Source organism: Rhinolophus hipposideros (genome assembly GCF_964194185.1).
Source record: "Rhinolophus hipposideros genome assembly, chromosome: X".
NCBI lineage: Eukaryota > Metazoa > Chordata > Mammalia > Chiroptera > Rhinolophidae > Rhinolophus > Rhinolophus hipposideros.
The window spans coordinates 88,219,685-88,289,362 of NC_138046.1; the positions used below are offsets into that span (position 1 = coordinate 88,219,685).

Here is a 69,678-nt window from a genome sequence, read left to right on the forward strand (position 1 = left end):
AGGCCCAGCTCCGGATAACCTCACCAGGTTACTCTTCCCCTGACTAAGCCAGGTGTGGTGGGAAGCTTGGGGCAGGGAGGGGTGACCCCCAAGCTTCACTCCAAAGCCCAGACCCTGTACTCGGTCCGCACCATATCGGCCAGGTTTTCTTCAGGGGGGACGGGGCAGGGCGGGGGAAGAGACGCCACCACCCCGAGGCCCGGTCCGCAGCCCCGCTTCCCGACCGGCGCGGCGGGGCCCAGCTCGGCCTCCACAAAGCCAGCCGCCGACGGTCTGGGAGTTGGTGGCTGGCCCCCGAGGAGGGGTGGTGGCAGGGGAAGGGCTCCCCGCAAACCGCACCTCGGTTGCGCCCCAAAGCCCTAGGCAGAAAGCCCTCCCAGGTGAGGTCTGGGCTGGGGCCCAGCCGGTTGGCTCACCTCAGTCAGCGGAGAGAAGGTCGCGCTGGGACCCGAACCCGCCGCCGCTCTGACAGGACTGACAGGGAAGGAGGTGCTGCGCTCGCCCCAGCGCGGGGGCGGGGGCCAGGGGGACGCATGCGCGTGGGCCCGCCCTCAGGCCCCTCCACAGACGAAACCCCTCCCCTCATCCCCCCGCCCTGGGGAGAGCGCAGGTCCTGACCCCGCCGGCAGGTGCGCGCCAAGGAGGTCCGCTCGGGATGCGCTCGGTGCTGGCAGCCAGACTTTCTGGCGGGCGCCAGGCGTCCTGCGGCACCTCGCCCTTACCTTGCCTCCATCTGGGCTGCGGTTTCGGGTTTTTATTGTGCAGGGAGGGGGTGTCGGAGTTTTGACCTGAGTAGCCAGACTTGGGGAAATATTTTGGCAGGGCCTCTTTGAGGCCATGGAGCCTGTGCTGCCCCAAGCAGGCTTTTGGTAGCTTGGGAGCGAGTTGTGTCTGCTCCTGAAGGGGAAGAGGTGCCAGAGGGGGTTGTATCCGTTGCGGGAGAGGGCTGTGTCCGTTCCTGGAGGTAAAGAGTTGTGGAGGAGTGGTTATTCTGTCAGGGCAGAAAGAACCTGGTTTGAGGCGGACATACTTCAAGGCTAAAACATTTCCCAGACTCCCTTGCAGCTATGACATGTGACAGTTGTGACCAATGAGATGTAAGATGGGTTACTGTGTGTGGCATCCAAAATGGACCTTAAACAGGAGGATGGACTGAGCCGGCCACAGGCCCCTGCCCCTTCCCCGTTTTCCTTCTTGACTGGCTGGTAGTCATCTTCAGGTCATAACATAGCCATGAAGAAAAATCCAGAAAACCTCAGCTATGGACTCCTTTGAGTTGCCAAATTAATTCTCATTATCTGGGAGCAATAAAACCGCCAAATTACCCTCCAATTCCCCACCTCTGGTCAATGGTAGGTACTACTTCCCCCAGGAAGCTATGCGTGACCACCAAACCTAAGTATGTTACACCTGGACACTCCCCACCATCAGGACAAAAAGACAGGTGTGGAGACTGGGGCCCGGTGAGGACACTTCCTGATACTTTTCTTGCCTTCTCAGCCCAGGGTGTAGCTGGGACTGGCTGTGAAGCTCCTATTTCTAAGTCAGGCACTGATGTTCTCATGGATTCCACCATTTAATCTATTGTGGAACCAGTCAAGCTGCTTGCTCTATTTCCAGTTAGTTTTTTGGGTATTGGCTGGGAAAGGGGTTGACCCGATAAAGACGCATGCCCTCATCCTTCATTACGCATCAGCCCTGTTGGCCAGGAGTGTGGAGTTCTCTATCCACTCAAAGTTCAAAGACTTTCTCCAGGTTTTTGTAACAGCTTGTATTTTATTATATATGCAACCCTGCCATAGCTGCCAGTTGATCCCCCTGTTCTCCAAAGTATCTTCTTGATATCGGTCCCCTCTCAGGGACACTGAGCTGCTCCCCGTTTGCCCCCCTTTCCTTCTGGGGCGGAGTACATGGAGTCCCAGGAGCAGGCAGGCACAGCTACAATTCCTCACCACAGTCCTCTTACAGGTATTTACAATGAAATCAGCACCACTGGGGAGTTGTAAAGGGTTTTCAGGATGGGACGGAGGCTCATCCAAGGTACAGGTTGGAATGAGCTAAGGCTGGGCTATCCTGGGCCTCAAGGTGAAAAGGAGCACGTCCTGGGAGTTAGTGTGAGTGGGGCATGTCCTCCCCAAACTTGTTCTGGTGGGCGACGTTCTTCACATCTAGGACAGCCTGAGGAAGCAAGGCAGGGTAGGTAAGAGAGAGTGGGGACCCCCTCTACCTCAGCCAGGAGGCTGCCCCCACTCCGGCTCTCAGCCAGCCTGTCTCCTGGACTATCCCACATGCAGGAGGGCCTCCACTGCCCCCCGGCCCCATCACAGGAGGTATGTGTATGCAGGGAGAGAGTACACACACGTTAGGGGGCCTGCCCGGCACCCACCTGGTGGTGGACATAGGCCTGACACTGGTAACACCAGGTAGAAAGGTCAACATAGCTGAGGACCAGCGGGTGGCCCGAGGCTTCATGGTGCTGGAGCATATGGGCATTGACGTAACGACTGCAGTAGACCTGAGGTTGGGGTGCGAGTGTGGGGGAAGGATCAGCACCCACCTGTGGCTTGTTCCTGGGCCAACCTCCCACCCATCCACTACCTGTTGCGTACCTCATAGCAAGACAGACACACCCAGTTCTCCTGGAATTGTCCACAGTCCTGACAGGGTTGGGTCACGTCCAGGCCTGCTTCAGGAATGGGGCAGACTGCCACCAAATGGGGACACCAGGGCAGTGGTGTCACAGCGTAAAACATGGCCTGGGTGGGTGAAACTGAGTAAGCTAAGGACTTATCTCCCCATTATACGTTCCTTCATTACATGCTCCTACCTGAGGCACAAATAGGCAAGAGAAGGGAGCCGTGGTCCCCTCTTCTCCCTGAGCTCCCTGAGCTCACCTGGTCAGTGTCCCCAAAGACCTGCATCAGCACTGAATCATCCACATCCTGACCTCCAGCTGCCTCTCCTAGTAGCCTCTCCTCTCCTGGGATCTGAGACTCTGGGGACCCCTGGACACACAGAGGCAAGAAATGTATCCGAGACGCCTGATTCTTGTCCCTTCTTCTCCCTATTCTTGTCCCTTCTTCTCCCTACCTGCGTGTGGTAGCGGGCCTTACCTGGGCCTTGTCCACTTCCACGATCCTGAGAATCCCAGTAAGCTCAGTGGGGGAGCTCCGAGGTGTGGCTCCTTGCACAGGTGAGGCTGGAGGCGTCTGGTTGTCAGTGCACGAAGCTGGACAGGTTTGCATCAGCTCAGCTCCTCCCACGGCCCCCTCGGAGGTGGTCGGGCCCGGCATGGCCCCCTCGGAGGTGGTTGGGCCCGGCATGGCCCCCTCGGAGGTGGTCGGGCCCGGCATGGCCCCCTCGGAGGTGGTCGGGCCCGGCATGGCCGCTTCTGAGGTGGTCGGGCCCGGCATGGCCCCCTCTGAGGTGGTCGGGCCTGGCATGGCCCCCTCAGAGGTGGTCGGGCCCGGCATGGCCGCCTCAGAGGTGGTCGGGCCCGGCATGGCTCCCTCTGAGGTGGTCGGGCCCGGCATGGCTCCCTCTGAGGACTGGTCCTGAGTGAGCTCCGCCACAGCTGCCTCTGACTTGGTCTGGGGTGGAGTGGACTCTTGCACAGATGATGCCAAGGTGGTCTTCCCCATGCTTGTGTCCAGAATATTCCCCTCTAGTGTGGTCAGCCCCTCGGCTGACCCAGGATTGGCTGGTTGGGGTGCTTCCTTGGTGATCAACTTAGAACTGGAAGGTCCCTCCTTGTCTTTCACCTCTGGAACCATAGGAGGGAGAGCCTTGAGTTTGGGTGCTATCCCCTCTCCTGCCTCTAATCCCTGCCCTCTCCTGAGCCCCTCATTGTCCCCAATTCCCCACGCCTACTCACTCATGACCCGCAAGCTGCGCCAGTATCTGCGATGGACTTGGATGGTCTCAGTGATTGAGGCTAGGGCCCCTGCTAGTGGGGGCCGTGGCAGGGTCAGCACAGGTGGTGGGTCCCCAAGGAGGGTGCGGGTACAGGCGGCCATGGATTCCGAGATGGACGTCAGGTTATAGCCACCCTTTGGAAGGAAAACGGGAGGGAAAGGTATGTTGGGTTAGCCTCAGGAAATATGGGAAGCAAGATATCCTGCCTCCCAAACCTGCCTCGGGGCCCTGCAAGTCTGGTGGGTGGGGACTGGGGACAAGTGAGTAGAACCATCTGTCAGATGGGCAGCACCCACTGTGTGAGGTGGTTGTTGAGGGGGATAAATTGTGATGTAACGTGCAAGATAATAGTAATCACAATAACAATACTGATGGTAACAGTACTAGCTGCCATTCGTTGAGTGCTTGCTGTGTGCTAGGCCCTATTCTAAGGACCTTATGCATATTCACTCACTTAATCCTCCAACCACAGGTGCTCAATCTGTGCAGGAACCTGTCTTCACAGCATGGGAGCCCCTGGCTGCATCCACACAGAAACCCCTGCCCCAAATTGGTACAGGAACAACTGGTCTTTCTCTCTATATGAACCCTGATGACCTGGCACAGGAACCCCCTTTTCTCAAACTCTATAGGGCCCTCAGTCTCTGCTCTTTTTACAGATAAAGAAACTGAGACTCAGAGTGGTTAGATGACTTGTCTGAGGCCATGATGGGAAGAGGCAGCGCTGGGCTTGGGACCTGGGCTATCTGATTAAAGAGTCCCTGTTCTTAACCACCAGCGTGCGCTGCCACAAGTAGTCTGGGTACAGTGTGGGACCTTTTACCACCCAGCTCATCTCTCTGTGACTTACTGTCTTCATCTGTAAAGTAGTGAAAACAAATACGTAAGATTGCTGAGAGGGTTAAACTAGTGTATGAACAATGCATAATACTAAGAAGCTACAGCACTTCTACAGTGCTTACCATATGCCAGGTCCTCTTCCATGATTAATCAGCCAGCCCCATCTTACAGATGAGGAAACTGAGGCCCAGGGGGCAGCGGCACTGAGTCACTTACAAAAGGTCAGTGAATTTACTTTGTCTCAGGAACTTGTTAGAGGCAGTTCAAGTAGAGGTAAAAAGCATAAACTCTGGAGCCAGGCTGCCTGGATTCAAGGCCTGGCTTTGCCACTATTAAAAGTGTGGTCTTGGGCTCGTCACCACACCTCTCTGTGACTAAGTTTCTCTGAGGTTGAGAGACGAAAATTATGAGGTCAGCAGACCCCACCTCAGAAGGCTGCCTTGTCAATGAATTAATAATATATACAAAGCGTTGAGAAGAGTGTCTTGGACATAGTGAGTGCTCAATTAAATTTGTTAATGCTGGTGTTATTAACGCCCAGTATACGCCAAGAATCCCAAGTGGAGACACTCAAAGGAGATTTTAGGAAATAGCCCCAAGTGTTGCAGCCAGCCAGCAGAAAGGGCAGGACTCCCAGGCTTCCAAATCACCCCCCACTGTGGGAAGAGGGACTGAGAAAGTTACCTCTAGGATTAGGATAATGCGGCCACTGGCAAGGCCCATCAGCAGGTGGGTGAGGTGGGCATAGCCCTCAGGCGACAACTGGCAGCCCCCCAGTGGGTCCCCCCGTGCCGCGTCAAAGCCAGCTGAGACTAGCACCAGTTCTGGGTTAAACTGCGGCGGGGAGAGAAGAAATGCATGGCTATGAGGGTAGGGGCTTGGGTAGGCAGCAGGTGAGGCAGCCCTAGAGACACTGAGACAAGGACAAATGAAGACATGACGACGCAAATCAGAGATGAAGACACGGCACCTGGAGTCTGGGAGACACAGACCAGAGCCCTGGAACTAGGAAGGGGAGGATGTGGAGACACGAGGCGGAGATACATGAGAAGCATCCAGAGACTTGGACACACCAGACAGACCTAAAGGCATGAAACACTTGAAACAGATGGACAGGGACATAAGGTCGAGTCATGAGATCTGGAGACTCAACCGTCAAGAGATGAGGACATGCGACACAGAGAGACAGAGATATGTCCTCATACACATACTCAAGGGTGAGATCGAGAGGCACACGCTCCCCTCCCTGGTCAAACATGGGACACACATGCGCAAGACACAGGGTTTTATACCCCTGGGACCAAAGAGAGGTACACGCATACTTCCATCACAAGAAATGACAATGCAAGTGCCACACACAGAAGACGGTCACATACAGCCACGCCCACCCACACACAATCAGTCCCATAAAGACCAGACTACACATTGTACTAGTCACGCACACAGTTTCTCGGAGGGGTCAGTAATCCACAGTGACCCCTGCAGAGACACAATCACACACATGCCATCACCACAGTCACAACAGCCACACACACACACTGTTGCACCCATAGAAGGTGGTTGCTCGCACACGGTCACACACACGATTTCAGCTACACACATACGCGCGCACACACACACAGGAGGTAGTCACAACCACTGTGCATCATCAGACACACATACATCTGAACATGCATGTCTACACAGAGGTCACAGAGATGGTGTTTTTATCCAGCCTCAGAGTTAGTCACACACATACAATCCGCCACAGACACACACAGCTTACCCATGGAGAAGGTGGTTACCTACAGCCACTCATGCAGAGTCAGGCAAATATATACAGGCCAACCCCAGTCAGAAACAGACACATAAACAGCCATAGCAGACATGTATAGCCTCCCACGTGGCAGAAAGTCACACACTGGCTGTCACAGAGACAGCACCCATCACAGAGAGAAACGGTAGAAATAGCCACCTGCACAGAGTTGAACACACATACCCAAACCCCTACCCACCTTGCACATGCAATTCCACAGAGATGACAGTTACATGGGGTCATAATCACACAGAGACAGGCCCTGGTGATGATGTACGCATGAGACGTGTACACAGCTAGCCACATGCAGACTACGCCCCCAAACCCAGAAGCCTCTCACAGTTGTACAGAGAAGGATCACATGCAGCAAGACAGACGCAAAGGCCATCACAGCATCATACCCGCACCCGCCCGCTGTCTCCGTTGCTGTATATCATCTCACAGAATCAGTCACCCAGAAGTCAGGCACATACGCCCCCGCTGCCACGCACATAGCTGTGTCACATACACCCTGAAGTGTACCTCGTAGGCAATGGGAAGCACCAGACGATGCCAGGCAGCCAGGTACTCGGCGTCACCCATGCGGGGCCCATTCCAGGCCACGTTGACAGTGAAGCCCATGCCTGCAGCCCAGCCCACCTGGTTGCTGGCACCCTCATCCCCCATGGGAAAGAAGGTGCCATGATCATAGCGGTGCAGGGAAATGTAGAGTATGCTGCCGGATATGGGGTGGGAAGGGGGGCCATGGCTGGTTAGTGGCCTGGCACCTGAGCCATGGCCCGCCCACCTCCCCGGCCACACCCTGATGCTTGCCCAGCCCCTCACCTGGGGTCCTCCTCAAATATGTGCTGAGTTCCATTACCATGATGGATGTCCCAGTCCACGATCAGGATCCTGTAGAGGGACAGCTTCTCAGTTACCCAGGACACTTGCCCCCTAGGAGAGGGCAGGGGCTAGACCCCTAGGATCTGTCTGCGGGGGCATTTACTGTGGGTGGCAGGATCCTGGGTCCCTAGGGAAAGTGCTGGGTGGCAGGCTTGGGGGTCCTATGACAGTAAGGATGACAGCTGAGCCCAGATCCTGAGCAAGTGCTGACGGACAGACCCCAGGCCGTGTGGGGAAGCATCAGAACCTGGACCCTGGGTTCTGTCGGGATAGTAATCAGGGATGAGAAATGCTGGGGAGCACCCTGGATCCTGTTTTATAAGCACGTGGGTGCCACAATCTTGGGGTCCTCTCTGAGTAACAAGCACTGAGAGGCTAGATCCTCGGTCCTTTAATGGGGAAGTTCTGGGCAACTGGACCCTTGGGTGTTTCTGGGTAAGTCCCGGGGCAGCACGGGGCCTGCTGGGTAAGCACTGGGCTGGGGGTGGGGGCGGGATCCCTCACCGCAGCGCATGCCCACTGATGGCCTGGGCATGGCGAGCAGCCACAGCCACAGAATTGAAAAAGCAGAAACCGCAAGCAGCGTCCTGCTCTGCGTGGTGTCCTGGAGGACGCACCACGGCAACACCATTCAAAACCTGGAGGAGGAACAGGGAGCCAGGATCAGACCACTGCCCTAACCGCTGTCTCTCCTTTTCCCTCTCTCCCATCCTCCCACTACCAGCTTCTAGGGGCTCCCAGCCCCGCAGCCCCATCCCTCTGGCCACACTTCCCCCACACGTCTCCTCCCCATTGCCCTTTCCCCAGGCCCTGCCCAATTCTCTCTGAGCCACCTCTCTCCCTCCCCCAGGATCACATCTTGGAGCTGGAGCCCCACCCCAAAGCAGACGCACCTCTCCCGCCAGCACAGCTTCCACAAGGCAGCATGTGGCGCCAGTGGCCAGCTTTGCACAGGCGAAGGTACTGGGGCAGATGTAGATGGAGTCAAAGCTGGCACCTTCGCGGTGCAGCTCCCGGGTTTTCATCTTCTCTGTGGCCCGTAGACGACCCACATACTCGGCACTGAAGGCACAGAGAGGGCACCGGGGACAGTCAGGTGGTTCTGTCCCCTCCACAGCCCCTGCCATGCCCCCCAGCAGCTCTGCGTCACCAGGCACCAGCCCCCAGGTGGAACGTGTGCACCGAGGCCCCACCCCACCCTAGGCACGAGGGTCTGACCTGTGGCAGGTGAGCAGCTCAGCATCCGTGGCGGGACGTGTGGGCAGGATGAGGCAGCGCTCGGCAAGGCCCAGCTCCTCCAGACGGCACATGATCTGTGAGACGCGCTGGGGCATCTCGGGGTGGTGGCTGCGAGACGGGGAACACAGAGGCAGGGCTTAGTGCTTGAGGAAGGGGAGGGACCCCTGGCAACTGGACCTCTGACCACATACTTGTCCCACAAGTTGTAGTGACCCATCATCCGTTGGTCGTAGACCAGCCCTGTGCGAGCCTGCAGCACCGGCCACGTCAGGACCGGGAGCACAGGGGGCTGCCACGGCCTCTCCTCCTGCTCTTCCTCCGCATTGTTCCCTTCCACGCTGTCCTCCTCCAGGGTCTCATCTGGAAAGGGAGACTACATTCACCCTACTCCCTCACCCTGGATCACTGGAATACTCTGGAATTCAGTTTACCCGAACATAACAAGGGGTGGGAGGCATGAAGCCAGGGCCCAGGGAGAGAGAGGGCCTGACCCTCCTCCAGCGAGGCAGCTCAGGAAAGTCAGAGAGCGGTCTGGAAGAGTCTCCCCCCAAGGCTCATTCCATCGCTGACCTCCTCCCCGCTAAGCCCACCCCCTGCCTCCTACCTGATCTCACAAGGACCTCCCAGAAGGGCTCCAGAGCTTCCAGAGTGCAGGACAGTGACAACTGGGCACTGGAGGGAAGGGGAGGGGAAAGTGTGACCCAATGCCCCTGGGGTGGGCAGTGACGGTCCCACTTTTCCTCTCCTCCACCTGGACTCACCTTGGGCAGGGGGCGCCAGGGGATTCCAGCAGGGGGCAAGGGTCTCCCAGGAGGGTGTGAAGCGAGGCGCTGACGCCCTCAGCCAGGGAACGGAGGTTGTAGCCACCCTAGGAGAAGTGTGTGAGGGGGGTCAGGAAAGAACTAGACATTACCAGGGAAGGGTGGTGGTAATACTACTACTAGGGTGCTGACTACATGTCAATCAACAAGGAGTTTGGGTGACTTCATGTCACTCCCTGAACAGTACTAGGAGGTGATTACTATTAGTATCATGCCCATTTTACATAAGGAAGGCAGAGGCACGAGGAAGTTCAGCAACTCAGGCAAGGTTGTCCACCTAGGATGTGGAAATGCTGGGGCAGGAACTTCTCCTAGACTTGAGAGCTTCGTTCTTATGTTCTGTAGGATCCACTGGCTCAGAGACCGAGTGGGTCACTCACCTCCAGAGACAGGATCAGCCTGCCTCCTGCCAGACCCATGAGCAGATGGGTTAGCTGGGCGAACCCTGCCGGAGTGGCGGCCATCTCGCCCTAGGGGGAATGTGGAGTCAGCCTGGCTCCGTGAAGTTCCCTTCTACCCACCTGCCATCTCAGGGAGCCCATCTTACCTTGGGGTCCCCTTGGAGGGCATCAAATCCAGCGGCCACCAGGACCAGCTGGGGCTGGAACTGAGGGGGGAAAGGACTCTATGAGGTCACCTGCCCTCAAAGCCCATCCCTCACCGTCACACCCCAGACCCCCAGGACCTCAAGGGTGACCGGCAGCAGGATTTGCAGGAAAGCAGCAATGTAGTCGGCATCTCGCATCCCCACCTGCAAAGGCACACGACGGTGAGATGGGGACGTTCTGCCCTCGGCCCCAAACCGGATGAAGGGTGGGTGTGGGCCTCACTCTGGGTGCAAAGGGTGGGCAGACACTGACCTGGTTCCAAGGCACATTTATGGTGTATCCCTGACCTTGGCCAAAACCTGTGGTGGACCAGTTAGAGGCTTCGAGGTGCGGCCAGAACCGACCCTGCTCGTAGCGGTGGATGGAGAAATAGAGCACGCTGGGGGCAGAGAAAAAAGAGAGCAGAGGGTTGCGGAGTCAATCCCCCCACAAATCCCCAACCCACAGCTACCAGTTCCCTCAACTGCTCATTCATTCTCTCATTATTTCCCCCATTCATTCTTTAATTCACACCTTCATTCATTTTTCCACTTATTTATTCACCTCACTCATTCATTTCATGTCTTACCGAAATCCCTCCCTCAGCAAACATTGCTGCCCCCCTCAGTGCCCAGCTCTGAGACCCTGAAAGCTAGTGGGTCTATCCCAGTCCCTGAGGGGTCCTGACCCTGTGGGGACTCTAGATCATGCCCGCCCACCCACCTGCCCCTGTGACCAAGGTGGTAACAGCAGGACAAACCCCATCATGTCGGGAGACCCACAGGGGGCATGCGGCTCTAAAGTGGCAGGGGCCAGCTAAGGCTGACAAGAGCATCAGGCCAGGCTGAGGAGCTCAGTGTTTCCCGTGAAAGAAGTGGGAGACTTGGGGACTAGGGTTAGGAGGGGTGGCACTTGGTTCTGTGTGTGGAACTGGAATGGGGATGCTGGCTAGGGCTCCATGAAGCCAGCGAGGGCGGCAGTTCTTCCCAATACCTCCCAGACTGTCTCTACTTCTTCTGTTGTATAGGTGAGAAACTGAGCACTCAAAGCAGTGAGGGGCACTGACACACAGAACAGATACTGAAATGAGATGATGATGGTCCAGAAAGCCCAGCAGGGGACTGTGGGAAGGCTTAATTCTGACTGAGGCATTCCAAATGAATAATCTCTCATGCATCCATCCATCTGTTTATCCGCTCCCTGCCTTGTTCCAGGAAGGATTTAAGGCAGCATTCCCCCACCCCTTTTTTAGGGAAATACGAGAAAGAGTGGTAAGCAATGAATCTAGACAAACTTGACAACCCTATTTTAATAAATGTTGATAATATAGTTGTGAAATGTAAGGCAATTCGTATAAAAAGATTCTTGAAATTGAAGAAAAATATCTCGGAATTAGGGAATGAAACCCAAGTGAAAGCTCTGGTATGGAGTAGGTGGGGGATGATTTTTTTTTTGACTCTCATAAATATCAGTTCTAAAGTGTTCAAAAACGAAGTTAACCATTAAAGGAGGAGAAATACACAGTAGAACATAAATATTATCATCAGGGAGAAGACTAAAGAAAAGATTTGAAGAAAGCCACCCCACAAGAGAGTCACCAAAGTCAACAGAAGAAATAAGACCCAGGAAACTAAACAGATTTTAAAATAAGTTCAGTTGACTTCCAGTGAAGGAATGGTGCACTGATAGCACCGGTTTACCTCCTCACTCTCCTACGACCCCGTCAAAAGACAGTAAGGGAATGTTAAACAAGTATCTGCCCAGAAAGACAGAATGGGAGGAAGGATTCAGACAATAAGAGATTTCAACCAATCCCTGGAAAGTACTTAGAGGCTCCAGAGGCCTGCGGGGATGACCCGGGGTTTCCCTTCTGGAGAAATCAAGCACAGATCCAGGTCACTGCACACAAAATGAATCCTGAATAGCCAACTCGCCCAATGACCAATTCACTAAATTTACTTGTTTCTTTTAACTACTTAGCTTTAATTTGCCTGCTTTCCTTGTCTTCATAACAGTCTTTTAAGGACTGTCCAACTTGTCTCCATCTCAGGACCCTGCTGTTGGAGTTAAGAGACTGAGAGATGGGGAGCTGGGAGATCGAAGGCGATGGATACATTCTTTTTCATCTAGACATTGCTAATCATGAGGAAGAATGCTTTGAATACATTCATACTTCCCCATATCCATGCACACCATCAACAATATCTCCACAAAATAACAGCCAGAGCTTCCAGTGCATTTATTCAAATGAAAAAATGATTAATGATATTAAAGAATCGTTGTTAATTTGCTTAGGCATGATACTATAGTTATGCTTTTTTTGGTAAAGTCCTATGTTTTAGATATGTTCTGGAATATTTACAGAAGAAACGATATCTGGTATCCGGGATTAACTTCAAAATAATACAAGAGGGCAGCAGTGAGGGCAGGTATAGATGAAACAAGATTGGCCAATCAGTTGATAAATGTCAAAGCATTCAATTCAGGAAGCCAGAAAAGAACAAAATGAAGAACACATGGAGAAATTAATAAAGATAAAAAGAGAAAAAATAATGAAATATAAAAAAACAAACAATAAAAACAGTGAAGATGGCTAAAAAAGCAAAATGCTAGATTTGAAATGATAAGTAAAATTGGCAAACCTTTGGCAAGGTTAAGGGGGAAATAAGAGATGTCACCCCAAGAAGAGCCCCCCCTTTTTTGGAATTTGGCAGGATCCCATCTAATGCCAGGCTCCTTGCCCACACTCCCTAAAGTTGAGACCTGTCAGTGGACATTTCCTGCCACCATCCTGGAGAAATGCCTTTCAGGAAACAGACCCACATGCATCACAGCAAAGTAGCCCCAAGACAGCCACCTGCAACAGTGCTTCATTCTTAGGTATAAATGGCCAAATAAGGATTGCTAGACATTCGAGGAAAACTGAAGAAAACTGAAAACACTTGTAATTATTACTCTATAAAAACAAGATCAGGAATGAGAGGGCACAGAAACAGAGAGGAAGAAAGTGCTTTTGGAGATTAAAAGAATATCTAAATACATAATCCAATAGAAGGGCTTTGAAGGTAAAGTTGTGGTCATTTCCCAGGACATAGAGTGAAAGGAAAAGGAGACAGAAAACAAGAGAGAAAAAATAAGACACACAGATCAACCCTGGAGGTCTAACATCTGACTAACAGAAGAGACCATAAAGAAATACAGTAGAAGAAATCATCAAAGATCTAATAGAAGAAAACTTCCAAGGATTTAAGAAAGGCATGAGTCTTCAGATGTAAAATGTCTACCCACTGCTAAGCAGAATGAGGGGCGCCAAGGTGAAAGTTCCAAACACCAGGGATAAAGAGAAGAATGTAAAACCTTCAGAGAGGAAACTACATCACTCAGAAAGGAATGAAAATCAGATTGACATCAGACATGTCAGCAACACTGAATGATAGAAAATGATAAAGCAATGTCTAGAGAACAGCCAACCTAGATTAGATTAAGGACCACAGGAGCTCAGGATCTATGGGGAAAAAGTGTATTCTACGCAGTTGGTTCAGTAGAAGGCTGGATAAAACAACAACTACTTAGTAGTGTCCCCTACTGAGAACTCCCTTTCTGCAGGAAGGGTAAGCTAGTCCCCTTTTTGGAGGAGAGTTTGGCATTAGATCCCAGACTTTAAAGCACACCAACCCTCTCACCCAGTAATCCATGGTTGGAAATTCATCCTACAGATATACTCAGAGAAGAGCAAAATTATGTATTTACCAGACTATTTACTGTAAAATTGTCTGTAATAGCAAAAACTGGGAAACATCGTAAATGTCCAGAATTAAAATGACCAGAGGTCCAGTCATACAACAGAACACTGGATAGCTCTTACAAAGAACAGGGTGCCTTTTAGGGACATTAACATGGAGCAGTGTCCACTGCATGCTGTTAAATACAAAAAACAAGTTGCCAAAGACCATGTGGAGGATTATCCCATTGGGCAATGTGTTAATAATAACAATAATGAATCTTCATACAGCTATAGGAAAAATTCTGTAAGGATAAAACCTAAACTATCAACAGTTACTTCTCAGGTAATGGGAATTACAGGAGATTCATTGCTATAAACATTTCTATATTATTTTTTAGTAAGTACTTTGCAGCAGTCATAATTAGAAAAAAAAATAAAGTAGTAATTTGAGGTTCATTCCAGCTCCAGGGTAAATTAATGAACAAGATCTCCAAGTATTTGTGGGCTCAAATCTCATCTCTTCCCATTCTTCTCCGTGTGATCTTGTAACGTGTAAGCCTCAGTTCCCCCATCTATAAAATGGGGAACCCAACAGTCCCTGCTTCAGACTGCAATTAAGAGAGCAGACAAGCAGAGAGCGGCCGAGACCCTGGTCCCCAGGGCAGACCCAATGAATGTGAATGCTTTCCCTTCCCTCCCGAACCCCTTCTGGCTGGGCCTCTAAGGGGTTGAGGTGGCTGCGAGTCTTAGCATCTGGGGTGGCACTTGGGGCATACCTGGGGTCCTGGTCAAAGGTGAACTGTGTTCCTTGACCATGGTGTACATCCCAATCCACGATAAGGACCCTGTGAGCGGGAGAGTGGGGGATGCTATGTAAGAGGATCCAGGTGCTTCTGGGGAAGTGGCCAGACCCGGCTCCCCCACCCCATGTCACCCCATCTCGCCCACCCCTGCTGCTTGCTACTGACCTCTGGATGCCATGCTTTTGTTGAGCATAGCGGGCAGCCACGGCCACATGGTTGAACATGCAATATCCATCCATAAGACTGTGCTGGGCATGGTGTCCAGGAGGCCTGGGCAGGACAGGGAAAGCCAAAGATTGCAGAGATGGACTCTCCCCTGCCCTCTGCTCCTCGGCTACCAACTCCCCGTGCTGATGCCTGCCAATCTGCCAGGAACTGAGTAATGGGGGCTCTCAGGCCCTCAACCCGTCTGCTGCTCTCCCTCTAAAGGCAACTTAATAATGCTCATTAAAATGATCAATGTGTACACCTTCACACCCCGTCATTCTATTCCTGGGGACTTAGCCCACAACCTATCTAACAAAAAGTGTGAAATAACATGTTTGTAAATGGACAATATTTGCTGCAGCATTTTTGGGAAAAAGCAAATGACTGGGAAGCAAAAAATGGCCAACGTTAGGGAGCTGGTTAACTTAGTGTACGCACGCAAATTGGTATTCTACATGGGTCTAAGCTAGAAACTGTTAGAGGAAGGCTTTCCAAGATGTGTACGTGGAAAATGTATAGTTTGGAAGGGAGCATTTGAGTGCTGGAGTGCTCCCCTAAAAAAGGGGAGGGAGGAGAAAGGCTCTGTCTTCTGCATTTCATCAGTTCTGGGATGCCAATGATGGTAAGATGTACTATGATTTTACATGCCAACGATAAAGCAGAAAATGCTGCCAACTGAATTCTGAGATGTCACGGTTTCTAAGATGCATCTGGATTTCAAGATGTTGCCAATATGAAAAATGTGCATCTTAGAATCAACGAAATATGGTATTTACTCCATAAAGAGGCACAGACTGTTTCTGGAGGACACGTGAGTCACTGGTTAGAAAAGGAAGCGGGTGTCTGGGGGACTCGGACAGAGGTGCGAGGGAGACCTTTTCTTCTACGCCGTTTTGTACCTTAAGCATGTGAATACACTACGCATTACCAATCCATTTTACATTTGAGGGAAGGCGTTTTACAAAATGTAACAAACTAAATGCTGGCGGGTCCTACCTGATGATGGCCATGCCATTCCGGATCTCAGCCCCCAGAACTGCATCCACCAGCCTGAGGACGGAGCCTGAGGCCAGGCAGGCACAGGTGTACGAGTTCTGGAGACAGTGGGGAGCCAGAAAGGGAGTGAGGGAGAGAGCAGCCCTTTCTACTTAGCTGCTTCCCACAGGGTGGGGTGGGGGTGGGGATGGGTAACCCCAGGATTGCGACCACCCTCTGTTCTCACGGTTCTCATCCATACCGGATGCAGGTAAACTGTGTCATAGGTGTCTGCTAGGATGCGGAGTTCTCCCTCATTCATGTATTGAGTCGTCTCCATCAGATCAATGTATTCAAGGCTGTAAACACAGACAGGGGATAAGATTCGGGGGCCTCCCTCCCTCCTCGGGCCTGAGCCAGGCAGGGCCCTATCCCCTCCCCAGCTAAGCTCTCCATGCACCTGACCCCTGGACAAGTCACACCTCCTCGACTGCCAATCTGGGGGAACAGCTGGGATACAGGCCACATTCCCTGCTTCTTCCCTAGCCCACTTCATTTTCATAACATCCCTTGCCCTCTGCTCTAGCCACACCAAATCCTATGGCCAGGCCTTCGGTCAGACTGCTCCAGCTGTCGGTATCCCTCTTCCCTCAGCTCTCCTCTTCATCTGACTCATTCTTTTATCCTCTTACAGCTCAGCTCAGACACCCCCTCTGCCAAGCTAGGTGTCCTGGGGCCACACCACAGCAGGCCTCTTACTCTAAGTTCCTGCAACCATCCTGATACCTTTCTCCTCAGCTGTTTACACACCAGATTATTACAACAACATCTCCTTCTGGGCAGATGATAGGTCAGGCACCATTCTAAGCCCCCAACATATCAAACCCTCCTGAGGAACTTATGTTTATTAGACCCTGTGTTACAGGCGATGACACGGAGAGGCTCAGCAACCCGCCCAAGGCCACGGAGCCTATGACATTTCTTCCCCAAGCATCCAGTCTGCCCGGGTGAGCCCAGGCCTCCCCCACAACACTACAAAGCTCCCAACCCTTCACCTGTGAACCAACATCAGCTCCTCCTTTTCGGCGAACCGGGCCTGGGGAGACATAAGGAAAAAGGGCTAAGGCGCTGGCCATGCCCAGGTCCTGCCAGCTCCTGCCCTGCACCCAGTGTGTCAACAGGGTACTCACCTGAAAGGACACGCAGCGGTCCAGGAGGCCCTCCTGGATCAGCTGCTCCTTGATGGCATGGAGCCGCTCAGGGCCTTCTGGGAAGCTGGGGTGACAGAGATACAGTCACATGCACACACAGGTATATGTGTGGACATGGATGGGCAGCATATCTGCCCCGGTACATCTTCTCATCCATCCTTCCATCGCTGCTCACACCAGAGGTTTTGGAGTCACCCTTGGTGACTGTTGACTCCATTCTCACAATGGATCCAGGGCCTGCCCCTCTCCCCATCACCTCCCCTGCTGCTATCATCACCTCCTTTGTGGGCCACTGCAGTCACCTCCTCGCTGGCCTTCCTGCTTCTGCCGTCACTCCCCCAATAGTTTTCTCCACACAGCAGCAGACACTGGTTAAAACCCAAATCAGATTGTGTCCCACCTCTACTCCAAACCTTCTCGTGGATCCCATCTCATTAAATGAAGTACTTTTCTCCTCCCTGCCTAGATGTCTCCTCCTCTGCTTCCAGATGTCTTCATGGCTCTCTCCCTCACCTCTTTTAGGTCCCTGCTCAAATATCAGTGAGGCCTGCCCTGACCATCCTATTCGAAACTGAAGAGTCCCCTCCACTGCGCTTTCTGCTCCTCTCCTTCCTGCTTCAGTGCTTCTCCACTGCACTTCTCTAACACACTGTACCATTTACTTTTTATTTGTGGACTGTCTCCCTGCCTCGAAAAGTAGTCTCCACAAAGGCAGGGGTTTTGTTTATTTTGACCACTGCCACGTCCCTGGCTCCTCAGGATACAGTACATCTACATTCAATAATGAAGCCTTTTGACATCCCGACTCTTCCATGGGGTTAGGAGAGATACTCAACCGGTAAACACATAAACATGATAATGAGCAAACAATGGCATGGGTTAGGAAGGGCGTGAAGATCAGGTGTGGGGGGAGGGGAATGACCAGGCAAAGCTCTCTCTGAGAAAGTCTCCTTGAGATACGCCTATTAACTGGGAGGAGAGAAGGTAGAAACACATCTCTGGAAGACAGACTGGACGGGGGAAAGACCCAAGTCGAGGGAGTGCCTGGCATGTTGGAAGAATAGCAAGGGGACCAGTGTGGGTGAAGTGAAGCAAAGCGAATGAGGGGGCAGGATGAGCTCATGAGGTCACCAAGGTGATGTGGAGCCAGATCACGTGGAACCTGAGGCCGGGATGAAGAATTTGGACTTTACCTTGAAGGCAATGGTCTGCCCTTGAAAGATTTTAAGAAAGAGAACATCATCTCGTACGTATTTTTGTAGGTTGCTGTGTGGAAAACACAGCAGGGGTGAAGGTGGAACCAAGGGACCAGTGAGGAGGCCTCTGCAAGTCTCAGTGAGTGATGATGGTGGTGGCAGTGAAGACAGTGAGGAAAAAGGTCAGATACTGAATAGATTTCGAACAGAGAGCCAAAAGAATTTGTTGATGAATTACAACATGTGTGAGTGAACGGGAGGGGGAATTCTCCTGTTTCAGCACAAACGTCACTTCTTCAAGGATGCCTTCTGGGAACCCTGGAGGCTAGTCTAGGGTCCCTATTAAACATTCTTGAAGCCCGTGGTCTTAAGTTCTCCTTCATTAAACATTTCACACTGCTTTTGGGTGTTTAATGATCTACTGTACTCACCTATCAGCTCCTTGAGAAGGGACCCTGTCTGTCTTGTCTGACACATTTGTATCACCAACTTGGGGCACACAGTAGGCGCTCAATAAATATCTGCTGGCTAAATGAAAAGAATCCTTCCAAGCCTGAGCCCCACCTCCCTAAATCGTCTGCTTCTGGTCTCTAGGCTAGTGTAAGAAAGGATTTGTTCCTGCTAGTAGCTCTAAGTCTGCATATTTGTGTGGTTCGGGGACAGCCTAGAGGAGTCAGCCTCACCTGTCATCCCAGAGGCAGTGGAATTCATTTAGCTGCTCATCGAACACCAAGCCAGTACCAGACAGTGTCTTGGCCTCAAGGTTCAGATCCTGCAAGGAAAAAAATGTGAGACACGGATCGATTTAGGGCCTGAGTCAGAGAGAACATCACATATTGTCCAGGATGGACAACCTCAGGATTTTGATTGTCACAGGCGGCTAAATTGTGGCCAGGCCACTCTCACCAGCCCTCGCAGGCCCACGATTAGGTCTTGCCCTGTTTCTTGGCTGAGCTTCCTCATCCTGCCTTTCTTCTTAACCTCCGCTAGTTTGGGGCTGGAGCGGAGTACGGCACCCTTCTTAGCACCTCGCTTCTGCCAAACAGAAAGAAGGGTCAGAGTCCACTGCATGGCCGACTGCTTCCCCCTCCCCCTCATCAGGACGGGTCTGGGGCCTCACCGAGGTGACGCTGGAGTCCTGGGGGGGCGAGTGGGGGTTGTGCCTACTCCTTCGCTGCCTGGTTGTGGTGGAATCCTGACCGGTGGAGGTCATGGTCGGGGAGATTTCACCCCTGACGCGGTTCTGAGGGGTGCAGTGGAGGTGACTGAAAGGGCTGGGGTGCCCTGAGGACCCCACATCCCAGCCCCTTCTCAGGCCCCGCCCCCTATACTAGTCTCCATCTCTCACGCTATCCTACTCCCCACTGCCTTCTAAACTCCGCCTCTCTCAAGGCTCCCTCCACTCGGGTGTCTAATTCACCTGGTCCCGCCCATTCCACTAGACTCCACCCCTTTAACTGTATTCTTTCCCTTTTCAAAGTCTTACCCTTTGAAAGAGCAATTAACCCCCAGGCTCAGTCCACTCTAGGGCCTGCTCTTTCCAGCAAATCACCACCCCTTCCGCTCTACCAAACCCCTTTCCCAGATCCTTTCATTCTTCTCAGCTTCGCCCAGACCTCGCCTCTTCATAGACGCCCTTTCCATCCAATCGCCCGGGATAATCACCCACCCTTTCACTCAGCCAGACCCAGACCCAAGCCCGACCCCGGCCCCAACTCCACCCTTAACGAACCACTTAACTCCACCCCTTATCGGGCCGCACCGGCACCTTCCACTTGGCCAGATCCCGCCCCTAATGTTACAACAGGCCCTGTCCCTCAGGGGACGGCCCCTTTCCTTCTACCAGGCCCCACCCCCCGCCCAAACCCTACCCCCGTCGCTTTCCCCAAGCCCCTTCAGCGAGTTTGGAGCCGCCCTCCCGCCAGCTCCCGCCCCCTCCGTTGACGCCAACCAATCCCTTCGGCACCACTCACTGGGCACAGCCCTTTTCTCAAACTCCGCCCATGGCTAGGACCGCCCAATTCCCGGCGACCTGTGGGACTGTGGGAGCCCGAGGCCAGCTTTTCCTTTGGGCCAAGTGTCTCTACTGCCCGCCCAGATCCCGCCCACACCAGGATCGGGCCGCAGGACCGCGCCCCTCGTGCGGGCCACACCTCCCGCGAGCGCACAAACCGCGGGTTTGCGCGTCCGCCCGCGACGCGGGCCTTGCTGCGCCTGCGCGAAGCGCGCTGCGGCCGTTCGACGCGGCGCTCAAACTCAAGATCGCCCCTCCCCCAACCCTGCCGCTGTCTCCCTGGCTTTCCTGGTCGCCGTCCCTCAATCCCTGTCCAGTCACCTTAGGAGCCTCCGGATCTGCGGCTACCGTGCCGTGCGATGACTAAAGAGAGCCAGCGAGCAAGCGAGGGAGTTGGGAAAGGGCGTCTTCCCTCCTCCCTGCAGCTTCCCGCGCGGCGCGCTGTGATGACGTGGCGCGGGCGGGCTGGAGCTGGGTTGAAACTGGAGGAAGGCTGCTGGCGGCCAAATGGGATTGGTGATGATGCTAAATGTGGCGAGGATTTTCTAAGTTACTGTTCACGAAGGTGGTGCACAGGCCGCACTTACCAAGTGTTAGCTATTAATGTTTTGCCGTGAAAATGGATGGTGGGCGGAAGGAGTCTTAGTAGGAGCAAGTATTAAATGATAACCAAGTATTATGTGTCAGGCATTGCTGTAAGCCACAATTCTGTGAGGTAGTTCCCATTATGAAGGCTGTTTTGCAGATAAGGAAACTGAGGTTATGCGACTTAGCCATGTGACCTGGGGCAAGTTACTAAACATCTCTGTGCTTCAGTTTCCTCATCTGGAAAATTGTGATAAAATAGTGCCTAGGGACAGAATGGACTCAGGGAGGGGAGTTTTTCTTGGGTCGCAGCTTTCCCTGTCAGCGAGCGTCCTCCACCGAGTAACCTTTGCTCCCAAGTTGTAATGGAAAGTGTGTGCCTGGGAGGAAGGGTAGTTGCCCCCTTGTGGCCCCCCGCCAACTCCCTCCCACCCCAGGTCTAAATAGCCCCGCAGGAGGCCGGTTTGTCTCCCTAATCTCCCTTTCTCATTCTTCACCATTTCCTACCGGGGCTGTAGGCTGGGGCCCTAGAGATAAGCGGTCTGGGGTTCAGCATCGCTGACTAACAAACAGATTGACAGCCCCACCACCCACTAGCTGGGCCCTCTGACCCTCTCGAAAACGCCAGTTCCAGCCTTCCCTCCCCTTCCACTCTTCCTGCCTGAATATGTCTTTTGTCCTGGTGGAAGAGGGTCACAGCCCTAAGACCTTTAAACCTCCACATACACCAAAGAAAACACATACAATGATGCACACTGAGGAATATTCTGAGGTTGTGATGCCTACAAAGTAATAGAGTAGGGAGTCTTGTAAGTGTCAAGGCCCATTTTTCTGTATAATCAGAAGAGAGGTTTCTGTGGAGCAGAGGTCATCAAACTTTTTCTATGCAGGACCAGATAGTAATATTTTAGGCTTTGCAGGCCACGTACGGCCTCTGGTAAATTCTTCTTTCTTTTTTTCTTTCTTTCCATTCTTTCTCTTTAAAAATGTAAAAATGGGCTGCAGTCTGGCTTTGTCCTGAATGCCATAATTTACGGGTCCCTGCAGTAGACTGTCAGTTTTTGGCTTCCTTTATTTGGCTGGGATCCTTTTAGAGGATAAGTGCAGAGGTTCCATGCTTCCTGAGGTGTAAGGTTTCATGTGAGGTGTAAGGAGAGGGATTCATGGACAAGGGCTGGTCACTTCTGGTGTTCTTCTACTGGGTCAAGCAAATGTTTCTGGACAGGGATTTCTATAGTTTCCTTACTGTGCCTCCACTGAACCAAGCAGGGTTTCTATATAGGACAAGACAGTTGTTTCTAGAGAGCTCAAGACTAGGGTTCCCATACAAGTTCAGGATGGGGCTCCTTAGACTGCACGATTCCTACAAAGAGATCAGGTGATCCAGCTTCAGAGTCAGCACAGGTGTTTCTGTACAGGTTCAGAGCTGCATTCATATACTCGTGGACAGTAGGATCAGGCGTTCGTGTCCAGATGCAGCCGAGATTTTTATTAATTGGACTAAATTAGGCTAGCTGCTGTAACAAACCCAGAATCTCAGGAGCGTAACAAATGTTGATTTCTTGCTCATATACAAAATCCAATGTAAATATTTACTACTGGTCATTAATGGACCCAGGCAACTTCCGTTTTGTGGCTCTGCCCTCCTCTGGGTCCTCGGAATTTTGCACTATTCAGCTGGTAGGAGGGAAAGGAGGAGGATTCCATGAGAGGGTTTTATGGGCCAGGCCTTGAAGTAGTGTATGTCACTCTGCCCACACTTCATCGATCAGAACTCTGTCCCATGTCCACGTGTAACTATAAGGGAGGCTGGGAAAGTGCGTGAGCTTAGGAAGAAAGAGAACAGGTTTGATAACCCTGTGGTGGTGCCTGCTACAGGATTCTGTAGACTCTACAGAGGTACGCTGCTTACTGCAGTAGCCACTAGCCACAGTCATGACAGTGGTTCCTGCATAAGATGAAGGTAGGGCTTCCAGAACAAAGCCAGGGCAAGAGCTGTCAGAGAGGCACGTCAGGGTTTCCCAAACAGGTTCAGGAGAGTGTTTCCAAAGTGTAAGGTTAGGAGTTCCTATGAAGGATCAGGTCAGAGATTTCTGTAAACCAATCAAGTTAAGGATTTCTATTGAAAGTCAGGAAAAGGTTTTCTGTAGAATCCAGTCAGAGTTTCCAGTACAGTTGTAGGCAAGGCTTCCTGTAGAAGGTCACGGCCACGGAGCTAACACAGGTTGAGGATGGGAAGCCCTGTACAGTGTCTGGGCGGGGGGGTTCTGTGCTATGTGAAGCTGTAGGTAACTGTATAGAATGAGGTCTGGCCTTAAAGTAGAGGGTCGGGAAAGGGTTTTCCATGTAACTTCAAGACTGGATCATGGGTTCCTGTGGACTCCACAAGGTGGGGTGCGAGATAGGGATTGTGGTGCAGAGCGACTCAGGGGGTCATTGCCAACAATGGAAGCAAGGGCTCCTGAACTCAATCAGGGTTCCTGAAGAGGTTGCAGATGGGATGGAGATTTCTGCAGAAAGAGTCAGGTCCGTGGGTTAGAACTAGATTTTATTGTGAGCGAAGTGTTTGTAAACTGCTACCTGGAGGGCAGGGCTCCAGTACAGTGTGAGGACAGAGGTGGCCTGTCCAGGGTCAAGGTAGGATTCCTAGAGAGAGGTCACGGCTCAGGAAGAGGGTCAGGATAGGCGTTTGTGAAAGAGGTGGTTCAGGGGCTTTCTTACAGTGTGGGTTCAGAGATTCCCATGGCAGGACAGTGGTTCCTCCTATACAATACGAGGACTGGTGCTCCTGTCCAGGGTCAGGATGGGTTTCCTGTTGATAATTAGAGAAGGTTCCTTAGAGTTCCAGAGCTAGGTTCCTGTACCAGGCTAGGACTGCAGTTCTTACAGGGGGTGAGGCCTGGGGTTCCTGAACAAGGTGGGGCCAGGCACAGTTTCAGCACAGGTTCTGAGAGGGGTTTCTTTCTGTTTCAGATGAGGGGCTCCTGCAGGGTGAGAGGGCAAGGGATCTGTGAGGTGGCCGGGCAGGAGGTTTCTACAGGGCCAGGGCAGTACTAGACAATCCCTGTAACGAGTGTGCACTACTGTGATTCTGCAGTAGGCTCGGGTGACGACTCGCTAAGGGGTGCTGTTGTGTCGAGGACAGCTGCTTATCCAGGACTATGTTCAGGATATATGGTCCCACCATCCCCATCTCTGGGGCTGCGGGGGAGAAGCAGCCCAAAAGCAAATCCAGATCTGAGTGAATTGAGGAGTGAGTGGTTTAAAAAAGAGAGAGAAAAGCAACCCAAGTAAGTGTGAGCAAGACTCGGGGGCAGGGGGTGGCATCATCTAAAATCTACTCGTTAGACTCAGTGTGGTCAGGGCAAGTTACTCATCCGGACTCAGCCTCACTTTTTCGTTAGTAAAATGAGTACAAATATACATACTTTTTTGGAGTATTTTTTTTCAGGTGTTCATGAACTAAAGCAGCGGAGGCCTCCCAACCATTGCAGACCCACGGGAAACACTCAGTAAATGGTGCTACTTGCTGTTGGGAACTGCAGGGTAGAGAGGAGGCTGAGCCACGGAGCCGGGCTCAGCCCCGTGCCATCAGCTTTGTGGCCTTGGTTGACCATTTATCCTGTCTGGCTTAGAACGGTACCTGACTCAGTGCGTGCTCCTACCATGTTTCCCCGAAAATAAGACCGGGTCTTATATTCAGTTTTGCTCCAAAAGATGCATTAGGGCTTATGTTCAGGGGATGTCCTCCTGAAAAATCTGCTAGGGCTTATTTTCCAGTTAGGTCTTGTTTTCGGGGAAACACTGTATGTGATGGTTTGTTAAATGGGAGAACAGATTCTGCTTTGGGAGAGCAATTCACCTAAGTGTGCTGGGGAGGGCGTTGGCCCTGCGGGGAGCGCCCCCACCTATGGGGTCTAAATATCCCCCCAGAGGCTATTTGGTCTCCCTAATCTCCCCCTCTCCTTTTCTACCATTTCCCACAGGGCTGCAGGCTGAGCTGGGCCTTGAGAGATAAGAGATGAGTGACAGGAAGGCCCACGGACAACCCCACGGTCCCAGACTGGTCTTCTGACCTTTTTGTTGGCTACCATTCCAGCCGTCCCCCTGCCTTCCATTCCTGCCCTGAGGATGTCTTCTGTCCCTGGGAAGGGGGTCCCTCACGAAGACCGACTGAAGCGATGTGTGTTGATACCTCCGCACACGAGTGTACACAGAGCTGCTCACAGTGTCAGCCACTGAGGGACATGGTCACGTGCCCCACTCCACGGGATATGCTCCCGTACACAGACTGGCACAGAAATGCTGTCCTTCCCAGATCCACAAAGCCATGCTGACACACACACCCTTACGGTCACACTGTTTTGTGTCTCCGCATCCTGTCACGCATAATCCTTGGTTCAATGTTTCAAAAGTGCTTATCACTCAAATTCTGTGCCCAGCACACACGCTGTCACGCGGTTTGCACACCACCCTGTGGTGCTCAGTCACACGAACACAACCCCACACATTTCCTCAGCCTCTCGCAGTCACCTGGTGGCACGCACGCAATCTCTTGCTGCCTCGCCCCCACGCAGCACAATCAGCCAGTCACACGCTGTCTCTCACCATGACGTGTGGATACACAGGCTGGGTTCATACACTATTGTAATTGCACATCATAACCCACTATGGTGAGGGGTCACCCGCACCCATGCTGGGTCACACGTGCTGTCTCACACAGCCTCACGCGCTCATCAAAGAATCACACACAGTACATACCCCACCTACCGTGGCTCTTTACTTGGTCCCACACAGACTCACACCTCCAATTTCAGGACTTTGTTGGTTTTATTTTACAAAAGCTTTGAAGGTCCAGGCCAAGGGGTGTCCGTGGTCCTGAGGGTGGGGTTGTACTGACTTCTGGCAACAAGAGGAGAAGGACCCCACCGCTGCCCCGAGGCCATGCTCTGTGCCCTCACGAGCTGAGTGGTGCCACCACAGTGGTGGTGGTAGTTGGAGGCATGGGGCCTGTGGGGAAGGAGCCTGCGGGCGAACCCAACAGGGGCCCAGGGAAAGGCACGAGGTGGCTAACAGGCCCCGACAGCACCATCGGGCCCAGGCCTTGGTAGAGATGGGCAGTACCAGGTGGGCCCAATGTCAAGCCTGAGGCCACCTCCCCACAATTCCCGCTACCACTGCCCCCAGCCACCACCATGAAGCCACCAGCTGGTCCTTCAGCTGCTCCTGTACCTCCCACACTTGACCCCCGTTTCTTTTTCCCTTTTCCAGATGCCTTGCGGTTTCGCGTCTGAATACCATCCTTCCGCATGGTCAGTGGTCGGTTCACCTGTCAAAATGAAGGCCATGGCTATTTCCCACCTCCAGACCCTTGCCTCCATGTCTCCACCAGGGACACCCTCGCCACCCCACTCCTTAAGAATAGGAAATTGGGTGGAGGACTTCCGGGAGCAGGCCCTGGGTGTGGCACAGGTATTGTCCTAAGGAATCATGAGGTTGTGAAGCCCTGCGCTGGGGGAAGACTGGGGAAAGCCTCCCAACATAGGACTACCTGATGGCTGGAGGGAGGAGGAAAGGAGGAAGGAGCTGGGAGATGGAAGAAGGAGAAGGGAGCAGAAGGGAATGAAAGGGAGGGGGAGACGGAGTAGAGTAGGGAGGGATGAGGGACAAGGACGATGGAGGAGAATAAGAGCAAGGAGAGGAAGGGGGAGAAGAAGAGAGGGAAAGGGAAGGAGGGGCTCAGAAGGGAGGGCGCACCTGGTGTAGCTTGTAGTAGAGGCCACACGCATTGCAGACAGGGTCCCCGCTGGCATTTCTCCGCCACAGTGTTGTGGTGGTTGTCTGGCAGTTGGTACACTGGGTACCTGCCCGTTTGCTGACAATCTGGGAGAAGCGAGACTGTTAGGATCAGGGCGTAGGGGGGCAGAGGATCCAAGAGGCGAGGGTCAGGGTGAAGGCAGGGCTTCCTGTACAGGGTGCAGACTGTGGCTTCTGTATAGGGCACGGACAGGGCCTCCTGTCCAGGGCAGGGGCTTTCAGTATCACGTGGGGAACTACATTAGCAGTTCTCAACTTTGGCGGACATTGGAATCACTTGGGGAGTTAAAAATAATCCCTATGCCCAGGCAGCACCCCAGACCAGTTAAATCAGCCCATCTAGGGGAGGGGCCCCAAGGTGATCCCAGTGTGAGGCCAACGATGGAAACTGCTGTGCAGGGAGAGGACAGGCTTCCTGCTCACAGCCTGTGAGGGCAGGTCAAGGCTATGCTTCCTGTGCAAAGCTGCCTTCCTGTACGAATGGGGACTGGACGGGACGGGGAGTTGGGTTCTTGTAGAGCTTGAGGATAGGGGTCCCCGGCTTAAGGGCAGGCAGGCCTGGGTCTTACCAGGCGCTTCTTGGGTCGGATGAGGGGCCTGTTCTGCCCATTCATCTTGTGATAGAGGCCACAGGCGTTGCACAGGTAGTGGCCGGTCCGGTCCCGCCGCCACAGTGGGGTGGCTGTTGCTCCGCAGTTCACACACTCCCTGGCCTCTGGTGAGATGGACAGAGGGGAAGAGGGAGTCAGGCTCAGCCCAACTTTGCCAAGGACACCCCCACCTCTGCCTCCCTGTCCCTTTTTGGGAACCTCACCACAGGTGGCCAGGGGCAGGGTTCCACGGAGCTTGGGGGAGGAATAGGTCGCTGGATTGAGGGGGCTCCCGGTGGGAGAAAAGAAATTACTGGGAAAGTCAGGGCCCCCATAGGCACTGCTGGGGACAGGGAGTGATGAAGGCAGTGCAGGCCCCAGAGTCAGGAGGTCCGGACTCAGTCGCTCTGTCTTTAAGGTCTCCAGGAAGCTGCTGCCGCCTTTCCCATCCGGATCTTCTGGGGCCTGGGGAGGGGAGTCCTCACGGGTGGGGCACACAGTCGAGGGAGGATACAGCCCGGTCTTGCTGTAGGCCCAGCTGGCATATGGTGAGCCCCCTGGAATCCCCTCCATACAGTTGAGCAATGGGTATACCTGAAAGACTGTTAGAGGGGTGGGTATGGGAAGGAAGAAAGAAGAGGACAGAATAGTCTAAAGCCATCCTGTGCATCCTAAAGCGTTCAGGGCGCAATGGTGCCCGACAGCCCCAACATGGTGGCCAGCTCTCCAGCCTTCCCACAGGTTGCCAGAACAGCTGCAGGCCCTTGGGTGACTCCTGGATCCTCAGCCCCACTGGTCACGCTGGCAACTGCAGTAACCTCCCGCCATTTCCCAGTGGGCTTTGAGGATGACTGTGGGGATTTGGAGCCTCATGGGACACTTGGCGGCCAAGGCCACCACCACCTGCTTCCAACACTGCTTCCCACTGTGGCAGGCTAAGGAGCATGGGCATTCCCAAGCCTGGGCTTCAGTAGGGGAAGCCATGTGAGGGCTTCCGGCCATGTTCAAGATGACCTCCGTGTGGGGCTCTGCCGTAGCGAAGGGTCTCCATGGCAACTCAATGGCAGGACATCAGTGCCAGGACAGCCACCCAAAGGGGTTACCTGGGGAGTGTCTGTAGGCCTCGGCATCCCTGTAGTAGGCCAGTGCGGCAGCTGCAGCAGACGCGGTGCTCTGGGCTGTGGAGGAGGCTGCTACATCCAAGCCCTCAGGCCCAGGGGGGAAGAAGACCCCAGATTCTGGTGGTGAGGACACCAGGGCAGGGTCCACAAACTGGGGCAGGGACTCCGAGGTCCCCAGGGCTCCCAGGCCAGGGAACTCCATGGGGCCTCTGGGGTTTGACCTGTGAGGACAGGAGGGGTCCTCAGACACAGAAATCCTCCTCCCTCCCCTCTTCACCCCCTCTTCCTTCCTTTCTCCCTCTTCCCACTCCCGCCTCCCAATCTATATCCCTCCTTTCCAGCTCTCTAGTTTCCTCTCTCCTTCCTTCCCACTCCTCCCTTATCTCTCCCTTGTCTTCCACTCTATCCTCTTACTCCCCATCCTCCTTTCCTTTCCCATTCTCCTCCCGTCTTGCCCCATTTGTCTTTTCTTTCCTCCCTCTCTCCTCCTCTCCTTCTACACCCCTTTCTATTCCTTCCCCTCCTCTTTCTCCCTCTGTTCCTTCCTCTTCTCTTCTTCCTCTTCCTCCCTTTCTTCTCTTTCCTATCCCTCCTCCCTCCCTTCTCTTCTTTTATCTCCTCTCACTCAACTTCCTTTCTTTCTCCTCTTCTCCTCTTCCCCCTCTTCCTTCTCTTTCCACTCCTCCTTCCTCCTCTTCTCCTTCCCTCCTCTTCTTCCCCTCCCCTTCTTTCTCTCCCTTGGCCCCTCATCCTCTCTCCCTGGTCCCCCTGCTCTCCCTCCACCTCTACCTTCTTCTCTCCCTCGTCCCTCAGCCACCTTCTCTCAATCTTCCCCTTTCTATATCTCCTCCCCTCCTCCTTTTCTGTCCTGTTCCCCTCCTGTCCTGTTCCCTTCCCTCCTCTCTCCTCCCCTTCTTTTTCTCCATCCTTCTCCTCTCCCTCCATTTCTGCTCATCTCTTTCTCCCTCTCCTTCTTTTCTCCTCCCCTCCTCCTCCTCCACTTCCTCTTCTCCCCCTACCCTCATTTCCCCTCCCCTCCCCCTCTAGAGGAGTCTGGGTGGGCTGGGCTGGGGTGCAGAATCAGAGTCCCTTGAACCACTTGGTCACTCCCTGGGACCTTGGGGTTCACCCTTCTGTGCTCCCCAACTTCATCCCTATCTATTGCATCTTGCCTTCTGACTTTCTCAGAAACCCCATGGTTTCCGGCTTGACTACCCCCTCCCCCACCTCCGTTGGGTCTGCAGACAGAGTTCCTCCCTGCTCCATGGGGGGGTCAGTACCCCCACTGCTTATCTCTGCCATCCCCACCCAACTTTTGAAATCACCCTACGGCCACTAGCTTCCTCTGAGGAGGGGGACAGGTGGGAGGTGTTCCCTTTACCCATACCCTCTCCCCTGGGGAGGTTGGCCATAGTTCTGCTTTCGGGTTCATCCAGTTTTCACCATCCCTAGGCCTCAGTTTCCCCATCTGCCAGATACAAGGTGGTGACAGGGCCAAACTAAGACCTGTGAGATGGCGGCTTGGTCTGTACCATTTTGCCTCTGTACTTCCCTGTGTGTATTTCTTTCTCCCTGGGTCTCTTGTTCCCTGACAATCTGTTTCTTCTCAAGCTTGGCTTTCTGCATTTCTCTCCTATTTTTCTATGCTACCATGATGTACGTCTTGCGCTCTCTCTGTGCTTTCATAAATGTCTAATATTTTCCCTTCCCTTTCTCTGTCTTTCCATGTCTCTATCTCTGATTGTTTTCCTCCATCTTTATCTCTCTGTCTTTTTATCTCTGTTTCTCTTTCTCTTTCTTAGCTATCTTTATCTCTTTCCGTTTCTCTTCTCTCTCCCTCTCCACGCGTATCTACCTCTCTCCTACTCCATCTCTTTCTGCTTGTGTGTCTCTCTGGGCTCTCTCTCTGGGCCCTCTGGCCTCATTTCCGTGTCTGTTTTACTATCCCCATACCCCTGACCACACCCCACTGCACGCAGCCCTGGATGATGAACCAGGAAATCTACCCCTACCCTCTGACTTGCCCTGTGAATCTGAAGCCCTTGGTTTCCCTGTCTGTGGAGTGCAGGAGATAGTGCGGAAGGCCATCTTCAAACCCCTTGCCTACGGGACCCATTGTGTAGATAGGCTCAGGGCTGGGCTTGGGGTTGGAGGTTGTACTGGGAAAGAGATGGGCCTTGTGGATGTGTCCACCACCAACCTAGGCCCCAGCGTCTCTCCCTGGGGAGGGCGTCTTGGCCCCTCATCTGGGCCTCCATCTCTTCCCTCTGGGTCTCTCCAGGATTCTGTCTATGAGTCTCTCTCTGTGTTCCTGTCTCACTCTCATTTCTGTTCCTGGGTCTTCCTCTCTCCGGCTGTCTCTCTGTCTCTCTTACTCTATTTCTGAGTCTCTCTCTCTTTCTCCTTTCTCTCTCTGCATGTCTCTGCCTTTTGCTCTTTTGTCTCTTTTTATCCCCATCTCTCTCTCTGTTTCTCCCTTCCTGCTCTCTCTCTGTCTTCCTGTGTGTCTCTTGCTTTTCGTCTCTCTCACCACTGTTCCTTTATCCCCTCATCCTCGCCTCATCCCCCATAATCTCACTCCAGCCCCAATGCCCCCTTTCCCTGCACCTGACACCTTGGTGGGTCCAGGGCTGCCTACCCCTCCCATGGCAGGGGCCCACCCCCCCACCCCCAGTTATCACTCTCTGGACAGAGATAAAGTTTATCTCGAGGCTGGGGGATATGAAAGCTCCTTATCAGCTGCCCCACTAGAGTAAGTGCTGCCCCAACGGGCAGTAGGCAGCAGGTCGGCACCCTCAACTCTCCCTCGGCCCAGCCCCTCACCCAAGGTAACGACCCTCTCCCAGCCCTCAAGGGAGGGTCCCTCAGGACTGAAGGGAGCAGAGATGGGGTCTGAGGGCAGATGCATCTTAGGAGGGTTTGAGGCTCAGATATGGGGTTGAGGAGTCAAGAGAATTTGGGGGTATAGCTATGGGGGTTGAGGAAGCAGACACAGGGCTTAAGGAACAGAGACAACCTTGAAAGGTACCATTTTGTGATCAGAAAAAGCTTGGGAAAGCAAAGACAAGGTTGGGAGTCAGGGGTGGAATTTGAGAGTCAGATGAAGTTGAGAAGTTGGAGATGTAGTTTGGGGGTCAAATTGGATTCTGAGGGTCATGGAAAAGTTTGGAGGTCCAAGGGTTTTATTGGAGCAGAGATGGGGTCAAAGATGGGGGTCAAAGATGGTTTTGGACATGAACAAATGTGTCTGATGATTAGAGATGGGTTATGGGTGCATAGGAGGAGTTTGAGAATGGAGATAGAGCTGGAGTAGAGAAAGGTTTGGGGCCAGAGAGGAGATCTGGAGAACATAATACATTCTGAAGCTGAGATGGGATTTGGGGAAGGCAGACACAAGGATTCATGTGACAGAATAGATTTGGAGGAGTAGACTTGTTGTTTGGGGTAACAAAGACATTTTCGTGCACAGCCAGAGGGTTGGGGGTGAGAAATAGTTTTGGGGGATCAGAGAGAAGTCACAGAGAACAAATAATAGGGTTTGAGAGGCAGAAATGGGGGTTAGAGAATGGAGCTAGGGTTTGGAAGGCCAGAGACAGGTTTGGGGGGTCAAAGAGAGTATTGGGGGCAGAGGCAAGGATGGTGTGGAGCAGATAAGGGCTTGGGGAGCAGAAATAGGAAGGAGGCAAAAGTGAGTTTTGGGGGAGAATTTGGAGATAAAGACAAGTTCGGGTAAGTGAAAATCAGAGTTGGGACAGAAGTAGGATTCAGGGAGATGAAAGAATGTTTTAGGGGGCAGAGATGGGTTATGGGGAGCAGCAATAAGGGACCGGGGAACGTAGATATCTTGAAAGACATGGATGGGAGTCAGGGCAGAGAGAGGTGGGGTAACGGGGTAAGTTTGAGGTAGAAATGAGGGGTGGGAAGACCGATGGTCTGAAGGAGCTGTCAAGGGATTCAGGGATGGTAGACGCTTTGGGGCCCAGCAGTGGGTTGGGGAGTCTGAAGCAGGCTGGAGGAGTAGCTTTGAGGTAGGGCCAGCAGACCCGGGGTTTGCCTTGCTGGGGACTCTTGGAGGGGCTGAGACTGACCTGGGCTGGTTGGTGTGGAGGGTTCAGCTGCTTTGGGGATGTGGCGAGCTCGGCGTGAATCCAGGGGGTGTCCTGGCTGGCCTTGGCCTTTGAGGCTCCCTTCCTCCTTCCCTCCCTCCCTCCCCTCTCCCTCCTCTCTCCTCCCCAGGGAGTGGCTGGTGCCCTAGTGGGTGGGGCGGGCCAGGGGAGGGGGCGGGCCCCCTGCTGGTGGGGCACCTCTTGGGCAGTGGGGGCCTTCCTTCACCCCACCTGCCCACCCTTCAGATTCTCGGACCCTGTTTGACTTGGGCGCCTGAGGACGTCAGTGTCCGGCCAAACAAAATGGGCTAAAGCCAAGATAAAATGTAAATAGCAGATAACGGCTTCATGACTCTGCTGGGCCTTTCAGTGCTTGTAAAGCCCCTACTGCGGCGTGCTGGGCCAGGTGTGGGCTGGGTCCATATGTATGCAAGTCTTTGCGGTCACAGGGCTAGGAGGGATGTGACTGTACCCATTTTGCAGGTGAGAAGAATGAGGCTCAGAGAGGTTCGGTGGGATGTGAACCAGAGCCTGAGGGACATCTTGACTACCCAGGCCCAGCACAGGGGCCAGGCCAGGGCTGGCAGGAGGCAGGGGCACACTCACTCAGCACCTCACTGGGGCTTAGGCCAGCTCTGGCCTGCCCTGGGGCAGCAGATAAGTCTTATCAGATGGAGGCCACTGTGGCTGTTGGCTCCGGTAACTGGCTGTCTTGGGATGGGGGCGGGGCTGGGGGTGCACACAGGGACAGCGGCTTCAATTTCTTGCCCGCCATGCTGCTCTGGAGGCGGGAAACAGGTGGGAACCAGAGTTGGTTCCTCTGCTGATCCTTGAGGAAGGGAAGGAGAAATGAAAGGATAGAGAAGGGAGAGAGACAGACACGGAGAAAAAAGGAAATGGGGAGACACAGAGAAAGACACAGAGCTGGAAGGAGGCAGAGCGCACAGAAAGAAGGGAGAGACAGACGGAGAGGGAGAGAGACACACAGGGAGAGCCAGAGATAGTTAAAGACAGAAAGAGAGGCAAAGAGAATGAGAGACCGAGATGGATAGAAGGGAATGATAAAGCCTGCAAATGACAGAGCCCAATGACACAGGTGCGGAAACAGAAGGAGACAAATCTGACATTGTAGAGAGGGGGAAAGAGACAGAGAGGTGGCTATTCAGAGGCAGAAAGTCTGAGAGGAAGTCCATGAGACACCAGGTGGTGGCCTGGGTATGCCCTGGGCAGGTGGTGCTGTGCTGGGTGGGACAGGAGAGTGTGGATTGCTGTGGACCCATGTGGCCTGTGGCTCTGCCCTAAATCTGCTGAGAGGGACCCCTAGAGAGTTGCTAGGCCTCTGCACCTCCGCCCCCACCTTCCTGCCCTGTCTTACCTCCCCCAGATAGTAACAACAATGACAACAACCAGTGTTTTATGCTGTCATAGACCCATGCCTGGCCTATTCTGAGCACTTTCTTCGTGGGAAATCATTGGACACACGTTCACGGTGCACATAGTAGGCGTCCAACTTGGATACTCAATAGGGCAGAGTTATAAGACTACCCAGTGATGACTCCAGGACTTCATGGGACAGGGAGCTCTTCTGACCACCCATTCTACAGATGGGGAGACTGAGACCCACTGAAGGCAGGGGGCAAGATTGGAGCCCTGAGTCAGTGGGGTCTGCTCACCCATGGGCCCACCCCAGAGGGAGTTTTCCATCCTCATCTGCCTCTCTGGGCCTCCGTGTCCTCATATGCAAAATGGGACTTTTGAGGAGGAAAGAGCAAGGCCATGACTTTGAATTTATTGAGCTCCTGCTGTGCGCCATGCCTTGTGCCGAGCCCTCATTGGTAGGAATGAGGGCAAAGACCCCTGTGACTTCAGTGGCCATGGTTTCAGGACATGTACTCTGGAGCCAGCCCACCCTCATTTACAGTCCGTCCTACCAGTGACTGGCCATGTGGCGTTGGGCGAGTTCTTATCTGCTCTGGACCTCAGTTCCTCATCTATAAAGATGGGGTAATACCAGTGGCTGCTCCATAGGGTGATAGGGCCGCTAAATGAGGTTTAATCCATCAAGTGACTTTTAACTCACTTGAATCTGAAATCTCAATGTTAAGTAGTCTTATTTATTTATTGAGTACCTACTGTATATAAGGGATAGTGTTTGGACCTGTTTTTACTGTGACTACTACTAATTCTAGTACTGATGCTAATCATATGCTGACACCAATACCAACACTAATTCTAATTATTAATATTAATATTAATTCTAATACTGATACACTAAGAGCAATTTTAATAGTGAGAGTAATACTAATGCTAATTCTAATCTAACACTAATGATATTATTAATACTAATACTAAACTAATAGCTATTCATTCTAATTCTATCAACAACCATAATGATAATGCGAATGCTTTTCTTAGCACTAATAGTAATAACAACGGCAGCAATGCTTGCCAAGCCACACCAGGCACTGTGCTCAGTACTCTCTGTACATAATTTTATCCCATTCTCACCAGGTCCTGGTGGTGTAAGTGCGTATAATTGCTCCCATCTTCCAGACTGAGAGAAGGCGCAGAGAAGTGAAGACTTTCGTCCAAGGCCCCGGGTTCTTGTCTCAGCTCTGACACTGATTTGCTTCATGATTCCCGGGTGAGACACCCTCTGAGCCCAGTGCTTTTGCCTGGAAAATGGGTACAATCATAGAGCCCACATAGAATGCTGTTGAGAGGTCACTCAACACAAGGCCTGCCTGGTACACCATAAGTGGTGAGCTCTGTAACGGTCACTCATCATCATCATCATCATCATCATCATCATCATCAGAATTATTGTTATTATTATTAACAGCCATTGAAATGTTGGTGGAAAGGTAGAGAAATCTGTCCTCCTGGGGAAGGGCAAGTGGGAGGCATGTCTCAGACCAGGGTTTGGCCACTGGACTCATGGCCCATTTCTCCATAACTGGAGGGAGAAAGGGCTCAGGAAGAGAAGTAAAGGGTGGGGAGTGGGGGGCCTCAGAGCACTGCCTCCATCAAGAGCCAGAAACCCTAAGGCTCTGAGGCCAGGCCTCACCCTATCCCCTCCCCCATCCTGGTGGAGGGGGCACAGGCCCAGAAGTCTGCGGGCGACAGCTCAGCCAGCAGGGAGGCAGCTGGGAGTGGGCAGATAAGGGAATCGGCAGGGCCAGGCCAGGCTTTGGGGGAGACCAACGACTAGGGCAGGCAGTGGGGGTGAGGGTGGGGGTGGAGTGTCCGGGCCAAACAACCTCTTTGTCAGGCCTCCATTTGAGACTCAGCCCCAACGTCCTCTCTTCCCGGAAGCCTTCCTTGACTGGTTCCCTCCCTCCTGGCATTCTCTGAGGTTCTAGAGTTTGGTGCAAGCCCTTGGTATTGGGACTATTCGCGCCTCTTCCAGACTGTGGAGTCCACCAGGGCCAGGACAGAACCTGACTCCCCTGGGTGTTAATAGCACCTAGAGAAACATCAGCCAAAGCCTGGCTAAGGAGTCAAACATTCGCCTCAGAACCAAACCATTTTGTTTAACAGAAAAGTGTAAAGAATACTATAACAAGCATTCACCTGTGTCAAACATTAGTATTTTGCCTTATTTACTTCAGATCCTTTTAAAAAAGAAATATAATATCACAGAAATAGTTGAAATCTTTGCACCAATTCCATTTCCTTTTCTCCTTCCACTGCTTTGTGTTTGGTGTTCACCTTCCTCATGAGTATTTTTATTCCATTCGTACCTATGTATGTACCCATAAACAACATGAGTTACTGGGGGCTTGGGGCCTGTGTTTGAACTTCATATCAATGGAATCATACAGTAAGTGCTTCTTTTGATCATCATAATGTCTGTGACATTCATCCAGGTTGTTGTGTTTATTAATAGTTCATTCTTTTTTATTAGGATGATATTTATTAGAATGATAATTCGTGTACCATCAAATTCACCCTTTGAAAGTGTACATTTCAGTGGTTAGTCTATTCACATAATTGTGCAGCTATCATCACCTAACTCCAGAACATTTTCATCACCCCAAAAAGAAGCCCTGTACCCATTAGCAGTTATTCCCCATTCCAAGCCCACTAATCTAATTTCTGTCTCACGGATTTGCCTGTTCTGGACATTTCAGAGATATGGAATAGGAGGCGTTTTGTGACTGGCTTCTTTCACTTCACATAAAGTTTTCAAGGTTGATTCATGTTGTAGCATGGATCAGTACTTCATTCCTTTTTGTGGCTGAATAATATTCCATTGTATAAACATTCTACATTATCTTTATTCATCTGATTAATGAACATTTTGGTTCTCATGAATAATGCTTCTGTGAGCATTCATGTAAAAGTTTTTATGTGGACGTCTGTTTTCAGTTCTCTTGGGTATATAACTACGAATGGAATTGCAAAGGCTTATGTTAATTCTGTGTTTAACTTTCTGAGGAAATGCAAAAGAGTTCTCCGCAGCTGCTGTATGAGGGTTCCAATTTATCCACATCCTCTCCAGCACTTGATAGTGTCTCTCTTTTTGATTCTAGCCATCCTAGTAGGTATGATGTGGTATCTCATTGTGGTTTTGATTTGCATTTGCCTAATGAGTAATGATATTGAGCACCTTTTAATGAGCTTATTGGCCATTTGTACATCTTTTTAGAGAAATGTCTATTCAAATTCTTTGCCCATTTTTTATTGGGTTATTTGTCTTTTTATTGTTGGGTAGTAAGCTTTTTATATATATATCCTGGATGCTAGATCCTTATATATATGTGATTTGCAAATATTTTCTCCTATTTGTGGGTTTTCTTTTCATTTTCTTGAGAGTGTTCTTTGAAGCACAAAAGCTTCAGTTTTCTCGTGTTTTTTTTTTTAAAGATTTTATTGGGGAAGGGGCACAGGACTTTATTGGGGAACAGTGTGTACTTCCAGGTTTTTTTCCAAGTCAAGTTGTTGTCCTTTCAATCTTTAGTTGTGGAGGGTGCAGCTGAACTCCAGGTCCAATTGTCGCAGGTCCAATTGTCGCAGCTGAACTCCAGGTCCAATTGTTTGTTGTAGGGTGTGCAGCCCACCATCCCTTGTGGGAGTCAAACCCGCAACCTTCTGGTTGAGACCACGCACTTCAACCAATTGAGCCATCTGGCCACCCGGGAACTGAGTGGCAGCTCATTGGCTTCATTCTAGTTGCGGAGGGCGCAGCTCGCTGGCCCATGTGGGAATCGAACTGGCAGCCCCGTTGCCCAGAGCTCGCGATCTAACCAACTGAGTCACCCGTCTGCCCCAAAAGCTTTTAGTTTTGATAAAATCCAATTTATCTATTTTTCTTTGGTTGCTTATGCTTTAGGTGTCATATCTAAGAAACCATTGCCTAATCCAAGGTCACAAAGATTTGTGCTTATGTTTTCTTCTAAAAGTTTTATAGTTTTAGCTCTTACATTTAGGTCTTTGATTCATTTTGAGTTAATTTTTGTGTCTGGTATGAAGTAGGGGTCCAATTTCATTCTTTTGCATGTAGATATACAGCTGTTCGAGCACCGTTTGTTGAAAAGACTATTCTTTCCCCATTAACTTATCTTGACACACTTGTCAAAAATCAATTGCCTATAATGTATGAATTTATTTCTGGACTCTTCATTTTGTTCCATCGATGTATATATCTGTTTTTATGCCAGTACCACAGTCTTGATTACTGTAGCTATGTAGTACGTTTTTAAATTGGGAAGTGTGAGTCCTCCTACTGTGTTTTTCTGTTTCAACATTGTTGTAGCCATTCTGGACCCCTAGAATTTCCATATGAATTTAAGGATCAGTTTGTCAATTTCTGCAAAGAAGCAAGCGGGTATTCTAGGGATTGCATTAAATCCATAGATCAATTTGGGGTGTATTGCCATCTTAACACTATAAAGTCTTTTATCTGTGAACATGTGATGTTTTTCCATTTATTTAGGTCTTTTACTTTCAGCCATGTTTTATAGTTTTCAGTGTACAAGTCTCACCCATCTTTTGTTCAATTCATTACTAAGTATTTTATTGTTTCTGATGCTATTATAAGTGGAATTGTTTTCTTAATTTCACTTTTGGATTATTCACTGTGAGTGTGTACAAATATGATTAAGTCTGTGATCTTGTGTCTTGTTACCTTACTGAGCTCGAGAGAGCTCGAAAGAGAGATGGTTTTGTTGTGGGTTCCTTAAGATTTTCTGTGTACAAGATCATGCCTTCTGCAAATAGAGATAGTTTTGCTTCTTTTTTCCAATATGGATGACTTTTATGTATGTATGTATTTATTTATTTATTTATTTTTACCTAATTGCCCTGACTAGAACCTCCAGTACAATGTTGAATGGAAGTGGTTGGAGGGGATGTCCTTGCCTTGTTCCTGATCTTTGGGAGAGTTTTCAGTCCTTAATCATTAAGTATGATATTAACTGTGGGTTTTTTTGTAAACGTTCTTTATCAGGTTGAGGAAGTTCTCTTCTATTCCTAGTTTGTTGAGTGTTTTTATCATGAAATGGTGTTGAATTGTGTCAAATGCTTTTTTTCTGCATCGATTGAGATCATGTAGTTTTTGTACTTTATTCTATTAATCTTCTGTATTACATTGATTGATTTTCATATGTTGAATCAATCTTGCATTCCTGAGATAAATCCCACTTGGTTATGTTATATGTCTTATATGTTGCTGAATTCTGTTTACTAGTATTTTGTTGAAGATTTATGTATCCATATTCATGAAATATTGGTCTGTAGTATTCTTGTTATGTCTGTCTGGTTTTGGTATCAGGTTAATGCTGACCTCATAAGTTTATTCCCATTTATTACTGAGTAGTATCCATGGAATGGATATATCATAGCCTGCTTTTTTGTTTTTATTAGTTTCAGGTGTACAAAACAATGTACTAGTTAGACATTTACACACCTCACAAAGGGATAACCTGCCTCGCCCAATCTCCTACCCCTGTGATATCACTATAGCTGTTACAATTCCATTGACTCTATTCCCTACGCTGTACTCCACATCCCGTGACTATATATATAAAATTATAGTTTACATTCCATACTATTCAGCTTCAGCGTCAGGTGTATAGTGGTCAGACATCTACACCGTTCATGAAGTGGTCTCCCTAATAAGACAAGTGCCCATCTGACCCCCTACAAAATCTTTACAACATTATTGATTATATTCCCCAAACTAGGGCGGACGGGTGGCTCAGTTGGTTAGAGCGCGAGCTCTGGGCAACGGGGCTGCAGGTTTGATTCCCACACGGGCCTGCGAGCTGCGCCCTCCACAACTAGAATGAAGTCAGTGAGCTGCCGCTCAGCTCCCGGTGGCCAGATGGCTCAGTTGGTTGGAGCGCAGGCTCTCAACCAAAACCACAAGGTTGCTGGTTAGACTCCCACAGGGATGGTGGGCTGCGCCCCCTGCAACTAACAGCGGCAACTAGACCTGGAGCTGAGCTGCACCCTCCACAACTAAGATTGAAAGGACAACAACTTGACTTGGAAAAAGTCCCGGAAGTATACACTGTTCACCAATAAAAGTCCTGTTCCCCTTTCCTAATAAATAGTTCTAAAAAAAAAAAATTCCCCAAACCATTTTATATCCCTGTGGCTATTTTGTGATTACTAATTTGTACTTTCTAATCCCTTTACCTTCTCCCTCATCACCACCCCCTCCCATCTAGCAACCCTCAGTTTTTTTCCCTATATCTCTGAGTCTATTTCTGTTTTGTTTGTTCATTTATTCGGTTCTTAAATTTCACATGTAAGTGAAATCATATGGTATTTGTCTTTCTCCGTCTGACTTATTTCACTTAGCATAATGTTCTCTAGGTCCATCCATGTCATTGCAAATGGTAAGATTTCATTCTTCTTTATGGCCGAGTATCATAGCCTGTTTAACTGCTCATCTGCTCATGGACATCTGGGTTTTTTCCAGTTTCTTCCCTATTAGAGCAAATCTGTAATTTACAAACTCATTTCTTTTTCCTGAGCACAAACATGTGGCGGAGTTTCTCCAGGGGCAGGGGATATCAGTTAATCTACCCATCCATCCACTTGCCCACCTAGCCATTCATGCATCCACCCATCTGCTGTCCACCCTTCCTCCCTCCCTGTCTCCCTGTCGCCCTCCTTCCCTCACAGCAGCCAGAGGGAGCCTGTGAAATCCTAAGTCAGATCACGATCCTTCTGTGCTCACAACCCTCCCGTGGCTCCCCTGTCACTCAGAGTAAAAGCCAGAGTCCCCTCCATGGCCCACGAGGCCCTATACAATGTATCCCCACCAGCTCTCCAACCTCACCTCCTCCTGCTCCCCCTCACTCACTGCTCCCTCCCTCTTTGCACTGGCTCCCTGCCTTTTCCTCACACAAACCAGGCACATTCATGCTTCCAGGCCTTTGCGATGGCTCTTCTCTGCCTGGTATGCTTTTCCTCCAGTCATCAGTGTGGCTTCTCCCTCATCTCTTCAGGTCTCTGATCAAATATCTCCTTCTCAGGGAGGTTTCCTCTGTCTATCCCATTACACATTGGAAACTGTCCCAGTGATTTGTACCTGTGTTCCCGCTTTTCCATCGTTTCTTTTTCTCCAAAGCATTTAGCATCCTGACATACTTCGTATTTTCCTTACTTCATATTATTTATTTTGAATCTCTCCCACTAGAATGGCAGCTCCACAAACATATGTATGCGTGTCTCTTCTGTTCACCGCTCTTTCTCCAAAGCCTGGAACAAGGCCAAGCACAGAGTAGGTGCTCAATATATGTTTATTAATTGAATGAGTGAATGGGGTGGTGGTGGGGGGACAGAAATAGAGGAAATTCGTCCTTGCCCCATCTACTGTGCCAGGAGCTGAACCTCTGTTGAGATGAGTCTGGGCCTAAGTGCTACATCCCCTGGGGGTAAGACCAGGCAAGGCATACCAAGAGGAGATAGTATCATCTGGGCTGTTCCTTGCAGGTCCCGTGGGAATCATAGAGAGCTTGGGGTTCAGTGAGTCCTCTTGGGTGGAGGAAACAGTAGGCAGCACCTGGGGGGTAAGGCGAGTCTAAAAGGACGAAAAAGGATGGCTTCAGGGACAGGGAGAAATCTATTAGAGGCCTTGAATCCCAAGGGCCTAAGCCTGGATTTGGTCCGTAGAGGTCATACCCTGGCGCTGACTCCCAAACAGCTCAGAGACCTCACACGCTGGACAAACACATACATAACGCCAAAGCAATAATGAAGTGCCCATATTAATTGAGAAGTTATTCAGTTATTGGAGCAGCTTAGAAAGAGGACATTGAGACACATATTTTTGATCTCAAACCCATCTCAAGTTCCCCCAGCAGGATGTGTGAAGTGCCTAAGTCCTTAGTCCTTGGAGGTTTCTGGGCCTGGGCAAGGTTCTGGAGGAAGGAAGGAAGGAAGAAGGCAACATCGCAGGGAGCGCCAACCTCCATCATGGGGAGATACAGTTGGACACCTCAATCAGGTTTCTGTCAGGGTCTCGAAAGTAGATGGACATGAGGGGCCCTTTTGCCCCAGTTCTGGGGACTGGACCCTCCTCAATGGGGACATCACAAGCCTGAAATGGAAGAAGACAAAAATTACGGTCCATGTGTGAGACCCAAAATGAATTCCTTATAATGGCCTAGGAGACCGCTGTATTTTTCTGACCTCATCTCCTACCGTTGTCCCCTCCCTCCCTCTGCTCCAGCCACACACCAGCTGTGTGACCTTGGACAGAGTACCTAACTGCTCTGTACCTCAGTTTCCTCATCGGTGAAATGGGGATGATAGTGTCTAGTATTTAGTAAGTGGCAGAGTCGGAATTCAAACCCAGGCAGTCTAGGACAGAGTCCACACTCTTAACCCCTATTCTTTCCCCACTTTATTCCAAACCAGACTTTTTCACTGATACTTTCCAAAGAGGGAGTCCAGGATATTTACACAGAATATATTCAAGGCCTCGATCTGTGTTCCCCAGCAGGAGAACCAATGCCACTTTTACATGAAATCATTTTAAGTGTTACAGGAACACCAACATTCAATAACAGTGAGCCAGAAATTATTTCCTCTTCACTCCTCTTTCAATCCTCCTGATTACACCAAGAAAGCCTCCGGTGGACGCTAACAAGTCCTTAGCACCTCCTTAACCACTTGCAAATCTCCCTTTGGAATGTCAGGCCCAGAGAATTCAGGGAATGGAAATGGCTAGAATTGAATGACATTGTGATGCTTCTATAGCTATTTGTTTTTAGTTACTTTCCCTTTGTGCCAAGATACAATGTTTTTTTCATTTACTTGTTTGAACAGTTTCTTTTTACATAAATACGTTTATGTAAAAAGAATTTAGGTATAATTTTTCCCAAGGGTGATGTAACGTTTCCTTTTAAAATACATTTGTTCATGTGAAAAAAAAATGATGTCAATAAAAATAATGAGTAAACAATTGTGTCCGGGTATTATCTGGATGTGAGGAAACCCATTATGCCTGAAATTTGAAGAAGACCTCTTTGGGTTATGCTTCTCTTTTCACCGCATCTGCAGCAGCTTTCTCAAAAAGAATGTAAGTCCAACTCACCTGGAGACGCAGGACCATTTCCTCCAAAGGCAGCTCTGTGATCAGACATAGGTCCAGGGAGCCAGGAACCGGGTGAGCAGCTTTGGGTTCAAATTCCTTTCCCACCTCATGTAGGTTAAATTTTTGGTCTCCAAAACACAATGCTTTCCGGTTTCCCTATTTGGGGAGAGAAAACAATCTAGAACTAAACTTCCAAGATGAGTGTGAAGCAAAGCCCCAGTATCTGCCCCAACATGGTTAAAAAAAAGTAGAACAGGGCTTTTAATGAAAACCAACAGCCTTGTTCCTTACCCTAGTCTCATTCCCTAGGGGCAACTGCTTCCAGTGTGAGTGTGTGTGTGTGTGTGTGTGTGTGTGTGTATTTCTTCTGGAAATTATTTGCGTATCTCCAAATAATGTTTATACTACCCATGGCAGAGACTGCAATTTGCTTACTTAATATGCATGTCTCCCTTTTTTTTTTAATAAACACAACCCAAATTTCAATAGGGTCAATTGTGCGCTCAGCTTTAAAAACTTAACAGTGAGACTCTGGAATGTGTTCTATTGTCTTCTAGTCTTTGATGTGACTCTTGGGAAATCTGATATCTGCATATTTCTTTTCCTTTGTAGTTGAATTACTTTTCTTTTTAACACATCGGAAAACTCTGAGGATCTTCATTTCCACTTTGATGTTCTATAATTTCATAAAATCATATCTAAGTGTCAATGTGCTGGATGGATATTCAGTTAACTCTTTCCTTATAAAGAATGAAAAGTTCTCTGCATTATTTCTATGGTAATTTCCTCCCCTCCATTGCTCCATTTTCTCTCTGGAAGTTTCACTATTCAGAGTTTGGAATCTCTCCCACTGATCCTTTAAATTTTTTCTCATTGATTTGTTGTGCGTTTTTTTTTTAAAGCTATTTTCAAAAGTATTATAATCCAATTTTACTCCACTTGCACTTTGGCATCTGGGGAAATGATTACCTTGAAAGTTATGACCTCCATGCCCAGAATCTTGGAATAAAACATGGTGGTATCTTTGATACTCTTTACCGTCATCACAATGTGGTCAAGCCTATGAATAAGACATGGAGAAGGAGTCTGACTGCTGTCCCTCCATGACTTAAAAAAAAAGAGAGAGAAAATTCAGAAGAGATCACATTGCCACTGGTCACACCCAAGTTTCCTGTTTCCCTCTCCTCACCTCCCCCAATGGCCATACTTCCTCTTCACCACCATTTCAAGGGGAGAGTCCTGGAAGGAAACTTTAGTAGTCTTATTGCCCATGTGGGGATTCACGAGGGCCCATATGTCTGCTATGACCACTCTCCACTGTATTCTTGTTCCCTTTCTCCTTCCAGAGGGATAGAGGCGAAGATAATGGGAATGGAGGCCAAGACCAAGCCCTCTTGTTTTCCCCAAGCTGAAATTCATCTCTTTTGCAAGAAAATGCAAGACACAGAGGACGCTCAACCCTAGGAGTACAAACCTTCCGTTGGCCAATGTAACCCAGTCCCCTCCTTTCCAACTCTGCAGCTATGACCAGGACGGGATAAGAAGGGATCATCTTAGATGAAATTAATGCTTCTGGGCATGAGTGTTTACAGATCCACCTTGACACCCAGTGGGAGGGCACACCTCCTCCCCCCAACTTTCCGCCCTTTTCACACTTCCCACCAGGTCTTTGTCTTGCTTTGCATTCTTTAGTAATTTGTATATTTACATTACATCTGCTACAGGATTATGAGGTGACTGTGGTCTGGCACTACTGGTAACAGAGTATAGTGGTTAAAAGAATAGACTCTGGAGCCAGACTAACATTTAATTGATCTCTCTGTGCTTTAGTTTCCCTTTCGGTGAAATGGGCATGGTTTTATACATATCTTATAGTACTGTTGTAAACTTTTTTTTTGAAGGATTGTGTTTTTAAGGCCTTAGAGCAATGCCTAACAGATAGCAAGTGCTATAAGAGTTGATGATGATGATGTCGTCCTGGTCATCTTGTTAAAATTCAAACTCCCTACCATGACCCCCAACCTTACAAGCCTCATCCATTGCCCTTGAACTCCAAGCCACATTGTCCTTTGCCTGCTCCTCATAAGGGCCATCCTTGTACCTTTGGCCTCAAGGCCTTTTGCACATGCTTATAACTGTCTCTCTTGCTAGACCCAAGCTTCATAAGGGTAGAGATCTCTCTGTTTTGTTCCCCATTGTGTCCCAAACAACAAGTACCTGTTCTATAATAGTTATTCAATTAGTGGATATCTACTACAATTAGGACCAGTGCCTGGTGCATGGTGCAAAGTCTGACTTCTATTTTATTCTATTATTCTATTCTATTCCATTCCATTCCATTCCATTCCATTCCATTCCATTCCATTCCATTCCATTCCATTCTTTTCAATTTCACCCTGTGTTTTTGATTCTGTTCCATTTCACAATGTTCAATTCCATTCAAACCATTACCTTTTAAACAATTTCACTGAGCTCCAGCTTAAAAAAAATACTGTGCTGTTCTATTTTCATTAGTGGAGGAGGCATTAGCAAAGTTGATGAGTTCTGCTGTCCTCCTGGGTACAGAGGATCCGCAGGGATACAGAAACAGTAGAATGAGAAAATGACTCACATTGGGCTCCACTGAAAATAAAGTCGTACGTTTAAACAAATCTTATTAATCTTTTAATATCTGTAAGATCTGTAAGGCCCCTCTTTTCATTCCTGATATTGGTAATTTATATTTTTTCTTTTAATTGTTTGAGAGAAAACAGAAATTACTAATATTTTATTAATCTGTTCAAAGAACCAACTTTTGACATTGTCAATTTTCTCCAATGTATGTTTGCTTTCTATTTCACCAGTTTTTGCTCTTATCTTTATAATTTCCTTCCTTCTACTTTCTTAGGGTTAAATTTGTTTTTCTTTTCTCAGCTTCTTGATATGAAAGCCCAGCCACTGATTTTCAACTTTTCTGATCTATGCATTTAGAGTGTAGCTTTCCGCTAAGCACTGCTTAGCTACATCCCCAAATTTTGATAAGCTTTTGGAAATTAACCTATTCCTCCCATTTTTTTAATGCCCTGCCAGCTCAGATTCACTCCCCAGACCCTGTTTTGCATCTGGGGAGCTCCATCCTTGTAAATTCAAGGATGAGCAAGGCTGGCTCTCTTAAAGACCAGGAAGAAAGCCAGTGTAGCTGAGAATCCCAGGGTGAGGTGAGTAAGGCAGGAGCAGGAAGAGAAGGCAAGGTCCAGGTCATGCAGGCTTGCTGAGGCAAGGTTAGGGAGGCAGATTTATAAAAAGGTGATCAAGACATAGTAATCACATAAGGCTGACTGTGTGCCAAGCCCTGTTCTAGGAACTACACAGAATAGAATCCATGTTATTCCTCGCCATAACCCTATATAGATAACAGAGTGCCCAGACCATCATGCCCTCCCTCCTGCCTCCTTCACAGGGAAGGCTTCTATCTTTCTACAAAGTCTTCTTCAAGGGGAGAAAGATCCCTGAAATTCTTCTGGCCAACCTTAAGGTCAGTGCTGTCTCCTGGCACCTCCTACACTGCCCCATCCTTATGTCCCTGGCTGATGTGACTCCCCTTAGCCACCCTGAGGGAGCAGAGCAGCCCGCCCTCAGCCAGGCCCACTCCTGCAGACATGTTGCGCCTGACGGCGTGTGAGAGCAGAGCCTTCCCGTGTCCCTCTGCTGCCCTCTGCTTGTCTTCGAAAGGAAGAAAGAGAGAGGAGGAGGGAAAAATGGATGTCAGCACAGCAGGATAGCCGGCATAGAAAAGAACCTGATTACCAGGCCTGAGCTGGAGGATACCCAGCCTTGGTACCAACACCCGTGCCCCAAACCCCTAGGGGTCACCCCATTCACCTGCTTCTCTGAAGTCCTGCTCCACATCCTGGCTGACAGCCTGGAGGGCAGACGGCACAGCATGGCACGCTAAGCGTCCTTGCTCTGAGGCCTCCAGACAACCTTTGGCTCAGCACCTGTAGCTCAAGGGGCAGGAATGGGAGGGCCACAGGCTGAGGACGGCTAGTGGTGACAGAGGTAGGCGGTGCAAGTACAAGGACTCTGATATAAAACTAAGGACCTTGAAAGTGAAAGCTTGTGTGTCTTAGCCAGCTCGAGCCACCATAACAAAGTACTCTAAAGCCTGGGTGCCTTAAACAACAAAATTTATTTTCTCACAATTTTGGATGCCGGAAGTCCGAGATCAGGGTGTCAGCAGGTCAGGTTCTGGTGATGGCTCTCCACCTGGCTGGCAGATGGCCACCTTCGCACCGTGTCCTCACAGGGCAGAGAGAAAGAGCAAGCTTTTTGGTCTCTTATTATCAGGGCACTAACCCCATCATGAGGACCCCACCCTCATGACCTCATCTACTACTAGTCATCTCCCAAAGACCCCATGTTCTAATGCCATCACATTGGGGGGCTGGGGCTTCAACATATGGATTTGGGGAGGGTTCACAAACATTCAGTTTGGGAATATGGTGTAAAGAATTACTTTGTAACAATACAGAAAAACCACCCATCCTGAAGTACTGGGGAGAGGGGCCTTTATTCTAGGGTGTGAGGCCTCTGATCTCTTTAGGGGTGTGTCTCCAGAGTGTGAGACCTCTGATCTGTTGGAGAGTCTGTGTCGAGGGTGTGAAGTTAAGAGCTGGGTGAGGGGATGACCACTCTGACTTATTATGGGTCTGTTCCTGAGCCAAGATCTCTAAGCTATTAAGTCTTCTGTGACCTAAGGTACAATGTTCCTGAATTCTTTTGGGGTGTGAGCTCTGGGGTCTTCCCCATCCCCAGACACCTCTCGCCTCACCCTCACCTTCCGCTGCTAAGAGGCGGGGAACATTCATCAGCCCCATTGCTGTTAGCCTTAACCTGACCTGAGTCCCCCTTCCTTGTGGGTTATTTGTCCAGCCCCTGGGACATGTGAGTTTAAGATTCTTATTCCTAGACGAACCCTAAATAACTCCCCCCTCTCATACACAGACATACAAATACTACATGTCATGGATATTGTTTTTAGCATGTGATTTTCCTTTATAGAGAGTTACACAAATAATACATGAATATAGGCTTGTTTAAAAGGTTTCACTAATACGTCAGCATACAGATTACATAGGTCATCCCCACCTCCACTCTTCAAATGACCACTGGAGTCAGTTTCTGGTTTTTCTTTCCAGACACACAGACACACACACACACACGCACACGCACACGCACCCCATACCCAGCTCCCACCCACTTTTCTGTATCAAAAACGTGTCCTGTGGAAGGCACCCCCACCCTTGCAGGTACACAAAGGTCCCACACAATTTGTATCACGTGCAGCAGGTGCTCTGTGGTATATAGCATGAACCCCCACCATTTGTTTCTGCAGCAGTTATTCGCCATAAGTGGACATTTACAAGACTTTCCCATTTGTTTGCTCCTACCAGATTTGCTCACACAGCTCTGGGCATGTGTGTGTGTTAGAGTTAGAAGTGTAAATTGCTGCAAAGGGTTCTTTTGTTCGACAAACACCTAAGGTATGTGTTCTATGTACTGAGCACTGTTCTAGGTGCTGAGGAGACATTAGAGAACAAGACAGACAAATGTCTCTGCCCACGTGGAGCTGACATTCTAGTTAGGGAGGAGGAAGGTATCCAATTTTTATTTAGATGTTTCACAAGTTCCTGGAAGGTTGTCCTCCCATCAGTGGTGCACTGATTTCCTCTCCACTACTCACTGTGGGCCAGGGTCTACCGCAGGAGGCGGCTGCCGTGGCCGCTGTTCTGTACAGGATCTGCAGAGTCTGGGGCTGGGGTGGCCTATTTGGGGATGTGGGACGCGTGTGTGCATCTGCATGGTGGGGGGAGGGATATGGAAATTGAGTGGTCAACTGGGGACAGTGAGGGAAAATAGGAAGAGAAGACACCACTTACTGGTGCTGGAGGGAGCTGAGGACACTGAATTAGGCCACACCCTTCTAGGCCACACCCACAGAGGATGTCAGGAGCAGTGGCACTGAGGAATGGAGTCCTGTCTCAGAACATACCATTGTACGATTGTTATGTGGACATTCCTGGGGCCACACGGACTGGTATGTGTATACCCTTGGGGTGAAAGAGATGGGGGTGTGGACACCACATGAGGTAACACACACGGAGGTGTGGACAGACTTGGGTTATTCAGATGGGGATCTGGGCATTCCAGAAGTCATATGCAGTGGGCAGTAGACACTCCTGGAATCACACACACTGGAGACTGCACACTCTTGGGGTCACCCAGAATGGGGCGTAGACACTGCTGGGGTCAGGTTGACTAGCACGTCAACACTACTATAGTCAAACTGGGATGTGGGCAGTCCTGGGGTCAAATAGATTTGCACGTGGACACATCTAGGGTCATACCCACTAGAGAATGGATGCTCTTGAGTCACCTAGATTGGCTAGTGGACATTTGTAGGGTCACACATACTGGGGTGTGGACATCCAGGGGGCTGATAGCTTAGGTTGTGGACACCCCTGAGGTAACATAGATTGGAGTATGGATCCTCTTGGGGTTCCTCAGATTGGGATGTAGTGCCTCTTGGGCTCAGACCACCTAAGGTGTGGGTGACTGTGAGGGTACACACAGAGTGGGTGTGCACAGACATGGGGTCACAAAGCTGGGGTTTGGACACTCCTGGAGTTCACTCAGGCTAGAGTGTAGACAGACATCAGGTCACTCAGATATGGGTGTGAACACTCCCACGGTCACACATACTGGAGAAACAACATTTCAAGGGTCATCCAGAGGGCGTGTGGGACACTCTTGTAGTTAAACACACTGGGGAGTGGACACTCCTGAAACAACACACGTTGTGGACTGGACACGACACTTCCTCGTGTCACACAGGCTGGGGTGTGCACATCCACAACGTTACACAGAGGAGGGCACATTCCTGGGGTCAGAGTGACTGAGGTTGGGACAGTCCTAGGGTCACATAGACTGCGAGATCTCAGTGAAAGGGGTACGGACATTCCTGTGATCAAGCAAACGATGAGTTGGCACTCCTGGGGTCAGAGTCAAGGTGGGACATTCCTGTGGTCCCACAGAGCAGTGGATGGACACTCCTCTGTATCGACTTGGAAGTGGACACTGCTGAGATCAGAGACTGTGGTGTGATTGGCCTTCAGGTCACACAAATGGGTATTTGGATACTCATGGGTCACATACCCTGGGAAGTGAACACTTCTGGGGTCATGCACATGGGGGTTTGAACACTCCTGCTCATACAGCCTGGGGTGTGGACACTGCTGGTTTGACACAGATTCGGGTTTGGATACTTCTAGAGTCACACACTGGGATGGGGACATTTCTGGCATCACACACAGGGTGTGCATACTCCTGGTGTCACATAGACTGGGGAGAGGCCGCTCCTGAGGCAACACACACTGGGGAGGGAATGATGCGGAGGGGTGTATTTGGAGACCGCAGACAGAGAGGGCAAAGTTCAGATACAACCTGTTAAAGTAGTCAGACAAGGAGGCCATTAGACTGAGGGGGCTCTGACACCTTGTTAGCCTACGCAAGCAAATCGAAACCTACCAGAGTCAATGCACTCGTAACCGAGACATCAAAACTGAAGAATAACCGGTCACAAACAGCCCTGGAAGCTTTCCCAGCTAAGGCAGCCATACGCTCTAGCCAATCCAATGATCGCCTTGCTATGCTTCTGCATCTGCCCTATAAAAGCCTTGCCCTCCTCCCGTCGCGGAGCGCTCCTACCCACTTCTGGGTGCTGCCCAATTCGAATCAATATTTGCTCAAATGAACTCCTGAAAATGCATGTGTCTCAGTTTGTCTTTTAACACACCTAAGCCGTGTACATGACAGAGAGGCTCCAGAATGTGGGCTTCACTTTTAATTGCCACATAAGACCCACAGATGGCCTTTTTCATATATAAATTTGGGATGCCAGAGGAAGAGAATCATCTATCATCTATTGCTTGGAAGGTCCGCAGTGCCTGTGACCTTGGGCTTCTCACTTCTGTTCAGTGCTGATCTTACTCAGTTTGTTTTTCTGTGAAATGGGGATCAGTTGTTTTCCTTCCCCCTTGCCAAGACATTTTGAACATGACGTAAAGTTCTCAAGTTAAAACTGCCTTGTAATAGGTGGCACTAAGCCTAAGACACTTCCTAAAATTCAAAGCAGTAAGCTAGCTGGTCAAGGTAGCATGAGGCAAGGAACTTGGAGAGTAGACACCTAGTTTGTAATCATGGATCTAACTGTGTGACCTTAAGTAAGTCACTTGCCTGCGCTGAGCCTCAGGTTCCTGGGGATAACACCCATCTGACTGGGTGTCAAAGTGACAGTTCACTGTTTCCAAAAGTCTTGCTTCATTTGCCCTACTGTTGAGCTGTTGCAAAGCAGCTGCCAAGCTGGAAACTACATTTCCCATCCTCCCTTGCACCTGGATGGGGCCATATGACCAGACCAGCTGAATGGAACTTCAACTAAAATAATGTGTGTCCTTAAGAAATAGCTGTGCTTTGTCCATTTGCTGTTTGTCCATCTTTTGGAGATGTAGAGCCCTAGTAGAGGGAGAAGCCACAGTGTACAAAGAGCCTGGAGTCCTCAATCACTACATGGAAGTCAGAAGTCTACTACCAATCAACCAGGAATACCCACATCAGTCTGTGATGAGAGCAAGAAATAAACTTTTGTTATTATGTGAAACCACTGACATTATGGGGTTGGTTTATTACTGTAGAAGAATTCATTCCTGAATACACAATGTTGTTGTGTGGATTGAATCCATGTGGAGAAGGGCTCTGCAAGCTGAGAAGCTCATGCACAGGGGAGCCTTCTTCCAGGAAGGCCTCCTGGCTTCTAGGAGCTGCTCGGCCTTCCTTTACAGCAAGCAAAGCTCCAGCCAGGGTGAGGGGCTAAAAGGGCGTCTGTACCTCCAAGCTGGACACTGGCTCCACTGCAGAGGGGGGCAGGACATGGGACCCTGTTCTTCAGAGACCCAGAGGTGAAAGAGGCTCTGGTGGTCTGTAGCTTGGGTTGGCTTGGTTTAATACCAGGCTTCAGGGTACATCTAAAGTCAGTAGAATTCATCTATTCCTTTCCATAGATGGATTAAAGATGCTTTTGATTTTATTAAATGTCTCGAAGAGTGGATTTCTTTTTCTCCTTAGAATGGAGGCAGTTTCTGTTAATTAACTGAAAGCCACCATACTTCCTCCTCGTCCATCACTGGACCCAGCACTTCTCCCAGGACAAAACCCGACATGAACCAATAGGGCAGCAGCCAGGGTTTCCCCAACCATGGCCACCTTCAGGGCCATTTGATGTTCCTACAAACACAGGCCCACACAATGTGATGAGACGGGGCTTGTTTAGAGAGTGTATTTCTACCCCGAAGAAAATGCCTGCCTTTTCATCAGATCTGGAGTTTGTGAGTACTTGAAGGAAGACATTTAAACTACATAAGCTCTGTAGCTCAGTTTCCCTGTCCATAAATTGGGCATGCTAGAATCTAGCCTGGCCATCGCAAAGGGTATTTAAGAGAGTACGTGAAAAAGGTCTTTTTAAGTTAGGCATTCTTCTCCCTCCAAGTAACAGAAAGCCATGTTAGTGTGCCTCCAAGGGAGAGGGGTTTATTTCCTCCCTTTACCAGAAAATTTGAGGTTGACAGTATCAGGCTCAACGATACTGTAAGCAGGGTTGAAGTTTCCCTCCCTCTTTCTTTTTTTCCCCTTCCCTCTTTCATCGTGAGCATCTTTAAGCATGCCGACTTTTGTCTTCATGCTTATTGCCTCGTGGTCCCAAGATAGCTGCTGCACTTACAGATCTCACATCTAATGTCGGAAGAAGGGACCGGGACAAAACTCTTTCTTCTAATGAGGCACTGTCTTTTTATTTGGGATGGACAGACTTCCCTGTAGATAATCCTTTATATCTCATTGGCTAAAACTGCATCAAATGTCCCCTGCTTCCCAATTTATCACTATCTAAAGGAAGCAAAATTGCTGTGACTGGTTTAGACCAATCATAATCCATCCTCTTGGTCTGGGGGAGGAACTTATCCTCCATAAGAACAGGGGATCTTACAGAAAAAGCAGAGAACCCTGTGATTTCACTGATATGTGGTATATAAACCAAAAACAACAAAAGAACAAGACAAACAAATGAGAAACAAATAGAAACTCATAGACACAGACAATAGTTTAGTGGTTACCAGAGGGTAAAGGGGGTAGGGGTGGAAGATGAGGGTAAGGGGGATCAAATATATGGTGATGGAAGGAGAACTGACTCTGGGTGGTGAACACACAATGGGATTTATAGATGATGTAATACAGAATTGTACACATGAAATCTATGTAACTTTCTAACAATTGTCACCCCAATAGACTTTAAGAAAAAAGCAAACAAAAAAACAGGGGATCTTCACCTACCCTCTGAGAAGAGTGTGGATGGGGTAGTGAAGAGGGAGAGGATGGAGGTGAAGACTGTAGGGAGGCAGTGGAAAGCATCTGCCATAGAACCACAGAGTGGGAGGCAAGGTGAGTCAAGTTATAACCTAGTTCTGCATTGGAGCTGCTGTGTGGCTTGAGTCCTGTTCCTTGCCCTCTATGGGCCTCAGTTTCCTCTTTTGTACAGGACGAGTTGAGCTCAGGGGTCTCAAAGGACATTCCATGTGTTAGTAGCCCTGTGGCCTTGACCTGGACATGAGGGCTGGGCTGTGGAATCCAGTATATGGCAAAGAAGGCCCACTGAGCCTTGAATGGGGGCGGGCCCAGAGGCTACTTAACTCATGTTTCCTACCACCTGGCATGGGCAAGGGTCTGTCCTTTCTCTGTGATCTAGGTCATTTATGTTGTCTTGGAAGAGGTCACTCAGAGTTTGTACAAGGGACCCCTGTGGCAGAGCAAAGACCCATACCTGGGTCGTTTCCAGTCCCCAACCTCAACTCTGTTGCTTGTGTCATGCTGTGTGAACTTGAATACCACATTAGTTCCCTGGCACTCTCTGAGCCTCAATTTCCCCATTTGTTCAGTGAGGAGGTTAGACAAGATGGTATCTGCTGGACTTCATAGCCCTAAGCTGCTGAAGCTGACTGGGTTCAAAAAGGACAGAACAGAAAGTTGAGATCCGGGACCATGGGAAGCCCTAAGAGGCAGGTGATAGGGGAGTCAGGAACTGCCAGTGAAAGACAGGGAGAGCTCCTCCTTTATGAGGGCTAACACCCTGCTTCCATTCCTGATGCTGATGCCGCTCACAGCCCTTACCACTGCCTCGAAGTCCTTGGGGAAAGGGCAAGTCTGCTGGTGGTCTTCCAGCCAACCTCTGTCCTCCATTTCACTGCCACCTGTAAGCAGGCCTCAGTCAATGCTGTTCTTCCTGTCTTGGGGCTGTTAGGGTTTGTCCCCACATCTTCCCTCCAACCAAAACCAGAATTTTTGTGGATGGTCTGCCCTCTCCCGCTCTTTCTTTCTTCCTTTTTTATTGAGCACCTACTATATGCCGGGCTTGTTTTACTGGGGCCTGGTGCTGGGGATATAACGGGGAACACGGCAGACCTGCTCCTGTTCTTCTGGAGCTCAGAACTTGCTGGGTGAGTGTGCTGTTACACAAGCAATTAACATTCCTCGTCAGGAGTGTTCGAAAAGGGGAGCCCAGATGGGGATCTAGCAACAGAGGCAAATGGGGTGTATTTGTTCCTAGGGCTGTTGTAACAAAGGACCACACATTTGGTGGCTTAAACAGCAGAAATGTATTCTATCACAGTTCTGGAGGCCAGAAGTCCGAAATTGAGGGCTTGGCCTGGCTGCACTCCCTCCAGAGGCTCTAGGGGAGAATCTGTGTTCCTTCTTCCCACGTCCAGCAGGCATTCCTTGGCTTGTGGCTGCATCTCCCCAGTCTCCGCCTCCATGGTCTCACTGCTGCCCCCACTGTGTGTGTGTCTTCTCTTCTATTTCAAATCTCCCTGAGCCTCCCTCTTATAAAGACACTTTGGGTTACATTTAAGGCCCACACAGATAAGATAATCTCCCTATCTACAGATCCTTAACTTAATCATACCCACAAAGTTCTTTTTTGCCAGCGAAGTGAACACTCATAGGTTCCAGGGATCGGGAGGTGCACCTCTTACGGGGAGCCATTATTCATTCTACCACAGTGGGGAGTCTTTGCGGAGGTAACATCTCAGCTTAAATCTGAAGGATAAGGAGTTAACACAGCAGAGGAAAGGGAGAAAGAATGTACCAACAGAAGGAGCAGCCTGTGTGAAGCTCTTAGAGGGGAGAACAATGGCAGTGCTGGGAAACCAAGCAGTTTCGAAGAGTGGACTATAGAGCGATGGGCAGGTGGCTGAGGATGCAGGCCCGAGGTCTGTAGGGCTCAGGGCTTCTCCTCCCAGCCCCTCTCTAGACCCAGGGCCTGGTGAGGTTCCAGTTGGAGCCTGCCCACCCCTCAGTACCACCCTGGCTTCCAGAGGCCCAGACTAGCCCAGCTCGTTGGAGGGAAGATGAGAAAAAAGGCACCCTGACAATGTGCCAGTGCTTTGCAGGCCAGGCAGCTCCATAGTCAGGCAAAATGCACAGGCTGAGGGCTCGCCTGTGCCTGAGAGGTGCAGCCCCTCCCCAGGTCTGGAGACCCAGGCGACCAGCCCCACTCACTCAGGAAGGGAGAAGTGTCTCTGGACCAGAGTGCCCCCACCAGCACAGGTCAGTATGGACTGACAGTGGTTAAAGACACTGACTATAGAAGAGAATGCCCGCTTGTCCAATAACCATGTGAAACATGGGTCTCTGGTCCCGCTCCCTGCACAAGAACGCAGGATATGGTGAGGCCAAAAAGGATTGCCCTCGGAGCCATGGATAGCGGGTTCATACCACTGTATTCTTGATGGCAGCTGGTCGAGACACCAAAGCAAACATCCACCAGTACCGCAACAAGGGGTCTTCCTGCACCCCTCCCCAGTCTTGCTGGCGGCCGGCGAGACACAGGAAGTAGGATCAACATGATCTGCAATCCGTAGTCCGCTTCTCTGCCAACCAACCAACCAACCCCCAGTGTAGCCACAGCAGTTATATTAGTGGCTAATGGCTAACCGGTAACAGCTGATGGCCACCCAGCCACAGTGGATGGCCATCTGATTACAGCTGATGACCATCTACTACCCGAGCCAGCACCTTTCCACATGAGGCCGAGAGCCTGGAAACTGCTCTCCTGGCTCTGTCCCCAACACATGTTGAACCTCATTATTCATCAAGGGAAAACAAATTAAAACAACAAACAGGAACATCACATAATATAATGGTAAAAAAAAATTATTATTTGTTTCAGGTGTACAAACAATGTAATAGACATTTACACCCCTCACAAAAGTAATTATTTATGCAGTGCTGCTGGTGGGAGTGTAAAATGATTCAATCACTTTGCAAAACCGTTTGGAATTGTTTAAGAAAGTTTAAACATATGCATCTCCTGTGATCCACTTCTCTGTGCACACTAAAAAAATGGATAAACAAATTGTGGAATACACCCAATTATCACTGGATAATACATGCCCAGTCCGGAAAGTCAGCCAATTGGTGATAAACCCCCATGAAAGTCAGCCAATCAGTGACAACCCCATGTTTCTACCCAATAGCCAATCAGAAAGTACTAGCTCCAACCACCTGGTCTGAAAGTTGCTGGTGGACAGCAGCCTTAGGACAGTGAGTGCAGGAACAGTCTGGAAGTCTGTAAATGCCTCCCCTCCCACTCCTCTATGTCCACCAAGCCTTGTATGCTTGGTTTCCCCCAAACCTTCCCCAACCTCTGGCTTCTTCTTAAAAATGGCACCTGATAAGTACAGGTCACTCTCACAGGTAAACGTAAAATTTACCTGATTTGTAGCAGATACCAATTGCAATAGTACCTCGGATTTCGAATGTCTCCGTTGACGAACATTTTGGTATATGAACGCCGTAAACCCAGAAGTAAATCCTTCGGTTTTCCAACACGCTTCAGAAATCGAACATGTCAGGCGGCTTCCACTGAGTGCAAGATCCTGAGACCTACTTGTCGGCTGTTTTCAAACGTTTCAGAACTTGAACAGTCTTCCAGAACAGATTACGTTCGACAACTGAGGTACCACTGTACAGTTTATTATTAATTTGCAGGTTCACAGCCCTTTCAATGGCTTATGTTTGGTTATGCGTTCCGACATGTAATTCTTGTGGTGGTTGCTATTATCTGTTTTTAATTTTTTTCATTTTTCAATTACAGTTGACATACCATATTCTATTAGTTTCAGGTGTATAACATAGTGATTAGATATTTATTTAACTTACAAAGTTGTGGGGACAGAGTCCCAGACAGCAGCTTCCACGTGGAAATGGTGGCCTCACGTGGAATGGTGGCTGGCAAGCGCCGATGACGGATTGCAGTTAGCATGGCGGGTTGCAGCTAGCAAGGGAGGTTGGTTGGCAGAGAGAAGTGGACGGCGGGTTGCGGATCATGTGGCTCCTGCTTCCTGTGTCTCCAATCCAGCCACCAGCGAGAATGCAGTGTTATGACTCCCCTATCTATGGCTCCTTGGGTGTTCCTTTTTAGCCTCACCGTGTCCTGCATTCTTTTGTGGGGAGCGGGAGCTGAGACCCTGCATGACACCCTGCGTGACACGTGGTGCAGCGAGTAGGATACGGTGCAAGCCAGAATTTTCAAAGGGGTAATGGGAGCAGTTTATGCAATGAAAGCTCAGTTTCGTGAGCAGGGTACGGTTCCAGTCAGAACTTTCCGAAGGATGGTGGAGCAGTTTGTGCGTATGAATGCTCAGTCTTGGGAAGCGTGTGAGGAGTGGTGCTGGGAACAGGGAACATGGTCTACCTGGGAGAAACATGACCCCTCGGTGAATTGGTGGTCCTCTGAAGACTCCGGATGGCAGGCCACCCTGTTGGCAAAAGCCAGCGTCATCTTCCTCTTAGTGGTCTGTTGCTGCCATGGACTCCTAGAGTTGTGGACATTGTACACTGAGGTCACCACCCACTCGGACACCTGGCACGGCGAGCAGGATTCCGGCCAGGTAGGAATGGAGTCTGACTCTGGGCAGGAGGACAGGTGGCCCCCACACAGTGTGTGGTGCCCAGTGGCCACTGTTCTCAGGAGTTGGACCCCTGAGGAGGGGTGGGACGACATGGATGGCTCTCCAGCGACCGTGGAGAGGGCCCTGCAGGTTCTAGCTGAGCGGTTGCCGGAGGAGGGGAAGGGGACAGCAGGCCGTGTGGGCTGGATGTTCCTCATGGCCTTGAGTCTCAACACGGAAAATGTACTTAATGAAATAATTCAGGTGCCAGACCAGCAGCCCTTGGAGGAGGCGCTGGAAGCTCGGGACCGTCTGTTGGAGGAGGTTCTCAACACGGTGCATCATAACTCAGAGGAAGCGCTTGCTGGAATAGCCCAGGGGCAGGACCAGGTGTCCCGGTTGGAGGCGCTGGAAGCTTGGTCCGCCTGTAGGAAAAGGGGCCCCACACTGGAGACTCTGAGGCAGAGGCGGATGATGCGAGTGGAGACAATGTAGCTCCCAACCCCCACGCCTGGCCAATCTTGAAGCAAAGGGTAAAACGTGAGCAATCTTTGGGCCCTGGGGCGTTGCTGCCAGCAACCCAGCTGTGACTGAATTCACAACCTACACCCCTTACACTCCCACTGAATTGCAGGAGCTGGGGAGGCAGTACAGACAGCGCCCTGGAGAGCCAGTCTCGGCTTGGCTACTACGTTTATGGGATGAAGGAGCAGACAACATTCTTTGCTCCCCAGGCGAGATGGAAAAGCTAGCCTTTGTAACAGTGCATCCGTCCCTGCAACAAAGGTTACAGAACTGCCATAGGTTGGCCCATGAGCAGGGCAAACACACTAATGGAGTGGCTCACTGCTGTGGTACGCACAGTGTGGGGACAGGCTAGTGACCTGCCAGATAATGTGAGTCAATGGCAGTCATATACGGAACTTACTCAAATCATCCGTGAAATGGGTATGTGACATGCTATTTTCAACCCTAATATGCAGGGGCCGGATGACGAGCTTTTTACAGCCAGCATGAGAGATCTGGTTTTGGATACTGCACCTGCGAGTGCTTTTGGATCCTTGGTTGCTATTCTTACACTTTATGTAGGGTGACAGATCCATGAAGTTACAACTGCCCTGGCCACCTAAGGGGATGTTGAAAGCCGGAGGCAAAGGAAGTTAAGACAGGAGGTCCAAGAAGTCGAGACCTGGAAGCCCAAATCAAAAGTAAGGGGGCGAGGTCACAGGCCTCAGAGAGTATCACACACACAGTTGTGGCGTGATCTCGTGGCAGCAGGGGTTGATTGGGAAAAAATAGACCAACAACCCAATGCACTCTTTTTTTTAAGATTTTATTGGGGAAGGGGAACAGGACTTTATTGGGGAACACTGTGTACTTCCAGGACTTTTTTCCAAGTCAAGTTGTTGTCCCTTCAGTCTTAGTTGTGGAGGGCGCAGCTCAGCTCCAGGTCCGGTTGCTGTTGCTAGTTGCTGGCAGCACAGCCCACCATCCCTTGCGGGAGTCGAAACTGCGACCTTGTGGTTGAGAGCCCACTGGCCCATGTGAGAATCGAACCTGCAGCCTTCGGAGTTAGGAGCACGGAGCTCCAACCACCTGAGCCACCGGGCTGGCCCCCACTTCCTCTTTTATTTTTCTTTTTGCCGTCTTGTAAAGGCTTTATTTCTACTTCATCATCGTCTCATACAGACTCGGAGGCATCATCCTTTGTTTCAATTTGGTATCTTTGTGACTTTTTGTAGTATTTTTTCTTAAACAGAAAAATTTGAGTAAACAGTGCATATTCTCAGTTAATCTTTTAACAATAATTTAAAAATGCCATTGCTGTTGTATCATCTAAGTAAGAGGACAACAAAAATGCAGTATGAGGGATTTTACAACATATCATCATGGGACAGACAACTCACACTTAGGCGATGGTAAGACCACGATACCAGTATGTACATGCACTCCAGTGCTTCAAACCCGAAGACATCAATTCGAGTGGAATATGTGGATTTTATACAGAATTTGGTAAGCCCAGCTGAGGACTCTGTACCTTTTCCAAAATGCTGACATGTATTCCCGCCTAGTATATAGGATATCTTTATTTTCTACTGGCTTCATGGCTTTCTCATTACAAAAAGTTCACTGAATCAGACACTCTGAAGCATTTCAAAATTCCTTAAAAATGAAAAACACTGACAAAATAAACTTAAAACACTCTAATTAAGCATGGAAATAAGCCAGCCCAAAATGTAAATGCAAATTTAATAGAGAGACAATCAGTATTTAGGGTGAGTGTGTTCAGAATCTCTTGAAATGTACATTTTTAAAACTTTTACTTTTGACATTTATTTATATCTTACTTACCTTTTTGTTTAATATATCATGTGTAAAAAATATGGAAACAAACAGTTTTCTGAGCTATAGAAAAAAATAAGTTATTACAGGCACATTTACTGTTTCATTCTAGAATCATCTCAGGTTCACAGGTTGAACATTCAGCAGCTGTATTTTTTGTTTCTTTTTTTTACTTTATTGGGGTGACAATTGTTAGTGAAATTACATAGATTTCAAATGTAACATTCTGTATTACATCATCTATAAATCCCATTGTGTGTTCACCACCCAGAGTCACTTCTCCTTCCATCACCATATATTTGATCCCCCTTACCCTCATCTCCCAGTCCCCATCCCCCTTACCCTCTGGTAACCACTAAACTATTGTCTGTGTCTATGAGTTTTTGTTTCTCATTTGTTTGTCTTGTTCTTTTGTTGTTTTTGGTTTATATACCACATATCGGTGAAATCATATGGTTCTCTGCTTTTTCTGTCTGACTTATTTCGCTTAGCATCATACTCTCAAGATCCATCCATGTTGTCACAAATGTTCCTATATCATCTTTTCTTACCGCCGAATAGTATTCCATTGTGTATATATACCACCACTTCTTTATCCATTCATCTATCGAAGGACATTTTGGTTGTTTCCATGTCTTGGCCACCGTAAACAAAGCTGCAATGAACATTGGAGCACACGTGTCTTTATGGATAAATGTTTTCAGATTTTTTTGGTAGATACCCAGGAGAGGGATTGCTGGGCCATATGGTAATTCTATTCGTAATTTTTTGAGGAACCTCCACACTGCCTTCCATAACGGCTGCACCAGTCTGCATTTCCACCAACAGTGTATGAGGGTTCTTTTTTCTCCACAGCCTCTCCAACACTTGTTACCATTTGTCTTGCTGATGATAGCCATTCTGACTGGGGTGAGGTGGTATCTCATTGTGGGTTTTCTTTGCATTTCTCTGATGATTAGTGATGTTGAGCGTTTTTTCATATGTCTATTTGCCATTTGTATGTCTTCTTTGGAGAAATGTCTCTTCAGGTCCTCTGCCCATTTTTCAATTGGGTTGTTTGTTTTGTTGTTGTTGAGTTTCATGAGTTTCTTGTATATTTTTTATATTAGCCCCTTATCAGAGGCACTGTTTGCAAAAATCTTCTCCCATTTAGTTGGTTGCCTCTTTATTTTGTCGGTGTTCTTTTTGCCATGCAGAAGCTTTTAAGTTTCATATAGTCCCATTTGTTTATTTTAGCTTTTACTTCCATTGCCTTTGGAGTCAAATTCATAAAAAAATGCTCTTTGATCCCAAGGTCCATAAGTTTAGTACCTATGTTTTCTTCTATGCAGTTTATTGTGTCAGGTCTTATGCTTAAGTTTTTGATCCATTTTGAATTAATTTTGGTACATGGTGACAGATAGCAGTCCAGTTTCATTCTTTTGCACGTAGCTATCCAATTCTCCCAGCACCATTTATTGAAGAGGCTGTCTTTTCTCCATTGTATGTTTTTGGCTTCTTTATCAAAAATTATCTGTCCATATTTATGTGGTTTTATTTCTGGGTTCTCAATTCTATTCCATTGGTCTATGTGTCTGTTTTTCTGCCAATACCATGCTGTTTTGATTATTGTAGCCCTGTAGTACAAGCTAAAGTCAGGGAGTGTGACACCTCCAGTATTGTTCTTTTTTCTTAAGATTGCTTTGGCTATTCGGGGTCTTTTGTGGTTCCAAACAAATCTGATGATTTTTTGTTCTATTTCTTTAAAAACTGCCATTGGGATTTTTATGGGGATCGCATTAGATCTGTATATGGCTTTGGGTAATGTGGCCATTTTAACTATGTTGATTCTTGCAATCCATGAGCACGGAATGTCTTTCCATTTCTCTGTGTCTTCTTCAATTTCTTTCAAAAAAGTCTGATAGTTTTCAGCATATAGGTCCTTCACATCCTTGGTTAATTTTATTCCTAGGTATTTTATTCTTTTTGCTGCAATTGCAGAAAGAATTATTTTTTGTATTTCTTTTTCTGAGATTTCATAGTATTCTTGTAGCCAGCAACTTTATTGTATTCGTTGATTGTTTTTAATAGCTTTTTGGTGGAGTCTTTAAGGTTTTCCATATATAGTATCATGTCATCTGCAAAGAGTGATAATTTAACTTCTTCATTCCCAATTTGGATGCCTTTTATTTCTTTCTCTTGCCTGATTGCTCTGGCGAGGACTTCCAACACTATGTTGAAAAGCAGAGGTGATAGGAGACAGCCCTGTCATGTTCCTGAACGTAGAGCAAAGGGCTTCAGTTTTTCACCATTAATTATGAGATTAAGTGTTTTAATCATAAATGGATGTTGTATCTTGTCAAATGCTTTTTCTGCATCAATTGATATAATCATGTGATTTTTGTCCTTTATTTTATTTATGTGATGTATCACATTGATGGATTTGCGGATGTTGAACCATCCTTGTGCCCTGGGGATGAACCCCACTTGGTCGTGATGAATAATCTTTTTAATGCATTGTTGTATTTGATTAGCTAGAATTTTGTTTAGGATTTTTGTGTCTGTATTCATCAGAGATATTGGTCTGTAGTTTTCTTTTTTTATGTTGTCCTTACCAGGTTTTGGTGTCCGCAGCTGTATTCTTTAAAACACATTCTTTGACCTTGGGAATACTAGTTTGGTTGATTACAATGATGTCGTTATGCAAATTACAGTGAACTATTCCCTGATAATCCATGCAAACTTGCATCATGTCACAGGTATAGCGTCTCCCCAGGCAACTCCTCCCCCAAGGAGGTTGAATCTCCTAGTGATTGAGCTGGTGAGGCAGTGGGGGAATGGGTACCATTTCTTCGTTATCCACTTATCTGTTGATGGACACTTAGGTTACTAACATATCTTGTATATTGTAAATAATTCTGCAGTCAACATATGAATGCACATGTCTTTTCAAACTAGTGTTTTGAGTTTCTTCAGATAAATACCCAGAAGTGACATTACTGGGTCCATTTTTGTCTCTTGTTATAGTCTTTGTTTTAAAGTCTATTTTGTCTGGTATAAGTATTGCTACCCCACTTTCTTTTTTTCATTTCTATTTTCATGCAATAGCTTTTCCCATCCTTTTACTTTCAGTCTGTGTCTTTTGATCTAAAGTGAGTCTCTTGTAGGCAGCATATGTAAGGATCTGGGTTTATTATCCATTCAGCCACCCTATCTTTTGATTGAAGCATTTAATCCATTTACACGTAAAGTAATAGTTGAGAGATATGTAGTTATTGATGTTTTTATTGTTCATATTTTAACATTTCTTTTAATACTGGTTTGGCTTTTAATGAACTACTTTAGCCGTTTCTTGTCTTGAAAACTCTTTATCTATCCAATTCTAAATGATAGCTTTGCTGGGTTGAGTAATCTTGGTTGTACATCCTTGCTTTTCATCACTGAGTATTTTGTGCCAATCCCTTCTGGTCTGCAAAGTTTCTGTTGAGAAATCAGCTGCCAATCTTATGGGAACTTCCTTGTAGGTAACTACTGTGTTTCCCCGAAAATAAGACCTAACCAGAAAACAAGCCCTAGCATAATTTTTCAGGATGACATCCCCTGAACATAAGCCCTAATGCGTCTTTTGGAGCAAAAATTAATATAAGATCCCGTCTTATTTTGGGGGAAACATGGTAACTGCTTTTCTCTTGCTGCTTTTAAGATTCTCCCTTTGCCTTTAACTTTCGGCATTTTAATTATTTTGTGTCTTAGTGTGGCCTCTTTGGGTTCATCCTGTTTGTGATTCTCTGCACTTCCTGGGTTTGTATGTCTATTTCCTTCTCAAGGTGAGGGAAGTTTTCTGTCATTATTTCTTCAAATAGATTTTCAATTCCTTGCTCTCCTCTCCTTCTGGTACCTCTATGATGCGAATGTTGTTACACTTGATGTTGTCCCTGAGGTCCCTTAAACTATCCTCATTTTTGTGGATTCCTTTTTCTTTTTTGCTGTTCTGATTGGCTTATCTTCCAAATCGCTGGTTTGATCCTCTGCTTCATCTAATCTACTGTTGATTCCCTGTAATGTACTCTTCATTTCAGTTATTGTGTTCTTCATTTCTGACTGGCTCTTTTTTTTATGTTTTCTATCTCCATTTTTATGTTTCCTATCTCTTTGTTGAAGTTCTCCCTGAGATCACTGAGCATTCTTATAATTAGTGTTTTGAACTCTGCATCTAGTAGAGCAGGATTCACATTAGCGGGGCTCTGATGCTTGCTGAATCTGCCTTTTGGGTATGTCGTTTGTGGAGGTGGTTGGGTGGTGCTCTAGTATGGTCTGGTCACCAGGTGGCCTCTTGGGAGGGGCTCTGTCGCAGGCCAAGGTCAGTCTCTGCCTGTGCCTTGTCCGGGGCCATGTGGTATGAGCTACAAAGTAATCTGCAGATGATTGCCACTTGTGCTGGGCTTGGAGGTGTCTGGAAGAAGCTAAGTTGCTAACTGAGGCCAGCTGCCAGTAGTGCTGGGCTTAAGGCTGCTTAGCAAGAGGTACAGGGCATGCCAAGGCCAGATGCTGCTTGTTAGGGGTTTGTGAATCTTTGAGAGATTTTAGGAAACTCCACAGCATGAGCCAAGACAGGCTGTTTGTATGGAAAAGCCACTGGAAGCAGTTTGCGTAGGCCTGTAAGTTAGGTGGGTCTAGGTGTGAGGGAGTCACCAGGGTGGGGCAAACAGGGTTAGCTAGGTTGATGGAGACTCCGATAAGGCTCTCACCTGTGTGTGTAGGCTGTGTGGGAGAGGAATCAACAAAGGAACAATGGCTTCTGCCTACGCTTCTGTCCAGGAGAAAACTGTCCTGTCAACTCTCACCCTGAAGCCAGACAATTCAGTTCCTCCCCATATGTTTCTGGCACGTATCAAGCTGCTGCCCCAGCACTGGAGCTCAGAGCGAGTGAATCTGTCAGTGAGTAAGTCCATGTGCCAGCCCTTTAAAAGGAATGCCTGGGACTCTGGCAACCCTCCATTTCACTTAGCCACAATCTCCACTGGTTTTCACAGCCAGAAGTTATGGGGACTTCTCTCCCCAGTGCTGGAACACTAGGCTGGAGAGCCTGGTGTGGGGCTGAGATCCCTTGATCCTCAGGGGAGACCTTCTCAGCCGAGATATCTCTCTAATTTTTTAACCACCACACATGGGTGTGGGATCAGCCTGTTCGGCATCTCTGCCCCTCCTACCAGTATCAGTGTGGCTTCTTCTGTACATCCTTAATTATGGGATTTCTGTTCAGCTAGATTTCAGGCAATTCTCAATGATGGTTGTTCTGTAGTTTAGTTGTAATTTTGATATGGTTGTGGGAGGAGGTGAGCACAGCGTTTTCCTACTTCACCATCTTGATCAGAAACATGCTGTTATCTATTTTTTAATTTGTATATATTTAAACCCCCAAATGCTAAAACCCAGATGTAAATTTTGTGGTGAATTTTCTAAGTGGTGGACATTTATTTGTTTTTTTAAAACAATTTTTTAAACACATTTTTAAAAAAACTTTATTTAAGTGTGTTTTTCCAGGACCCATCAGCTCCAAGTCAAGTAGTTGTTTCAATCTAGTTGTGGAGGGTACAGCTCACAGTGGCCCATGTGGGGATTGAACCAGCAACCTTGTTGTTAAGAGCACTGCGCTCTAAACAACTGAGCTAACCCACCACCCTAGACATTTATTAAATGAGGTTAAAGTCCTTGTAAATCTCTTTGAGCAGGATCCAATCATTTGTTCAATGTCAAAACTGGTAGAAAGTCAGATATAATCCAACATAGTACAGCTAAGCAAATGAGGTGTATTATTTCCTCAGCTCATACCAAATAAACTGATAAAATAACAATTGTTTGACCAAAGAATTCAGATGAAGATAAATTATTCACAGCAGAAGTTGTAATGGCCTTCCACACTATATTATCTTTACATTTTCAGCTCAAATGACTGCTTAAATGTACTGCTAACAAAAGCATTTTCTGATTCCCAACGACAAGCTAATTTTCAAGTGCTAGGATGAAATTTACTGCAATAATAAAAAATGTTCAAATATATGGTGATGGAAGGAGAACTGACTCTGGGTGGTGAACACACAATGGGATTTATAGATGATGTAATACAGAATTGTACACCTGAAATCTATGTAATTTTACTAACAATTGTCACCCCAATAAATTAAAAAAAACTACACCTAATAAAAAATGTAATAGCTCCATTTACTATTACAGATGTTATGAAAGCTCTGAATGCCTCACCTTTTTATGGTATTCCCATGAATGCAAGTAATCATAATGCAGAGGAAAAAAATTCACTTTGCTCATGCAGTATTTTTTCTCATGAAAAAAAAAAAAAAGACTTGTTAATTAGGCTACTTAGAGTAAAATCCCTTCCAGTTGAGACTTCAGAAACAATGGAATCTTTTTGCAGAGGCACTTTTATTGAATTAGAAGTTCATGAGAAAAGTTGTACTGCTTTTGGTACTAGAGACTTTCAATTTTATTGATGTTTTCCCCAAACTGGCATTTGCTGCCATTGATTTTTCTATGGTTTTTCTGTGTTTAATTTTATTGATATCTGTTCTTATCTTTATTATTTCCTTCCTTCAGGCATATTTTTCTAGTTTCCTAAGTTGGAAATTTAGGTAATTGATTTGATACTTTTCATTTTTTCTCATATAAGAATTTCAATGCGTTTAATTTTCCTCTTATCACTACTTTAGCTGTATCCCACAAATTTTCATTTGTTGTATTTTCATTTTTATTTACTTCATAACAGTTTCTAATTTCCCTTCTGATTTGCTCTTTGACTTGTGGGTTATTTAGAAGTGGGTTGTTTAATTTCCAAATATTTTGAGGTTCCCCCCCATATCTATTTCTGTCATTAATTTCTAGTTTAATTCTATTATAGTCAGAGAACACATTTCCTGTGTTTTCATTTTTCTTTATATTTGATAAAAGTTTATTTAATGGCACAGAATATGGTCTATTTTGGTGAATTTTCCATGTGCACTTGAGAAGAATTTGTATTCTGCTGTTGTTAGTTGGAGTACTCTATAAATGTCAATTAAGTCAAATTGTTTGATAATGTTGTTCAAGATGTCTATATTTTTACTGATTTTCTGTCTACTTATTGTCTTTATTATTAGAAGAGAAGTATTGAAGTCTCCAACTATAACTATGAACTTGCCTGTTTCTCCTTGCATTTCTATCAGTTTTTGCTTCATGTATTTTGAAGATTTATTGTTAAGTGCATATACATTTATGATTGTTATATCTTGGTGAATTGATCATTTTATTATCATGCAGTGTCCCTTTAGCCCTGATATTTTATCTTGTTCCAATGTTAACTTTGTCTGATAGTAAGATAACCTCTCCATTTTTTCATCCTTTTACTTTTTATTTATCTATATCTATATATTTAAAGTGAATTTGTTACAGAAAGTATATAGTTGGAGCTTGTTTTTAAAATATGTGTATATAATCAACCTCTGCCTTTTTAAAAAAGATTTTATTGGGGAAGGGGAACAGGACTTTATTGGGGAACAGTGTATACTTCCAGAACTTTTCCAAGTCAAGTTGTTGTCCTTTCAATCTTAGTTGTGGAGGGCGCAACTCAGCTCCAGGTCCAGTTGCCGTCATTAGTTGCAGGGGGCGCAGCCTACCATCCCTTGTGGGAGTCGAACTGGCAACCTTGTGGTTGAGAGCCCATGCTCCAACCAACTGAGCCATCCGGGAGCTCAGGGACAGCTCAGCTCAAGGTGCCGTGTTCAATCTTAGTTGCAGGGGGCAGAGCCCACCATTCCTTGCGGGACTCGAGGAGTCGAACCGGCAACCTTGTGGTTGAGAGCCTACTGGCCTATGTGGGAATCGAACCGGCAGCCTTTGTCGTTATTAGCATGGAGCTCCAACTGCCTGAGACACTGGGCCGGCCCCTCAAGGTATTTTTCTTCATCTTTTGTTTTCATCAACTTGACTATTATATTTCTTGGCATGGTTTTCTTTGAGTTTATGCTGCTTGGGGACCACTGCACTTCTTGAGTCTGTTCATTTATGTCTTTCATAAATGTTTTGGAAACGTTTTCGCTGTTATTTCTTCATTTTTTTCTATACCAATATCATCCTTTCTTTCTGAGACTCCAGTGGCATGAACATTAGACTTTTTGACATTGTCCCATAAGTCCATGAAGTTCTGCTCATATTTTCCAATATTTTTTTTGTCAAAATTGAATGATTTCTATTGATCTATCCTCAAGTTCACTGATTTTTTTTCCTCTGTCATATTCATTTTGCTATTTATCCCATCCAGATATTTTTTTAAATTTCAAATATTATGTTTTTTGGTTCTAAAATATCCAATTGGTTCTTTTTTGTAGTTTCTGTAGTTTTATATACCATATGGACTATTAAAAAGTGTAATTTTAATATACTTCTCTGCTGAGAACTTCTATCTTACCATTAATTTCAAGTGTGTTTATCTTCGTTTCATGGAATATAGTTGACATTGCTTTTTTACAGTCTTTTTAAAAGTTTTTGTCTAAGAATTCTAACATCTGAGTCCTTTCATGTTGATGTCTGTTGTCTTTTCTCTTGAGAATTGGTTGCATTTTCCTGGTCCTTTGTATGTACAATCACTTTAGGTTATATCTTGGACATTTTGAATATTGTTTAGATTCTAGGTCTTGTTAAGTTCCTGAAAATAATGATTTATTTGTTTTACCAGGCAGTCAACTTGTTTAGGTACAAATCACAAGTTTTGTCTCACCTTCTGTGGGCAGTAGTTCTGATGTGAATTCCATTTTCAAAGCCTTTGCTATCCTGTTCTGGGTCTGGTTGTGCATGTACGGCTCAGGAGAAAGCCTGAGACTTGTGTCGGTTTATGCACAGGATTAGAGAATTCCTTTCTCCAGCTCTCTCCTCTATGGAATTTCCCTCCATATTCTCCAGTCTTCAAGGGCTTATTTTCCTGATCCTCTGGCCAGGATGAATTTATTTATCTGACTGATTTATCTGCCTACACTGCTGCCATATCGTTCTGAACTGAGGCCACCATTAGGGCAAGGCCCAGAGAGAAAAAAGAAAACAAAATATCCCCAGAGATTCTCGCCCCCACACACAGTCTTCAGACTATAGTTGGGTATGTGGTTCTGGGTGGAAGATCCTTACACTGTTTGAAGATTGTTCCTCAGAATATGTGGTTTCTCAGCTCTTTGGGGGGGAGGGCATTTGAGTTAGGACTTATTTTAACTATTTGGGTACCTGTGAGCATTTGATAACTGTGTGTGTGTGTGTGTGTGTGTGTGTGTGTGTGTGTCCAATGGGTGAGGTCT

The 69,678-nt window shown here is 48.3% G+C and overlaps 3 protein-coding genes across 10 annotated transcripts; all 3 read right to left on the bottom strand.

Moving 5' to 3' along the window:
- Positions 1–1,751: 1,751 nt before the first annotated feature.
- HDAC6 (histone deacetylase 6) lies at positions 1,752–20,674 on the bottom strand. Of its 7 annotated transcripts, none has more exons than XM_081042372.1 (29): positions 20,534–20,674; positions 19,319–19,441; positions 19,105–19,230; positions 18,882–18,970; positions 16,982–17,066; positions 16,847–16,887; positions 16,054–16,150; positions 15,813–15,910; positions 14,775–14,879; positions 14,583–14,651; positions 10,356–10,482; positions 10,181–10,246; positions 10,043–10,102; positions 9,876–9,965; positions 9,436–9,542; positions 9,279–9,346; positions 8,866–9,034; positions 8,654–8,782; positions 8,329–8,497; positions 7,940–8,073; positions 7,376–7,444; positions 7,073–7,265; positions 5,440–5,589; positions 3,875–4,049; positions 3,114–3,763; positions 2,895–3,005; positions 2,610–2,756; positions 2,387–2,515; positions 1,752–2,178 (listed from the first exon to the last, which is right to left on the bottom strand). In XM_081042372.1, exons 2-29 carry the CDS (start codon positions 19,409–19,411, stop codon positions 2,110–2,112), a joined length of 3,615 nt encoding a protein of 1,204 aa, XP_080898498.1. In that variant the 5' UTR covers positions 19,412–19,441; positions 20,534–20,674; the 3' UTR covers positions 1,752–2,109. The 7 variants fall into 7 exon arrangements, with proteins under 7 accessions (XP_080898498.1, XP_080898495.1, XP_080898501.1 ...); XM_081042369.1 differs by having other exon boundaries at positions 19,105–19,233; positions 20,534–20,671; XM_081042375.1 differs by lacking the exon at positions 20,534–20,674 and adding an exon at positions 20,172–20,275 and having other exon boundaries at positions 19,105–19,233.
- A 4,939-nt stretch (positions 20,675–25,613) lies between these two features.
- GATA1 (GATA binding protein 1) lies at positions 25,614–28,540 on the bottom strand. Its single transcript, XM_081042647.1, has 5 exons — positions 28,308–28,540; positions 27,429–27,806; positions 27,184–27,329; positions 26,555–26,680; positions 25,614–26,126 (listed from the first exon to the last, which is right to left on the bottom strand). Exons 1-5 carry the CDS (start codon positions 28,525–28,527, stop codon positions 25,755–25,757), a joined length of 1,242 nt encoding a protein of 413 aa, XP_080898773.1. The 5' UTR covers positions 28,528–28,540; the 3' UTR covers positions 25,614–25,754.
- A 12,505-nt stretch (positions 28,541–41,045) lies between these two features.
- On the bottom strand, positions 41,046–46,972 carry GLOD5 (glyoxalase domain containing 5). 2 transcript variants are annotated; one of them, XM_081041689.1, is made up of 5 exons: positions 46,848–46,958; positions 43,956–44,093; positions 42,987–43,142; positions 41,857–41,987; positions 41,172–41,468 (listed from the first exon to the last, which is right to left on the bottom strand). In XM_081041689.1, the coding sequence occupies exons 1-4, from the start codon at positions 46,908–46,910 to the stop codon at positions 41,862–41,864; spliced, it is 483 nt and encodes a 160-aa protein (XP_080897815.1). In that variant the 5' UTR covers positions 46,911–46,958; the 3' UTR covers positions 41,172–41,468; positions 41,857–41,861. The 2 variants fall into 2 exon arrangements, with proteins under 2 accessions (XP_080897814.1, XP_080897815.1); XM_081041688.1 differs by having other exon boundaries at positions 41,046–41,987; positions 46,848–46,972.
- Between the last annotated feature and the right edge of the window lie 22,706 nt (positions 46,973–69,678).

What these genes read in the sequence shown, in the direction of transcription:
- HDAC6 (XM_081042369.1), bottom strand. Translation starts at nt 19,411, where the DNA reads ATGACCTCCACCGGTCAGGATTCCACCACAACCAGGCAGCGAAGGAGT. An exon ending in ACACAGTTTACCTGCATCCG is followed by an intron (nt 15,911 to 16,053) that starts GTATGGATGAGA and finishes CACTGTCTCCAG; the next exon opens with AACTCGTACACCTGTGCCTG. An exon ending in ACCTTTGACCAGGACCCCAG is followed by an intron (nt 10,483 to 14,582) that starts GTATGCCCCAAG and finishes CTCTGCCCCCAG; the next exon opens with CGTGCTCTATTTCTCCATCC.
- GATA1 (XM_081042647.1), bottom strand. Translation starts at nt 28,527, where the DNA reads ATGGAGTTCCCTGGCCTGGGAGCCCTGGGGACCTCGGAGTCCCTGCCC. An exon ending in TCCGACCCAAGAAGCGCCTG is followed by an intron (nt 26,681 to 27,183) that starts GTAAGACCCAGG and finishes CGCTTCTCCCAG; the next exon opens with ATTGTCAGCAAACGGGCAGG. An exon ending in TCTACTACAAGCTACACCAG is followed by an intron (nt 26,127 to 26,554) that starts GTGCGCCCTCCC and finishes TCATTTTGACAG; the next exon opens with GTGAACCGACCACTGACCAT.
- GLOD5 (XM_081041688.1), bottom strand. Translation starts at nt 46,910, where the DNA reads ATGCTGTGCCGTCTGCCCTCCAGGCTGTCAGCCAGGATGTGGAGCAGG. An exon ending in TGGAGGTCATAACTTTCAAG is followed by an intron (nt 43,143 to 43,955) that starts GTAATCATTTCC and finishes CTCCCCAAATAG; the next exon opens with GGAAACCGGAAAGCATTGTG. An exon ending in AAATGGTCCTGCGTCTCCAG is followed by an intron (nt 41,988 to 42,986) that starts GTGAGTTGGACT and finishes CTTCCATTTCAG; the next exon opens with GCTTGTGATGTCCCCATTGA.